The sequence below is a fragment of the Artibeus jamaicensis genome, unplaced genomic scaffold (assembly GCF_021234435.1).
Source record: "Artibeus jamaicensis isolate MK-2021 breed Jamaican fruit bat unplaced genomic scaffold, CSHL_Jam_final scaffold_666, whole genome shotgun sequence".
Taxonomy (NCBI): Eukaryota; Metazoa; Chordata; class Mammalia; order Chiroptera; family Phyllostomidae; genus Artibeus; species Artibeus jamaicensis.
In genome coordinates, this window is record NW_026522053.1 from 2,126,153 (window position 1) to 2,197,216 (window position 71,064).

Here is a 71,064-nt window from a genome sequence, read left to right on the forward strand (position 1 = left end):
CATCTGCATAGAATTAATTGCACAATCTTAAGCATACAGCTTGACAATTTTTTCTTCTATTTTTAAAAAAGATTTTATTTACTTATTTTTAGAGGGGAAGGGAAAGAGAGAGGAAGACAAATATCAATGTATGGTTGCCTTTCATGGGTCTGCTGCTGGGAACTGGCCGGCAACCCAGACATGTGCCCTGACTGGGAATCCGAACCACAATACTCTGATTTGCAGGCCCGCACTCAATCCACTGAGGTACACCAGCCAGGGAAGCTTGATGAATTTTTGAACATTTGCAGCACCCCAGAAAGCTCTCTCAGGTCCCCTCTCATGTAACATGCCCAACCTTGCCCTGCATAAGGTAACCACTCTTTTGATCTTTATCTTGGTAGAGATATTTTATAGGACAAGAGAATGATTAAATTAAAAGGAAAAAAAAAAGAGTGTGTTACAATACCCCAACAGCCTAGGGGCCTCACAACAACAATCCTTCCCACCTTTTTCTAATCCAATTATCATCTAATAAAAGGTCAAAGCCCCCACCCCTCAATGCTGGTGTAACTCTCCCTACCATGTCTCTCTCCTTTCTTGGAGAGCGAATAAAAACTTTATTCTCTATGTTTTGTTCTCTTTGTGAATTCTTTCACAGCGAGCATCACCAACCACTCTAACACAATCTGCCAACATGTACAGTCCTTCCCGGTACTAGAGCACCAGGACTAGATCAGTGAATGCTTCCATTGATCTTAATGACTATTCCTCATTTAGCCTTAAAACCCCACCCCCCACAATGCCTGGCCTGTATCCCCAATAGATGGCTACTTCTGTATTTTAAAAAATTTCTTTAAAAGCAAAAAACTCTCCTAGTACAGTGAAATTTTTCTATATCAACACTTATGGTGAAAGTAAATGGAGAAATAAAACAGCTTAAGAAAGAACTGAAGAGAAAAAGAAATATGGAATGCCAAAATATTAGGGTGTATGCCAACTGGATATTAACCAGAAACTTCAATATAACACCTTTTCATTCTTTTTTTTAATTTTATTTTTCTTGCATGTAACAATTTAGTATAAACAACTTAAATGTCCATTTTCATAGGATGTAATAGGTTAGATCTATATGTGTCACAACAGACCTCAAAAATGTAAGGTTGGAGTAGAAAAACAAGCTGTAGAATGATACTGGTGCAATGTGAGAATGTTGATGTAAATGAAAAACATATAAAAGACCATACAATACATTATACGTATATACACATGAAAGTATAAGAAATGGATTGGAAGGATGCGCATCAAATTTATGATAATAATTATAACTAGGGGAGGATGTTTGAGAAGGGAGCTTTTAATTTGTAATGGTCTAATAATTTTAACGGATTTTTAAAAGGATAACATTCATATCATTCCCTGTGTAACTTCAAATAAAAAGTATACACATAGGAAAGGAATTGATGGTGAAAATACAGATGATTATTTTTTCTTTATACTTTTTCCGTATTTTAAACATCTATATAATCAATATGGACATTTTAAAATAATAGGAGTGATTATTTTTAATATAATAGGGTGAAAAAACAGCCAATTACATAATAGTATGAAAATGTTTATGTAAAAAAACATAATAAGAACAGAACATTATTTTCTACAAATACATATATCCATATGAATTCACAGCAAAAGATAGAGGACATATATACTGAGCTGATAATAATGGTTATCTTTGTGGAGGGGCTTAGTTATGATCGGGGTCCAGGGTTTTAATATTTTTCAATAATTCACGTATTATTTGTGTCCAGACCCTTTCGAAGTCCTGGAGTTTGCGAGAGGGGGGTGATTACTGCCAGAATCCATCATTTCTCCCTGAGATTTTTACCCGAGTTGTTTGGGTTAATCTAAGGTCTCCAGGTTAAACCCCCTACTCAGAATACAAATTCTTAAACTGCTTTTCGCTCTAAAACCCATTTGGAGCAAGTCTGGGTTTAAAGATGTGAGCAAATATTTTCTTTTAATTACTTGACATATTCAAACTACGTCAAAATTAAATAAAATACATATTAAATTATACTGCAATTTCTTCTAAAGTTGCTAAGTAGTTCTTTGGAGACACCTCCACAAGCTACGGTAGCGTGGCCGAGCGGTCTAAGGCGCTGGATTAAGGCTCCAGTCTCTGCGGGGGCGTGGGTTCGAATCCCACCGCTGCCAAGACGGCGAAGGCTTTTGTCCCTACTGCCTTCGCACCATACAATTTTTCGTCATTTTCCGGATATATTAGCGCCCTCTACCGCCAGGCCTAGCTAACTGACAGGCCCGCACGGAAGAGACGGTAGAGTGGGCGGGTCCAAGCGCGTGAGCGCAAGGCATTCTGGGTAACAGGAAACGCGAGGCCCAACCCCGCTTCACCCACGTGTCCGCCGGAGTTTCTCCACTAGCAACATGGCTGCTCCCTGAACGGAGAAGTCGGTGCCACCACTTCTGCAGACTGTGGGAACCTGGGCCGTTGCCGCTGCCGGGGCGCGGCCGCCGCGCAGAGGTGAGTGCCGACGTGTCAAGCCCCCCGCGCTTGAGTCTCCGTGTACTGGCGAGATGGGTTGGGACTTGTATCGCCGAGTAGGCCAATAGGCCCGCGCTGAGCTCAGGGGCTTGGGGCCACCAGGGTTTCGGGCTAGAGTACCGGCATCCTGTCCCAGGAGACCCAGCCGGCCGCGCATTCTCACCTCGACCTAGGACTCTGGGAGGACGCGGCCTCTGGCGGTGACTCAGGGTCCAGCTCCCGTTCCCCATCTGGCCCGGATCTCCTACCGGAGTACCAGTCCGGAGGTAGCTGGTGTACCACCCTGGCAGCCCTAGACTGTGGCTGTGTGGGGGACCTGACCACCCACAAGGGATGTTGGGGCCGCGGCTCGCCCTGATGGTAGGGGGAGGGTACCAGACCGCAGTCCTCTAGAGGGTTCACATCAGCCCCTCCTGGCGCGGATTCTGTGTTCTTTCTCCGGCCACCGCTCGGCGTTCAGAGGGAGACCGCTGTGTGCGCTGGCCCGGCCCTGACCGTTCGGTGGGAGGCGTTGCTATTGAGCACTTAGGCTACAAGTTAAATATGAACGGTCCTTCTCTTGTGCTTGCTCCGAAGTCTCAGCAATGGCTCCAGTTCTTCATCTGTGAAATGGGTTCATATACCTATCCTACCTCCTGGGGGTGTGGTAGAAGCCGAATAGAGTAAGACCGGCGAGGGGAGCCCCAGCGTGCTGCCTATGACACTTTGCTACATCTCTGACCCTTTTAACAATGGAAGAAAACAGATTGCCAAGTAGTTTCCACGGGTTACATTTATTACAATATTTAGTGTTTACTGTGGTCCTCTGGAGGTCTGTATTTGTTACCAAACGTTTCAGGGATGAAAATTAGTGGAGGTTACCAAGACGTGGCAGTTCCAGCTTGTAGCATGGTGTTCGGCAGCAAACGTGGGATTTGAACCTATGCAGTTGTGCTCTAGAGTCCAGACTCTTGCCCACTGTACCATGCTGACTTTTCTTAAGCAGGAGTGCAGTGCAATAGGTAAGAAAGAGAATAAGGACATCAGCTAGACCCAGGTTTCTGTACTGGCTCTGCCATTCGTCAGTGCTGTGACCTTGGCAAGTTACTTATTCTCTGAGCCCGTTTCCTCGTTCCTTGTTTGAGGATGATAAATTTAAAAACTTTAAGAAAAAGTGTTGATTTTTAGAGAGAAGAAGAAAGAGAGAGAGAAACATCGATTTGTTGTTCCACTTAGTTATGCATTCATTGTTGATTCTTGTATGTGCCCTGACTGGGGAGTGAACCAGCAACCTTGGTGAATGTCCCAACTTTCACTCTAACCAAGTGAGGTACCTGGCCAGGGGTGGAATGATAAATCTTGAGTTATAGGGTTATTAAGACAATTAAATGAGAATTTATGTGAACTCCATAGAGAAGGGACTGGCTTTCATTTAGGGCTAATTAGTTCTTCTAGTCTCCTAGGACAACTCTGCCTTTAACAAAGTTGGAAACAGGAGACTCAGTTTTAGGGGCATAGAACCAACTAGAAGCCTTGCCTTGAGACTGTTGGCCCTGGGTCCCTCTCCCCCTTTACTACATTATATTTTGTCAGTTCAGACCTCTCCAGCTGCCTCTAGTAGCTGGAGAACTTTTGAAGTTGCTTCTGCTTTTCTGATTGGTTGACAGGTTAGGTTCCTGGGTACAGCATAGATGGACCCAGCTGTGGACTTCAGAGACCTCCTCTGCTCTGGACCTCCTCTTAGCTCTACCTGGTGTTCTTGTCCCCTTTCCATTCGTTAACCCATTCACTCTTGGGGGAAGTTTCCTGTGCCCAAGGCCATGGAGCCACTGCCACAGTATCTTATTGCCACAGGACACCCCGTTGAGGCCCAGGTGGACACTGTTGTTGTGGCACAGCTTGGCTTCTGGTGGCTAGAAGCACCTCCCGCCTGGGTCACAGCCCTTGTTTATTCTCCAGAGTCCGTGAGGCCCAAACCTTGAGTCCTGCCCTTCTGTGGGGGCTGAGTTAGGCTTTCTGGGTTCAGGTTTTGTGACTGCCTCCTTTCATGTACTCAATTGCTCAGTTATTCTTTGTATTATATTACCGTATTTTGTTGTGTAATGACCACTTTTTTTTGCCCAAATTTTTGAGGAAAAAAATAAGGGTGTGCATTATACATGGGTAGTGCCTGAAATACCTTGTATCTGTTCTTGTGTTTTGTAATTATTTGTTACATAAAACTTCTTTTACCATACTATGTTTGAAAATAAATGCTAAAATAACTTTATATTTAAAAAATCCAGTATCTAAATATAAATAAATAAAATTGGATTAAGAAATTAAAATGAAAGATTTTTTTTTCCTGAAAGTTTGGGCCAAAAACATGGGTGTGCATTATACGTGGCAAAAATACAGTATGTTTACTTCATGCTGGACACTGTTCCAGGTATTGGGAGGACACTGTGAATTTAAGAAAAGAGACACAGTAATCCCTTAACAACTTGATGAAATACATGTATTATAATTTTCTCCACTTTCTGGTTGAAGCACAGAGGCCCTGATGGAGTTTATATTCTACTGCAAAAGATAGACATAAGCACATAAGCAAATAGACTAGTTAGTTGCAGGTTGTGAGAAGAACCACAAGGAAATAGAACAGGGAGAGGTGGTAGTGACTGAGAAGGGGTTTGGGGTGGGGGTGCTGTAAGATGGGGTGGTCAGGGAACCTTTCTCCTCCTGGTGGCCGCCTGGGTAAGTGGATGGTGAGGGAAAGGCAGGGCATAATCATGCAGGGCCTTGATTCCGTGGCAGGGGCCACGGAAGGGAGTTTGGATTTTGTTTTGTGTGACGGTTGAAGGGTTTTTGGCAGGGGAAGGGGTGATGTGATTTACTTTTTCTTTTTTTTTACAAGGACTACTCTGGCTTTTTCTGGGAAGATTGGCGGTAAGAAGGAGAGGGGCTATAGGAAAACATGATGAAGCAGTACTTTTTAAATTGCAGGTCAAGATATATTAGTGAGATGTGAAATCAACTTCGGATATTAATTGGCATTTTTAATTTTAATGCGTAGAGAGCTTCACATAGAGTAGGGACAAATATGCTTGTTAAACCTTCTTTAATTTGTTATGTAATTGTATATATGTTCTGGGTTATTTATATGAAATAGATTTCTTACTATAGGTCTTAGGCTGAAAACTTTGAAAGCCACTGAGTTGGAAGGGCTGATGGAAGGGTGAAGGAAGGTGAAAACCCCTGTTTTTACCCTGTCAGATGTCCGACCTGGAGGGACCTGGAAGGAGGATCTCCTCTGTGACTGGGGGAAGGCCAGCAGAGCCCAACAATGGCTGAGAAGGCCTGTGACTGGGAATGATTGCATCTTGGTTAACTCCCAGGCCACACCTGCAAGTCCCCAGTCTTTTAGTTGTCCACAGAGCTAGCTGAAGAGAAGGTAGGTACTTGACATCTGTGGCATTTGTCACCCAGTGCAAACGGATGGGGTCCTTGGCCCTCCCATCCGTTGCCCCCTGTCTGGGCCTTAGAAAGCACCTACAGCTGTGGATTTGGGGCTCCTGGTTTTCACCCAGACTAATATCACCTAACTTGTTGCAGTGGCCTGCTTCCCTTTTGTGTCTGGCTTTTTATCCCCCACCCTAAGATTGTCCTTTACCCAGATTCTTGGGTGCTCCGTATTAAATAACATTCCTGTGCTTCATTTATTCAGACAATAAATACGTGTTGAGTGCCTGCTCTGTGCTAGGCACTGGGAGTACAGCAAAACACAGAATAGACCAAAATCTCTGCCTTCCTGGAGCCTTACAGCTTAGTGGCAGTGGGATGTGGGGACAGATAATAAATACAGAGCTATACATTGTTAGTTGTGATATATGCTGTTGAGAAAACCAGAGCAGGGAAGGGGCAGAGTGCAGTTTTGAGTTGGGTGAACAGGGAAGGTCTTAGTATGACGTAACATTTGAGCAAAAACAAGAAAGATGAAGTAGGAAGCCATGCTGTTATCAGGTGGTAGAGAGTTACCAAGCCTCAGAAGTACAGCAGGAAGGGACAGGAGAGAAGAAGGAGGCCTGTGGGTAGTGAGGCCTGAGAAGTAAAGGCAGGGAGGAAGGAGGTTTGTTTCTGGCCTCTCAGGGGATGGTAAATACTGGCTTTTATTCCGAGTGAGATGGGAGGCCTTTGAAGATGGAGGAGTGACATGATCTGACTTGGTTTTCAAAAATATCACTGGCTGAGGGTTTGAGCAAAGATTGTTTGGGACAAGGGTAGAAGCAGGGAGAGTATGAGGCTGTGGCTGTAACACAGACAGAAGGTGAGCTGGCTGCACTGGGGAGGCAGTGGGAGTGTCCAGGTCCCAGACACACTTTGAAGGTAGGTAGAACTGATAGGATTTGCCAGTGTGGGGTGAAAGGAAGAGACTCACCAAGAATGATGCCAGCATTTTGGCCTGAGCAATCTTAGAGTTCAGAACACGTATCTGGAATAAGTGAGATGATTTCACATGATGGCTGAGACAAGGGTCCTAGATGACATTGATTCCCATGGTGAAGGTATTATGCTAATTTACATATTACATAGTTTAAGTTTAAGTGTTAAGTAGATAAGACAAAGATTGTGCTGGTCTTACCCAAAAGTAGAGGTCTTGGGGACTGCTGAGATGTGAGGGTACCTTGGTGCCTTGCTAACTATCTCCTCCCTTTGGGCCTATGGAGGGTCAGTCCAGCTGAATGACTCACCCTCCATCTTGGAGACCTCAGGTACTTTAAGTGCTTCTTGTTGTTGGAATTACTCCTTTGCTCTCATTGCTCCTCCAAATCCTTCTACATTTTAAGGCCAAGTCCTAACACTCACTCCCCAGCAGGAACACCCCTCCCCTCCCTCCTCTGAATAGAGCTGCTGTTGCCTGAAGTCCCTTGGCCTGGCTCTGAAACCCAGTCAGTCGTAGTGGTTGCTGTGTGGCTTTGGGTAAGACACATAAAATGTCTGTGAGTTCCAGTCTATTCATGAAATGGGGACAGTTAAGTCACTTCACAGGATTATTCAATACACTAGAGAAAAGTATTTAAGAGGGTTGTTTTTCTACACATATAAAACTACCACAGAGAGGAGAGTTTTCTCACTTTGGGTTGGGCTTAAAGTCAACTTGAAAATCAAATATCTGAGAAGTTCACCTTTAAACTCTTGGGACTGTCTGCTGTTTCTGTTTGACATCTGAGTCTTTTAAAATTTATTTTTATTTTTCAGTTACAGTTGACCTGCAGTATTATTTTATACTAATTTCAGGTATCCAGTGTGGTGGTTAGACATTTACATAATCTACAAAGTGATCCCCCCTAAGAAGTCTAGTACCACTGGCACCAGACCTAGTTATTATAAGATTATTGACTGTATTCCCTATGCTGTACTTATATCTTTGTGACTGTTTTATAACTGCCAACTTGTACTTCTTAATCCCTTCACCTTTTTCATACACTCCCCCCTCTCCTTCCCCATCCCCTTTGGTAACTATGCTTTGGTCGTGTGTTTCTCTGAGTCTGTTTCTATTGTGTTTGTTTGCTTTGTTTTTTAGATTCTACGTGTAAGTGAAATCATAATGGTATTTGTCTTTCTCTGACTTATATCACTTAGTATATAGCCTCTAGGTCCATCCAGTTTTTTCATAAATGGCAAGATTTTATTCCTTTTTATGGCTAAGTAATATTTCATTGTATATACTCGTATGTACCACATCTTCTTTGTCCAATCATGCGTTGATGGACACGTAGGTTATGTTCATATCTTAGCTATTGTAAATAATGCTGCAATGAATAAAGGGGTGCACGTATCTTTTCAAATTAATGTTTTGGATTTCTTCAGATAATATCCAAAAGTGGGATTGTTAAGTCATATGGTAGTTCTGGTTTTGATTTTTTGAGGGATGAAGGGCCTCCAAACTGTTCTCCATAGGGGCTGCACCAATTTTCAATTCTACCAACAGTACATGAGGTTCACTTTTCTCCACATCCTTGCCATCACTTATTGTTTGGTTGATTTGATGGTGATAGCCATTCTGACAGATGTGAGGTGTTAGCTCATTGTGCTTTTAATTTGCATTTCCCCAATGACTAGTGATATTGAGCATCTTTTCATATGCCTGTTGGCCATTTGTATATCCTCTTTGGAGGAATATCTATTTAGGTCATATGCCTATTTTTAAACTTTGATTGTTTTTTTGGTGTTAAGTTTGTATGCATTCTTTATATATTTTTGGATATTAATTTCTTATTGGATGTATTGTTGCTGAATATCTTACACCATTTGGTAGGTTTTTTTCATTTCCTTAATGATTTCCTTTACTGTGCAAAAAATTTTTAGTTTGATATTTCTTGTTTATTTTTTCTTTTGTTTCCCTTGCCTGAGGAGACATAGCCAAAAAAAAAATATTACTAAGAGCGATGTTTTATGGGTTTGGATCTTACATTTAAGTTTCAATCCATTTTGAGTTTATTCTTGTATATGGTATAAGAAGGTAGTCCAGTTTCATTCTTTTGCGTGTGTCTTTTTAGTTTTTCCAACACCATTGATTAAAGAGACAGTCTTTATCCCATTGTATATCCTTACTTCTTTTGTCATAGAGTAATTGACTATAGAGGCATGTGTTTATTTCTGGACTCTTTCATTTGTTCCAATGATCAGTGTGTGTTTTTATGCCAGTTCAGGCTGTTTTTATTATTATAGCCATATGGTATAGTTTGATATCAGACATGGTAACTACAACTTCATTCTTTTTTAAGATTGCTGTGACTATTCAGGGTCTTTTGTAGTTCCATATAACTTTTTGGATTATTTGTTTTAGTTCTGTGAAAAACACCATTGGTATTTTGATAGCAATTACAATGAATTGATAAGATTTCTTTCAGTAGTATGGACATTTTAATTATGTTAATTCCTCCTACCCATGAGTGTGGTATATGCTTCCCTTTATTTGTATCTTTATTTTTTTTCCTTTAACATCTGTTTAAAAAAATAGATTTGTGCTTTTTTAAAACAAAAGATTTTATTTATTCTTTAGAGAGAGGGAGAGAAACATTGATGGTTGCCTCTTGCATGCCCTCAACTGGGGACCTGGCCTGCAACCCAGGCATGTGCCCTGATTGGGAATCGAACTGGTGACTTTTTGGTTTGTGAGCCTGTGCTCAACCCACTGGGCCACATGAGCCAGGGCTGTCTTATAATTTTCTGAGTATTTATTGATTTTAGAGAGAGAGAGAGACATCGATTTGTTGTACCACTTATTTATGCATTCATTGGTTGCTTCTAGTATGTGCTCTGACCGGGGATTTAACCTTCAATCTTAGCGTATTGGGATGACATGCTAACAAACTGAGCTACTTGGCCAGGTCCTAGAATTGTTTTTCTTCCTTCCATCCTCCCCTCCCCTCCCCTCCCCTCCCCTCCCCTCCCCTCCCCCTCCCCTCCCCTCCCCTCCCCTCCCCTCCCCTCCCCCCTCCCCCCAGGATATGTTTCTTGATTTTAGAGAAGGGAGGGAGAGAGAGAGAGAAACATCAGTCATTTGCTTTTTGTATACAGGGATCAAACCTGCAACCCAGGTATGTTTCCTGACTGGGAACTGAACTTGCAACCTTTGGGGGCACAGGACAGTGCTCAAACCAGCTGAGACACTGGGCCACAGCTAGGATTGTTTTCTTAATTTCTCTTTCTGATAATTCATTATTGGTATGTAAAAATGGAACCAATTTCTGAATATTAATTTTGTATTCTATTTACTGAATTGGTGGAATCTTTAGGGTCCTGTATAGAGTATCATATCTGAAGAATTACAGTTTTACTTCTTTCCAGTTCAGATGCCGTTTATTTATTTTTTCTTTTCTGATTAGGCCTTCCAATACTACGTTGAATAAAAGTGGTTAAAGCAGACAACTCGGTCTTGTTCCTGATTTGAAGAAAAATGCTTTTAGTTTTTCCTCGTTGAGTATTATGTTAGCTGTGGATTTGTCATATCTGACCTTTATTATGTCGAGGTATGTTCCTTCTATTTCCACTTTGATGAGTGTTTTTATTATAAATGGATGCTGGATTTTGTCACGTGCTATTTTTGCATCTGATGATATTATATGTTTTTATCCTTCAGTTTGTTTGCTGTTATCATGTTAATTTATTTGTGGATATTGTACCAACCTTGCCTTCCAGTAGTAAATCCCACTTGATTATGGTATATGGTCTTTTTCGTGCATTGATGGATTTGGTTTGCTAGTATATTGTTGAGGGTTTTTGCATGTACGTTCATCTGGGATTTTGGCCTATAATATTTTTCTTTGTAGTGTCTTTATCTGGTTTTTGAATCAGAGTAACACTGGCTTTGTATTAAGCTTGGGAGCATTCCCTCCTCTTGAATTTTGTGAAATAGTTAGAGAAGTGTAGGGGTTAATTTTTCTTTGAATATTTTGTAAAATTTTCTGACAACTTCTGGGCAAGGACTTTTGTTTGTTGGGAGTTTTATTACTGGTTTGATTTTTTAAAAAACTATTTTTTTAACTATATTTTATTGATTATTCTAACACAGTTGTCCTGATGTTTGCTCCTTAGCTCCACTCCACCCAGCACTCCCCACTCCCTCAGGAAGTTCACCCACCATGTCCATGGGTCATTTGTATAAGTTCTTTGGGTACTCTATTTCTTATACTTTACATCCCCGTGGCTATTCTGTAACTACCTATTTGTACTACTTCTTTTTTAAGATTTTATTTATTTATTTTTAAAGAGGGGAGCGGGGGAAAGAGGGAGAGAAACATGTATGGTTGCCTCTTGCATGCTCTACACTGGGGACCTGGACCACAACCTAGGCATGTGCCCTGACTGGGAATTGAACCAGCGACCCTTTAGTTTGCAGCCCATGCTCAGTCCAGTGAGCCACACCAGCCAGGGCTATGTGTACTTCTTAATTCCCTCACCTCTTCACCCATTCTCCTGCACCCACCTCCCATCTGGGAACCATCTGATAACTAACATCTGCTGCTTTTAAGATTCTCTATTTATCTTTAACCTTGGGCATTTTCATTATGATGTATCATGGAGTAGGACTCTTTGAGGCCATCTTTTTGGGGACTCTGTGCTTCTTGACTTGCATGTCTATTTCTGATTTCTTGCTCTTTAACTTCTCCTTCTGGCAACCCTGTGATGGAAATGTTGGAATGCTTGAAGTTGTCCCAGAGGCTGTTTGTAGTATCCTCATTTTTTAAAATTCTTTTTTGGTCTTGTTCCATGAACTTGTATTTTTCTTTCTTATGTTCTAAATCATTGATTTGATTCTCTGCTTCATTGACTCTACTGGTGTTTCCCTGTAAATTGTTCTTTATTTCAGTTGGCATATCCTTCATTTCTGACAGGATCTTTTTTAGGTTGCTGCAGTCCTCACAGTTCCTTGAGCATACTTATAACCAGAGTTTTGAACTGCATGTGATAAATTATGTACCTCCACTTAGTTTAGCTCTTTTTCTGGAGTTTTGATGTATTCTATCATTTGGGCTATATCTCCTTGTCTCCTCGTTTTGGCAGCCTCCCTGTGTTTGTTTCTGTGTATTAGGTAGAGCTGCTTTGACTCTGTCTTGGTAGCATGGCCTAATGTAGTAGGTGTCCTGCGGGGTCCAGTGGCACAGCTACCCCCATCACCTAAGTTGGGTACTCAAGATGCGCTCTTTGTGTGGGCTGAGTACACACCCTTCTCTTGTAGTTGAGCCTTGGTTGCTATTGGCAAGTCAGTGGGAGGGATTTACCCAGGTCAGTTGCAAGGATTGACTGGGATCTCTGGCCACCAACCTCAGCCCTCTCTGGAGGACCACCTGTGCCAGGGGCAAGGAAGTGGTGCTGTTCTGATGTGGTATGTAGCTGTCCACTGGGTGCACTGGCACTAAGGTTTCCTAGGTGGTGCAGGCCAAGGTCAGCCCCCACCTGTTTTTGCCTAGGGCACCTTGCCTGAGATATAAAGTAGGGGTGTCGAAATCATTTTCACCAGGGGCCACATCAGCCTCACAGTTGCCTTCAAAGGGCTGAATATAATTTCAGGACTGTATAAATGTAACTACTCCTTAACAGTTAAGCCAGAGCTCGGCGCAGGTGTCAGGCTGGATAAAACAAGGTGGAGGGCCAGAATTGGCCTGTGGGCCTTGTGTTTGCCACCTGTGCTATAAAAGCAATCTGAGATGGCTGCTACTTGTGCTGGGCTTAGAGATTCCCAGGCGAAGCCAACTTGTGAACATAGGCTGGCTGCTGCTTGTTTGATAGTAAGTTGTGAAGCATGAACCAAAACCAGGCATTAATATGGAAAACCAGCTTGGGTGGACCCATATGTTGGGTGGGGCAGAGCCTCTGCGATCTCCAAGGCTGATCAAACAATGTTAGCAACGTGGATGGAGTCGCAGATATGGCACCAGCTTACTGGCTCTGTGGGGAGAGGTTTTAGCAAAAGGACAATGGCTTTTTGCTCACCCTGATGTCAGATACTTCCGTTTCTCCCTGTATACCACTGGTGCCACTCAAGCTGCTAACCTGGTGCTGGAGCTCAGAGGAGGTGAGTCCATGTGTGGGTTCTTTAAGAGGAACTGCTTGGGTTTCAAGTTTCTTTTACCGACACAGTCCCCTCTGGTTTTTGCAGCCAGAAATTGTGGGACCTTATCTTCCTGGCACTAAAACACTGGGCTGGGGGGACTGGTGTGCCTGAGACTCCTTGCTCTCAAGATATCCCTCCCAAATTTTTATCTGTTATACATGGATGTGGGACCAGCCTGTTCCTCATCTATGTCCCTCCCACCAGTCTGGGTGGATGTGGTTTCTTTAATTCTGTAGTTGTCAGATTTCCATTCAACTCAATTTCTGGTGGTTCTGAGTGATATTTGTTCTGTATTTTAGTTGTAATCTTGATATTGTTGTGAGAAGAGAGCTGTATGTGACTATGCTGCCATCTTGACCAGATGTCCTGATTTGATTTTGTTAGTAGTTATCAGTCTGTTTACATTTTCTTGAGTCAATGTTGGGAGGTTGTACATTTTAGGAATTTATTATCCATTTCTTCCAGGTTGAACAAAATGTTGGTATATAATTATTGTAGTTATTTGTTGTGTCTCCTCTTTAATTTGTTTTTGTTTATTTCCCCCTTTAAAAAATTAATTTGGTTTTTGGTTAAAGCTTTATCCACTTTATCATTTCAAAGGACCAGGTCTCAATTTCTTTGATCTTTTGTGTTTTTTAGACTATTTCATTTATAATTCCTTCCTTCTACTCACTTTGGACTTTTTTTCTTCCTTTTTTTTAAAGTTCTACAGATATATGATTAGATTAGTTGTTTCTTTAACTAGACGTTGAATTTTTTGTTTCTGGAACTAGGCTATGAATTTTCCTCTTAGAACTGCTTTAGTTGTGTCCAGTAGATTTAAGGTGATTGTAATTTCATTAGTCTCAAGGTATTTTGATATCCCCCTTTATATTATTAACCCATTCATTGTTTAATAGTGTGTTAATTAGCATCCATGTGTTCCTGTGGGGGGTTTTTTCTTTCAGTTTTCTTGTAATTGATTTCTAGTTTCATACCATTGTGATTGGAGAAGGTACTTGATAGGATTTTTGTCATCTTATATTTATTGAAACTTGTTTTGTAGCCTGTCATGGTCTATTGTGGAAAATGTTTCAGGTGTACTTGAAAAGAATGTATATTTGGCTGCTTTGGGATGAAATGTCCTAAAAATGTCAATTAAGCCTATTTTGCCCATTATGTCACTTAGGGCCACTGTTGTCCTGTTCATTTTCTGTCTGTATGATCTATCCATTAATGTCAATGGTGTTTTTAAGTCCCTTATGACTTTTTTTTTTTTATGGTCAGTCTCTCCCTTTATATCCATCAATATTTGCTTTATATATTTTGGGGGCCCAATTGGGGACATATATGTTTATAAGAATTACGTCCTCTGGCTGTGTTAATCCCTTTATCATGAAATGCCCTTCTTTGTCTCTTGTTACAGAGAAGACAAAGATCCCTTGTTTTAAAGTCTGTTTTATCTGATATATGTATTGATTATTGCTACCCCAGTTTTTTTCCCTCATCTGCTTGAAGTGTCTTTTTCCTTCTCTTTCAGTCTCTGTTGTGTGTTTTGGTCTGAAGTGGGTCTCTTACAGGCAGCATGTGTATGGGTCTTATTATTTTTGATCCATTCATCCACCCTGTGTCTTTTCATTATAGCATTTATTCTATTTACATTTAAAACAATTATTGATAGTTATGTAGTTATTGGCATTTTATTGTTTTCTGATTGTATAGTTCTTCTCTCTTCCCTTCTTGTTTTGTCTTCAGTGTTGATGACTTTCTATAATTTGGATTCCTTTCTCTTTATTTCTTGTACAGTGGTACAGACCTTGATAGTTGTTAATTTGTTCCAGAAATCATGATGAGTGCCAAAACCAATGTGTCCTGAACAGTGAAGCACTTTATCTTGCAGGGCAGTGTTGTGACTCATAAAAGTTCTACCAAGTGGGATGAGTCCTGAGCAAGCACCTACTGCTGAAACATTTTTTCTTGTCCAAATGCAACAAATACAAGGTTTGACAAGTTCTGAAGCTGACTACTGAGATGTGACTGTATATCTCTTGTAGATTTTTGGTTCATGGTTATGAGGTGCTTCATATATATATCAAACTATGTTTATAGAAGTCTATTTAAATTGAGAGTCACCTAAGTTCAAACACATTCTAAAATTACTACAGTTTTTACTCTTCCCCTGTATGTTTGTTTTAGTCACCATTTTTTTTACTTCTTTTGTGTGTTTCTTTTAATTTATTGTTGTAATTACATATGATCTTAACTAATTTTGTTTTTTAACCTTGGTACTAGCTTTATAGTTGGTTGAATCAACTGCTTTTATTGTGCTGGCCAAAGAGTCCATTTCATTTTTTCCATAAAATGAAAGACACTTTTTTTTTTTTTTCATTTTCAGTAGTAACTGTTGATTTGGATATTTTGAGCATGTGTGCTCTCTCTTGTATGGTATAATGTTGATTGTTCTCAATTAATGTATCAGTTTGATTACTACCAACTTCCACTTGTCTGCCCTACTGTGGAGCATCATCCAGCAAGAAATCTCCAACATGAAACTTCACAAACCGCTTTCGACACGTTAGATCAGTCACAGCACCTTCTCTATATATTGCACAAATCTTTTTTTGTGTTTCAGTTGAAGTTTTACCTTTCTTGAAATAATAAAGTATAATATGCAGAAGATATTTTGTATTTTCTTTCATCTTCAGTATTAAAATGGCTGCACAAAAATTCACCGATTTTGATGTTCTTTTTTTAATGCATAGTGATAGGACACCTGCCACAATACAATGTAACCAAATTGTTTCAGATGAAATTAAAAGCAATTAAGACTACTAGAACCATCTTATGGGAAAAAACAAATGAACTGTTTGGCCAACCCAATACTATGTGTTTGCCTTTGTTAGTAGGCAGTTTTCCCACCTATATTTTCTTACTCATATTTCCTATGTTTTCTTTTCTACTTAAAGAAGCCCCTTTAACATTTCTTGTGATACTAGTGTAATGGTGAACTCCTTCAGTTTTTTCTTGTCTGGGATGTTCTTTATCTCTTTGATTCCAAGTGATAATGTTTGTTGAGTAGAGTAGTCTTGGTTGTATGTAGTTCTTTTCTTTTTTTATAACTTTGAATATTTCATACCAATTCTTTCTGGTCTGCAGAGTTTCTGTTAAGAAATTAGCTGACAGTCTTGTGGGAGTCCCCTTGTACATAAGTAACTGCTTTCCTATTGCTGTTTTTGTTTTTTTTGGTTTTTTTAGATTCTCACGTTGTCTTTAACCTTTGGCATTTTAATTATTATGTTTCTTGGTGTGGGCCTCTTTGGGTTCATCTTGTTTGGGTCTCTGCACTTTCTGGGCTTCTATGTCTTGTTTCCTTGGACAAGTGAGGGAAGCTTTCCATTATTATTTCTTCAAATAGTTTTTCAGCCCTTGCTTTCTTCTTGGGAGCCATATGATGCAAATTCTATTACTCTTAATGTTGTCCAAGGGGTCCCTTAAACTATCGTCATTTTTTAAAAAAATTTTGGACTCTTTTTTTTCTTCTTGCTGTTTTAATTGGGTGTTTTTCTACTACCTTGTCTTCCAAATTGCTGATTTGATTCTCTGCCTCATCTAATATGCTGTTGATTCCTTCTTTATTTCAAATGTTGTATTCTTCATTTTTTACTTTTTTTTATGTTTTCTATTTCTGTAAGTTCTCACTGAGTCCATCTTAATACTTTTCCCCTAAGTTCATTGAGCATTCTTATAACCAGTATTTTGAACTGTGCATCAGATCAATTGCTTGCCTCCATTTTGTTTAGTACCTTTTCTATAGTTTTGTTTGTTCTTTTATTTTGGACATGTTTCTTTGTTGCTTTATTTTGGCTGTTTCTGTGTATTAGGTAGAGCTGCCACATCTCCCAGTTAGAGTGTCCTAATGTAGTAGTTATCTCATGGAGCCTAGTGGTGAAGTTGTCTTGGTCACCTGGAGCTCCAGGGGTGTCCTGTATATGGGTTGTGTGTCCTCCTATTGTAGTTGAGCCTTTATTGCTGTTAGTACATCAGTGGGTAGGATTGACCCTCAGGCAGACAGGCTCTGACAGCTGAGCATGACTTAAGCGGACAAGCTGTTGTTCAGATGTTGACCCCACGGAATGAGATTTGCTTTAGTGAGGCTCTGTGCCTGTCTAGTTCATTCTTCGGATATTTTGTTTATGGAGCTAATTGGGTGGTACTCTGCTCTTGTCTGAAGCTGGCTACTGGGTTTGTTGATTCTGGGGCTTCTTAGGGGCTCTGGTATAGTGTGAGGTGGGCACTGTTTGTGAGTGGCTTGGGGTCCGTTGGTAGAAGCTACAAAGTGATCTGCCTTTGGTTGCCGGTTGTGCTGGGCTTGGTGGTGCTTGGGAGAGGCTATGCCAGGAACCCAGGCCGGCTGCCACTAATGCCTGACTTGGGACCTTTGGGTAAGGAGCCATGATTTGAGCTGAGGCCTACTGCCACTTATGCTAGGCTTGTGGCCTTTTGGTTGAAGCTACATTCCAAGTCAATACCGAATGTAGCTTTCGCCAGGTTTGGGGCCACATGATGGGAGTTACAATGCAAGCTGAGACCAATTACTGCTTGTGCTGGGCTTGAGGACACTTAGTAAGAGGTGTGGGGCACACCAAGGCCAGCTGCCACTTGTTTGAGCTTTGTGGACCTTACATTTTAAGTCCTCAGCATGAGCTTAAGGCTGGCTGCTTCTGTGAAGGAGCCACTGAAAGAGGCTGTGGCTGGATATCTTTGTTCAGTGGAACAGGGTCTCAGGGAATCACCTGTGGGGTGAAAGATGTTTATTAGGTTAATGGAGAGCCTAGATTTAACACTGTGCTGTGTCCTGGCTGGGTTGGGGAGGGCTCAACAAAGAAACAGTGGCACCTGCCAGCACTTTTGTCCCCGGAGAGAACCACACCTAACTGCTCCTCCAGCCCTTGTCCTGAAGCTAGTCAGTTCAGGTTCACTCTTTATGTTCCTGGCACTTTTTGAGCTGCTACCCCAGTGCTTAAGCCCAGAGCAAGCGTGTTTGTGAGTAAAGGGCTGTACAGTACAACTGGGTTTCCGGCAGCCCTTCATCTCACCTGCATGGAGACTCTGCTGACTTTCACAGCCAGCTGTTGTGGGGCCTTTCTTCCCGGCACTGGTGCTACAGGCTGAGGAATTTGGTGTGTGGCCCAGACCCCTTGCTCCTCGGGGGAGAGCTCTGCAGCCAAGCTGTCATTTCCAATTCTTCACCTCCACATGTGGGTGTGGGACCAACTTGTTTTGGTCTCTGCCCCTCCTCGATGGGGCTTCATTATATCCTTAGTTGTGAGAGTTCTTTTCAGATAGTCTTCAGGTGGTTCTCGGGGGTGGTGGTTCTGTAATTTAGTTGTAATTATGATGTGGCTGTGGGAGGAGTAGTTTCCTACTCTACCATCTTGACTGGAAATATCTGACTCTTTTTTTAAAACTTCCCGTGGCTTCCAGTCAGTTCTGGAGTGTTGTGATCACGGCTGTGGGTCTGCCAGCCCCCATTCTCCTGCTTAGTGCCGAATTCTTTGTCAGCGGTCAAAAAACCCTTAAAACTGGTCATTCTTTCCCACAGGTACAACTCATATCCACCTGTTTGCACCCATTGTTTAGTGTTTCTCTCTTTTGGGGGGAACTGTGGATTATATAAGTGGCCATCCTCTATTGACTTCAGGGTACATGGAGAAAGAAGATCCACTTTTGTTTGTCTTAGGCTCCGCCCTTCCAGAGCAGCATCTGTCACTGAATGGGCACTGCAGAGTGACGGCTCAACGACCGACTGACAGGCCAAGTCTTTTGCTGTTCCTTACAGGCTGAGTCTGAGGATCTCACAGCTGGCTCCCCCTTAGTATGGCCAATGAAGAGGATGACCCAGTCATACAGGAGGTAACTGCTGCTTCCCACCCTCTGCCCAGGCTCCCAGAGTGCCCACTCCCAGGGCTTCAGGCAGTGGGGCTGGGTTCCTTCCATCCTTCCTCAGGCCACCCTGGGAGCTTCTTTTTCTAGGTACCTCTTGCTCCCTTCAGATCTCTGATACAGCATCTCCTTGTCAGAACAGCTCCCCTGACCACTCTTGTGCTTATGTGGCATTCTCCTCTTGCACACTGCCCCTCTTCCCACAACAGTCTAGCCCCTTATGTTGGACTTGCCTTGCACTTGGCTACAATACTTACTAGACATAATTCTTCTTCTGTTAGAATGTAAACCTGTGAAAGCAGAACTTTGATTCTGTTCACTGTGTCCACAAAGCCAGGTTCAGTTCCTTGGGCATGATACATAGTTGGTGGCATTATGTTGTTGAATTAATGAATGAGTCTGACATCTCCCCTTTACCTTACTCATTCAGCAGTTATTCACTGAATCCATCTGGGGCTGTGACGACAGTGAGGAGAGGCAGTGTTCCTACCCCCCCTCAGGCAGATTAGGATCTCTGGGGAAAGACTGAGGAGGGAGGAGTCTTAAGAAGCAGACAATGGGGAAGGCGGTTTCAGATCAGGACACTTTCTAGAGTCTCTGGGCCTTTGCACATGCTGTTTTCTCCACCAGAAGGCCCTTCACACAAGCCTTCCCTGTGCCTGATGACCCTTCACTAGTCCTTGAGGCCTGGATATGGGAGAGTACATGGTTCCTAGGAAGAGCTGGGAGGCAGGAAGGTCAACTACCACATGCTGGGGCAGGGTGGTTAGTGTTGAAAAGAAAGTAGGGCTGGTCAGTCTCTGAGGGGCTTGTATACCACCATAGACAGGGTGATAGGTTGATCCAGACTCCGTGGTGGAAGGCACATGGAAGACACCTTCCCGTCTCCTCTGCATCAGAAAAGTATTTACTCTAGCTCTGGGATGCTGCCTAGTCTGGGCAGCCCCCAGGGAAGAGGCATTTTACTGGATTACTGTGAACCTTGGTTAGGGGGCCACCTGGACCCTTGTACTAGCCCCCTAAGAGCTGTAGGGAGGAGGGCCCTGGATATATCCAGATTGGAGACTTGGTTCCGTTTTGTTTTAGCAATAGCTAAGCTCTTCCCTTGATCCCAGATTGCTTGGGGGCCACTGCCCCTCATGTGAGCAGCGTAGGTCAGGAGTCTGCTCTGAGAGTTCTTTGCCAGGAGAGTTCTTTGTCCTGGTTAAGTCTTCTTCCCTTGTTCCCAGATCGATGTCTACTTGGCCAAAAGTCTGGCAGAGAAGCTGTATCTGTTTCAGGTAATTGTGGGACCTGGAGATAAAAAGGGGAAAGCAGGTGTTGGTGGGGTGGTGGAGATGCAATAAGTGGGGCCTGGGAACAGTGGGAGACCTCAGAGTATGTGATAGGACAGTTCTCTTTATTCCTGTAGGTGGGTTAGATAGTCTGTCATTTCTAAGACAGGAAACTGAGGCAGCCACGGAAGAATAAGCCCATATCATGGACATATGCACACCACTTTTTGCTTATGCATGCCTCTTGATGGGTATTGGATTCTTTCCACTTTTTGATGCTTAGGAATAACACATGCTGCTGTGAACATTCCTGTACAAGTGTTTGGGTGGATATGTGTTTTCATTGCTCTTGGATGTATCCCTAGGAATGGGTTTGCTGCGTCACATGGAAATTCAGCATTTTGTGGAACTGCCACACTGTTTTGTACCATTTTGCATTCTTAACAATTAGGTTATTGTTTTAAGTATTTTTTGTCCATGGCAGCAGCAGTGCTCCAAACATGTGCTTGGGATGAGGGCTACTGCCTATCCCCTAAGCTCTGCTTTTATAGGCTTTGGGGCTGGAGGCCCTCATTTGGGACTTCTGCACCTGTTTCCCTGACCATTCTGTGTTGGTGGGACTGGTACTGGTGGAGTAACCCCATGTGTGTTCAGGGTGTGCCATGCTTTGTGTGGTGAGGCTATGCGTGCTGGATGGAGGCAAGGAGCCAAGTTCGTAAGAAGCTAGTGGCAGGGTTAGGACCAGGACTCAGGCTGTCTGATGGCAGAACCTGTGCCCTTCAGCAGTACTCTTCCTGGCCCAGGCCCTTTGTAGGGCCTCTGGCCAGATGGGCTGTGTTCCAGGCTAGGCTGCAGGCCATTCTTGCACCTACACTCCAGGTTCCTGCCCCAGGCTCAGCCCAGGAAGCATGGAAAAGCCACTGTGCTGCTACTGAAGTGAGCTTTTAGGAAACAGCCATTTCCTCAGCTAGAATGTAGCTGACCTAATATGGCTCCCAGAGGAATACTAACTTCATATACTGCCACGCCTCTCCGCAGGCTCACTCCCATGGCTGTCATGGTGCTTTTTGAAAATCATTCTAAACCTTGCCTCATCTGTCCACCCAGTAGCATGCAGATCCTTTCTCAATCTTTAGCTTTTTGTGATGGGAAAGTCACACAAAAACAAAAGGGGAGAGACTGGTATAATGAACTCCCATGTGGCCTCATCTGGCTTCAGCAATGAGTAGCACTTAGCCAGTCTTGTTTTCCCTCTTTGCCCCCCTGTGGTCTGTGTCCCTTGTCCTCTTCTACCTGGTGGCCGGCAGACTGGTAGTTTGACCTCTGACCTCACTTTTGATTCCCATGGCAGTTTTTCTGTAGGTGCCGGAGTCCATGGGGTGATGTGTGTGGGCTTTGGGTTCCTGAGACTTGGGAGTGTCCTGTGAGTCAGAGACATCGAAAAGCTCTTCAGCAGGGGGCTGGGTGTAGACCAGGGCCCTCTGAGCTTGGTGGGGGTAGGGCGACAGTGGGGCTTCTTGGCCAGAGTTCCCTGAGTGGCTCTGGTTGGGGCTGGGCAAGGTGCACTGATGGCTCCCTTGGCCTCCCTAGTACCCCGTGCGTCCAGCCTCGATGACCTATGATGACATTCCACACCTCTCAGCCAAGATCAAGCCGAAGCAGCAGAAGGTGGGGCTGCCCTCTGTGATGGAAGTGAGCGGTTTGGGTGGGAGCTGGTGGAGGTGAGGAGATGAGCCATTTGGTGACTGGAAGCTCAGAGAAGGAATTAATGGAGTTAGAAGAACCAGCAACTTGTAGGTCCTTGAAAGATGAGAAAGGAAGGACTTTCCAGAAATAAGGAGGGTGGGCAGCTCCAGAGGCCAGGAAAAGTGAGATTCCAGTTAGCAAATGGCATTGGGGGCTCATGTTCACAGGTGTGGTGGGGGCCAGTGTGAAGCAGGCCAATTGTGAAACATCTAGTGCCTTGAAGGGGCAGGGTGGTGGGGACTAGGACAGCTAGAGACCTGGCACTGGGGTGGCTGCAGCACCAGGCCCATTGCCACAGAGACAAGTCCTCCCAGTATTGCCAGTGCTACTGACTTTGCCAGAGAAAGTGGAAGTAAGATTTTTATGAGAAACCTTGATTTTTAATCCCAGTTATAGATCTCTGGCAGTGGAGCTTGGGGGAAGGGACAGACAAAACTATTATACAAGAAAACTACTCTGGCCTTTTCTGTTGGAATTGGCGTTTGTGTTCTGTGGTGTAGACTGAAGTGTAGATGCCCCTGGGGAGGGACATGTGTCTGTCCTACTTTTGGGTAGGGCCAGGATTCGCAGTCCTCATAGCTGGTGGTGGGGGTCCTTCCTACCTCTAGGTAGAGCTTGAGATGGCCATCGACACCCTGAACCCCAACTACTGCCGCAGCAAAGGGGAGCAGATCGCACTGAACGTGGATGGTGCCTGCGCAGATGAGACCAGCACATACTCCTCGTGAGTCCCCAGCCCCAGGCCTCCAGCTTCACTGTGTTCCAAAGTGAGCCTTCCAAAGGCCTTAAAGACAATGAGGCCATACGCAGTGTGGCTGGGCTCCCCGTCGGCACCCACACTGGAGCGGCTGGGCCTAGTGCAGACCCTTCCCTGCAGGACACATCTTCCAGGAAAAGACTTCTCCTACCAGGTTCTTCCCAGGCTCCTTGAGAGGAGTGGGGGCTCCTACCTCCTGCTTGTCTCTTGGGGCCCACACAAGCTTTGGGTTCTGTTGCCCCAGTTTCCCTCCTGCAGCACATGTAGCCTATCCTGTGGGCTAGGTCCCTGGCTGTTTGGTTTCAGAAGGTATCAGGTCCCTGTGCCTGCCAGGCCTGGGTTAGGCACTTCCTCCCCTGGACACCTGTTCTCCCTGTGCTCTCAGGAAGCTGATGGATAAGCAGACATTCTGCTCCTCCCAGACCACCAGTAACACATCCCGCTATGCTGCTGCACTCTACAGGCAAGGTACCTCTGCTGGGCATCCTGGGCTGCTGTGGCACATGGAGGCCAATGGTGGAGGGAAGTGGGGTGGAGGCTGGGATGGGGAGAGGCTTGCCCTAGTCTGGTGTCCACCTCCTCCCCCAAATGCTAGACGTCTGCAGGGCCAAGCACCTTGTGCAAGTAATAGGTTGTGAGCGGACCAGAGTTGACTATCCTGAGGGACTCTGACTAGTCATTGCTCGTTCTGATAGGGATGGGTCTCCAAAGTCATTGTCTTCCTAGGAAACAGACATACACAGCATAACTTTTGAGACAGGTGGTAGATTCATGTTTTCCAAACAAGGTACTTAAACGACCCAGCAATTTCCTTCCTACACAGCATCTACCCAGGGGAAATGAAAGCTATGTCCACATCAAAATTTGTACACAGACGTTCACAGCAGCATTATTCATGATAGTGAAAGGAAAGGAACATCCACCTGTCCATGAGCTGATGCCTGGATGACAATGTAGTGTAGCCGCTTAGTGGAATCTTAGTCATCTCAAAGGGTAAGGGATGGATACATGTTCCACAGATGTGCCTGGAGAGCAGTGGGCCATGTGAAAGTGGTGAGTCATAAAGACCACACTTTGTGATTCCATCCCTGTGAAGCCATCCAGAACAGACCAATCCACAGAGACAGAAGGCAGAGGAGTGGTTGCCAGGGGCTGTGGAGGGACTCAGGACGCATATGGAGCTTTTTGGGGCATGATGAACCGTTCTTAAATTGATTGTGGTACTGGTTATACAGTTTGAAATGTTAGAGTACATTGAATTGTATGGCTTAAGTGGGTGTATTGTATTGTGTATGAGTTATATCTCAAAGCTGTTTCAAAGTACAAGGTCCTGGGAATATATTTAGAGTTTATGAAGTAATAAATTAAACAAATTTGAGCACTTAGGAAACAGTAGAATCAAAAGTAGCATCAAGTAATTATACTTAAACACCACATTTTGGCAGCCAGACCATCCATGTATTTACTCCTTATGTGGAGTATTCTGCTCCATCTGGGGTCTAGAGAGCTTTGACAGAGCCCTAGCCTCCGATTTGTTCTCTTTGAAGCCCACATTCATCTGTAAAATTGATTTTGTGCACTGCTTCCCAGGGCATGGTCTGATTCACAGGAAAATGCCATGACCTTCATCAAAGGCTATATAGAGATGCACCTTCACCTCAGGAGCTGCTTTCCTGGCCACATTTGCAGTAGCTGACTTCTTAATGGGATGGGTGGGATTCTGGCAAGAAGAGGTGGGGGGATGAGAGAGCGGGGACCTCCAGGTATATATGGGGTTGGGGAGGCAATGAGAGTGGTCCAGCCAATGCCTGGCTGGGAAAAAACATGTGTGTTTGTGGATTACTTGCCTGTTGTTAGAGCAAGCAGCTGGAGGGAGGGCAGTGGGACGAGGGTCAGGAGAGCCTTGACTGCATGTGGAAGAGGGTTTGCAAGCAGGTTTTAAAGAAGTTGCTTTGAGTCTGGATTTGTGTTCTGACCCAGTTGTATGCTTGCTGTGTCCAGCAGGGCCAGTTGGGTCATTTCACTGGTGCCAAGGCTCTAGGATCAGAGGTGAAGGTGGTTTGGTATTGGGCCAAGGTCTTCGGGGAGTCTGGGGCACTAGGTGACTGGTTGCCATGAGCCGGGCTGGGTGGGTTGGCTCAATTCCTAGAGTCGGGTCCAAGTGCTTCTTCCTTTGTCAGGTGAGCTCCACCTGACGCCTTTGCACGGCATCCTGCAGCTGCGGCCCAGCTTCTCCTACCTGGATAAGGCAGATGCCAAGCACCGAGAGAGGGAGGCAGCCAATGAGGGTGAGCGCTGACCCCTGCCCACCACCAACTCTGTTGTCTGTCTGTGACTTGGCGGGTTGGGTTGGCCATGGGGAAGGTATTAAATGGATGGATTATAGATTTAGGAGGATCCCTGGCCTCTACCCACTGGGTACCAGTAGTACTCACCCCCCGAAATGTCTCTGTGCATTTCCAAATGTCCCCTGGGGTGGAGGTGAGGGCAAAATTGCACCAACTTGAGAACCACTGACATGTATTTACCTGCATCTAGAAGGAAAATTCACAGACACTGCTGCTTGGGGCATCGGTGGGGACAGGGCTGGAAATGGGGGCTCCACTAGAGGCTGCGAGCAGGCCTGGTTTTTCTTGCTGCAGGGGACTCTTCGCAGGACGAGGCAGAAGAGGATGTGAAGCAGATCACGGTAAGCTCCAGCCTAAGAGGGAGTGTTAGCAGGGAGGCAGCAGGGCCGGTTTTGTATCTTAGTGGTCTAGCGAGCAAGAGCAGGAGGGTCTGTGTAGAATGTGTGCTCTGTGTGAAACAGATGCAGAAACCGTGTGTGTTCTTTAGAGCTTTCCTGCTGAGCTGCCCAAAGAGACAGCCTTACCTCTTCCCAGCCGAGCTGTCCCAGCTGTAAATAGGGTGACGGCCTCAGGTGTGTGTGAGATACGGGATCCTGGCTTTGCCTGGAATTGCTGGGAAGAGGAAGCCATGGCCCAGGGCTCAGGGGCCCAGTGCACATACAGACATTGCCTGCACCCTGACATTCTTGCTTTAACAGGGCCACAGACCCGTTAACTATGTGATTCTGTCTCTTAAGTGGTACATGTTTGAAGAATTCCTATCTTAATAGTTATTCCTGTGTTTTAAAGATTGTTAGAAGAATATTGACCTTTCATGTATGGCTTATAAAGTCTCTCCTATTTAAGTATCTTTATATTAAAATAATCGATTAAGTATTTAAAGAAAAATATTGCACAAATCATGTGGGCAGTACATAGTGTGGCTAAGGTTATGAATGTTTGCATGTCCTTGAAAAGTTAGTGAATTCTGGCATAACCAATGTGGGGGACCCATCTGTTCTCTCAGTAGTTTATTGGATGACCTTAGATAACTCCCTTCTTGGGGACTCTGCCCACCCCACCCCCCTTTTTAATGTATTTCTTTGTAGAGAGAAGGGAAAGGAGGGAGAAAGGCAAAGAAATATCACTTGGTTGCCTCTCACATGTGCCCCAAATAGGGACTGAACTCACAACCCAAGCAGTTTCCCTGACCAGCAATCAAACCAGTGACCTTTCGCTTTGCTGAACGATGCCCAGCCATCTGAGCCACACAGGTCGGGGTGCTCTGGCCCTTTTAACAAGCCAATCTTAGGCCTGTGTGCCTTCAAGGCCCACTGTAGAGTCCCTGAATTCTATAATCTGATCACAGAGAGGTGACTGGGGGCTTGGCTCCATCTGAACTCTAAGCAACAGATACCAGATCTAAATGGCACAGGTGAAAAAATGGAATGTATTGATCCTTGTTACTGAAAAATTGAGGGGCAGCTTTAGGTATGCCTGAATTTAGGTGCTCAGAGTCTGTCAATGACACCTGATTTCTCCATCTCTAGGTTTTGTTTTTTTCTTTGGCATCTAGGCAAGGTGTCTGTCCCCACTTGTAGAGAGAATTGTCCCAGCTCCAGGCTTACCTCCTCCCACTTTTTAAGACCCCAGGGGGAAAGAAACTTCTTTCCATTACTTCTGACTAAAGTTTCAGACTGGACTCATTGGTTTGGCCAACCCTGAACCAGTCCCTGCAGCTAAGAGGATTTGGTGCACAAGTTGTTTACCTGCCCACTCCTATAGCTGGGAGTGTGTTTGTGGGGAGGGTTCTTAGGTAGGAACTAAAGGGGAGGTGGTTTGTTTTTTTTTTTTCCATAGGAAAATGTGGGTACAGCCACCAGTGAGTGGAAACAGATAGGGCTTTAGGCAGGCAGTACCCTGAGAAAGCTGTTTCCTAGCCTGTGTTGGCAAGTCACAGAGTGGGACATGGTTAAAACTGAATTTAAAAGACCTGTGTCAGGAAATGAGGGGAAGGTGGGAGTGGAAAATGCCCCAGATGTGGGGCCCTCTGGCCTGGTGGGGCTGAGGCCTGAGTCTGTGCTGCCTCCCATCCCCCAGGTGCGGTTCTCTCGGCCTGAATCGGAGCAGGCTCGACAGCGCCGGGTGCAGTCCTATGAGTTCCTGCAGAAGAAGCACGCTGAGGAGCCCTGGGTCCACCTGCACTACTACAGCCTGAGGGTGAGCTGGGTCCTCAGGCTGCTGTTGACCCTCCCAGCACAGGGTCCTGGAGGAAGAGCCCAATGCTCAGGAAGTATGGCAGCGTGGCCTCCCTCTCTCACTTTTGCCGTACTTCATTTGTGGCCACATGATTGATAACACCACAGGGAAAGGAGGTTAAATCTGGTGGGCAGTGTGTCCTCCATGCTAGCTGATCCACTCTGCACCCTAGAGGAAGAACGTGTGAGGTGGGGCTGGGTCTGCTGCTCCTGGTCTTGGGTGCAGTCCCAGGCTCTCCCCAGCATAAACATTTTGCTGGACTCAGGAGTGAGGTTGGGGTCTGGTTACATATTTTTTGTGCACTGTGGGCCCTCAACTCAAGCACACTCCATTTGGTGCACTGTGGAGTACCTGCTTTCACATGGCTGGAGTCCCTGTGTTACCAGCTAAGGGTGATTTTTACCGTGCTTGGATTTCACCTCGTGCATTGACTTGAGACCCCATTTTCCGAATACATATGGAGTGAGGGAAGCAATTGAGTATTAGCTCCCAACACATCACAGGCTAGGGTCCCTAGCATTTTTCTTAGGGTGGAGTCCTGATTTTCTGGAACCTTCCTGAGAGAGAGATGTGTTGACAGAGGCTTGATTCAGGGTCAGATTCAGACTTCCAGAAGCTCTGCTATTTCCTAGTGTGTGACCTTGGGCAAGTTACCTAATCTCTCTGAATCTCTTTCTTATGGGAATAATAGTAGGACCTAACTTGGTAGCATTATTTTGAGGCTAGATGAGTTGGTCTACATACAGCCATTGGTACAGAGCTTTGGTGCACAGTAGGTACTCACTGAATGTCAGCTTTCATTTTCATCACCGCTCCTAGTGTCCCTGTGTTACAGACAGGGCATTGAGCACAGTGCTGGGGCCGTGTGGTCATAAAGCCTAGAAGGTAGTTGGTTGAGGCCATACCACAGGCCTGGAGTGGCAAACCTACTAAGTTGCATGTGATCCTGTGGGCAGCCTTGGGCGGCTATAGCATAGTGATGCAGGGGTGAGAACTAGAAGGTGGAGGGCATGGGGCTGCCAGGCCTGGGGCTTCAGCTGAGGCTTCCCCCCATTTCCCCTAATAGGACAGCCATTCTGAGCATGAGCGCCAGTACTTGCTGTGCCAGGGCTCCAATGGGGTTGAAAACACGGAGCTTGTCAAATCACCCAGGTGAGCCTGGCTGGGACCGACACTGGTGTGGGTCCTCCCTTGGCACTGTGGCCCCTTCTGTAACCTGGGGGAGGGCCGAGGGAGCAGCGCCCCCATGTCAAAGAGATTGGTCCTCCTTTCCTTTAGCTGTGGGCAGGTTGGGGATGGGCTTCTCACTGCCTGCTGGCAAGGAGGCTTTAGCCTGGGAACAGCATGGGTTTACGGGCCTGGTGAATTGGAGATGCTCTGTGGCTGCTGACCCTGCCCTCTCCCCTCTTCCACAGTGACTACCTCATGATGTTGATGCCGCCCGGCCAGGAAGAGGAGAAGTGAGTAAAGGCAGCTGGACGATCTGCCATGGCTCTCTGCCTGCCACCTCTGACAAAATGCTTTTATTTCTAACAGAGACAAACCTGTGGCCCCCAGCAATGTCCTGTCCATGGCCCAGCTGCGCACCCTGCCCCTGGCCGATCAGATCAAGATCCTGATGAAGAATGGTGGGTGGTCACGCATGCTCGTCATACTCTCCACCTCCTAAGTCTGGGACAGAATGAGGACCAAGTTTGAGGCCAGAGGCCCGCTGTACCTGAGCTGCCCAGCTTCTCATCTGTGTCCTGGTCTGTGAAGGACGCCCTCCAGCAGACTGGTATCCCTCAGGGGTCAGCCTTTCCATGCCGCCCTCATTACTCCCCTTCTGTGTGAGCTTGGGCAGGTCACTTATTTTCCTGACCCTTAGTTTTCTTATCTATAAGATGGGACTAAGGTAACTCCTGAGGGCTGGGATGAGGGTTCAGAGAGGGTCAGGCTAATGCCAAGTCCTGCATGCGGATAAGGTGCTTAAACACGTTCACTTGCGCTATATTGTGGCGCCCACACAGTAGGGACTGGGCTTTTTCTTGGAGAACTTTCAAGGGTCAGAACATGTAGGGACCTGAAGCTAGTGACTGGAAGACCTGAGCCTTGACACCACCACCCCTGCCCCTCGAGCTGAGTCCTAGGCCCTGGGTTCTTTTTCTGGGGCTCACTCAGGGATCTCTGGGGCCTGAGCAGAGGGGAGCTCCTGCTAGGCCTGGGCCTACAGAGGACTAAGGGCCTTTCCCGGGCCTTCCCCTGCTCACTGGGCAGGGGGCTCAGTTAGTCGGGGTAAACAGAGAACAATGGTTAAGTGCATGGACTGTACCCATCTCCGGTCCAGTCCTGGCTCTGCCACTTACTAGCCAGATGATCATGGGGGGGTTTTGAAACCTCTGGACATGAGTAGAAGAGGGTGTGCCTCCTGGCACCCAGTTCCTCATAGGCATTTCCTCCAGGGTCCAATGGGCTATTATTTTACCCACGTGCTGGGGTTGCTGTTTTAACTTAACATTGCAGGCCTGCTAAGGGATAGAGGATGGCCCAGGGCTTTTCTTACCTTGCCTGACTTCCCTTTTCTGCATCTACAGTGAAGGTTATGCCTTTCGCCAACTTGATGAGCCTTCTGGGCCCCTCCATCGACTCTGTGGCTGTTTTGCGTGGCATCCAGAAGGTGGCAATGTTAGTCCAAGGAAATTGGGTGGTAAAGAGGTAAGACCAGCTCTAGCCCCTCAATGGGAGCACTTGACCCCCTTGAATGTAATATGATTGCTGATACTTGGGGTATCTACTTTAGTGGTTTCTGTTTGTCCTGTCTGTGCTGCATTTTATATTCATTTTTACTTTCTAGTGGATTTTTTCATTATTTCATTTTTCCTGCTAATTTGGAAGCTATCCTTTTTAAAATTGTTTTAGTGATTCCCTACAGATTTCAGCGTGCATGCATACTTGTTGCAGCTTATATTAATTGCTGCTTTTTACCCTTATCCAGGATAATTCAAAGAACTCAAAATGTTTTATGTATATCTTCCAACACACTTGCTGTTTTATTTGTATATTATAATTCTCTACTTTAAGCCCCACAAGACATTGTATTATCTGGTCAGTATTCTTTCCATCTGCTTACATATTTGCCTTTTGATTTTGTTCATTATTCTTTTCTGTGTCTCTGAGTTTCTGTCTGGGATATTTCCTTTTGCTAAAGAGTGTCGTGGCATTTCTTTTAATGAAGTCTGCAGGGGGTAAATTGCCTTGGCATTCGTTTATCTGGAAATGTCTCTTTCAGCTTGATTCTTGAAGGGTAGTTTCTACTGGGTGTAAATTCTAGGTACAGCATTTGAAGGTATTCTGCTTTTGTGTCCCTCTGGCTGCTTTTAAGATTTTCCCTTGTATTGGCTTTCCACAGTTCACTGATGTGTCTGAGTGTGGTTTGTTTGTTTGTTTGTTTGTTTGTTTTGATGAGCATTGTTGCGGGTCACTGATCTTGAATTTTCAGTAGTTTCTCTTTTCCTGGGATTCCTCCACTAGTCTATCTGCCTCCTACACCAGACTGCCAGTTTCAAGGGGGTAGGGACTGTCTGTGTTGACTCCCCTACTTCCCTTGTACTCAGTATAAAGCCTGGCTCAAGTACTCACTTTTTTTAGAAAAGGTTTTACTTACTTATATTTAGAGAGAGGAGAAAGGAGGGAAATAGAGAGGGAGAGAAACATTGATGTGCAAGAGAAACATTGATCAGTTGCCTCTCACATGCCACCCCCAGCTGGGGGCCTGGCCCACAACCCAGGCAAGTGCCCCGACCAGTAGGCGAACCCACACCCTTCTGGTTCTCAGACTGGCGCTCCGTCTGCTGAGCCACACTGAGCTAAAGTACTCACTTGTAATAAAGTACAGTCTACGGGGAAAATCTGTCAAAAAACGAACTGTTACAAATTTTTAAGAAAATAATTCACTGCAAAAAGTCTATCATTTTCTGGTTGGTTAGCTAAGTAAATTGTAAAGTATATTTGTGTCTGGGCCACATGGTGGTGCCTCTTCACTGGAAGCACAGGCCTCACATACCTGGTTGGTATCTTTAATTATAGAAGACCTTCGAGATGGCACATCATTCATTAGATGGGGCCCTGTGTATATATGCGTCACACATGACAGTGTCCTCCATTATACACCATTATACAGAGGACACTGTCCCAAAGCCTGGCAGTGAGACTCCCACAGCTGGGTTGAAGCTTTGCCCAACGCCACATGTGCTCCTGGGCTGCTGGTGGTCTGTCCCTGTGACTTGAAGGTAGGGTTTCCTGGACCTTTCATATTATTTAGGTCCTGCTGTGGTCTCTGCCCTGACACTGCCCTCACTGCCACACCAAGGCCTGTAATGCCCCTTCCTTGCCCTGTCCTTTGGGTCCCTGTAAGGAGATAATGCATAGTTCGTCTATTTGTTCATTGTGTCTCATTGCTTGTCCTTGGAGACACTCTCATTCAGACATTGTCCCTGTCCTCAGATTTGAGAGGCAAGAGCAGCACATTGAATGTAGAGGTCAAGGGCTGGGTCACTATCATTTAACACCTGCTCAGCAGCTACCTCCACTCTCTGTGGTAGCAATGAATAGCACAGGCCAAGGCCAGGTCCCTGTCCCCAGAGTTTTTATGGGAAGGGGGTGGGCACAGAGCTTGACCTTGAAGGATGGGTTGTAGTTGCTGGCCAAGTAGGATTGGGGTGGGGGGACTGTGAGGCAGCAGGGACAGAGGCCCCAGCGGTGTGGGGTTCTGGGGGTGGTGTTTGTGTTCCTAGGCAAGGGGATCATGGTTGTGCTGTGGAAGTGCGTGTAGTAAGCCTCAGAGCCTGTTCATTCACCTCCGGGCCATGAAGTTCTCTGAGCCTAGTGCTGGCCACATTCTTTCAAGGATTCAAACCAACTTGTGCTCAGGGCCTGTCCAGGTCCCAGCCCCCTAGCCCACACTCCCCTCCACCACCAGTCTGTCTCGGGCTTGTACCTGCTCTCCATGTGGGACCCACTGGTTTCCCAGAGGCCTGGGCTGGCCATGTCTGTCTTTGAGCCCCTGGGCCCTTCATGACTGTGCAGTGGGCCTTGAGGCTGGGCCAGTTGCTCCCCAGTGGGGAGCATCGAGTAGGGGTTGTGAGAGGTAGGTATGTGTGGGGAGGGAGCTTCTGTCCTGCATATGTTCACGAGAGCCAGGCTCCTGGGGGACAGCATGGGCTCTGAGGGGAGCTGTCAGGCCCAGGCCTGCACTACCCCATATTGGAAAGAGACCTGGGCTTCCACTTGGAGCCTGGGCAGGGGACAGGAGTCAGATGGGGCTGAAGACAGGGGCTGACCTGCCACCCCTACTCTCATTGGCAGTGACATCCTGTACCCCAAGGACTCTTCCAGTCCTCACAGTGGTGTGCCCGCCGAGGTGCTCTGCAGGGGCCGAGACTTTGTTGTAAGTGCCCGGGCTCTCTGTCCTCCAGGGTTGTGGGAGAGGTGGCCATGGGAGGAGGGTGGGGACAGCACAGGGATTCTAGGACTTTAACTGTGTGCATAGGGCAAGTATGTGTGGGCAGGGTGGGAGGATCTGGATTCTGCCTTTCTTCTTCCTCCTCTTGGAATCCTGGGGTCTTGGCTTCATATGAACCTTTGAGTTTCTCTCGCTGGGAGTTGCAAATTGGTGCCTCACTGAGTGGATTCTGTCCAAGAAGCATGTTTCATTTGGCTTGAGTGGTATTTTTGATTTGGCTGTTGATTTTTACAAATCAAAGTTATGATGCAGACCATATTTTCTAGCTCATTATGAATAATTGGAGAGTCTGGTATGACTGACCCACAGCCCTGAACCGCACTGAGTTTGGACAGGGCTGACAATTCCCAGTTTACAGAGAATTGTTGCCATGGGCTTTTGCAACTCCAGAGCTAGGTCATCCTTCCATTCCACCACCCACCTGCTAAGCCTTGCCCATATCCAGAACTTCAGTCCCTGCCTCACAGTATTCTTGCGTTTGCTCAGTTTGTCTACTTAGAGCACCCACCGCGGCCGTGATGTGCGGGCCTGGCGGCACGGGGCATCCTCTAAGCTGAAGAGTGTGTCTGTGGTTTCTCTTTTTCCGACTCACCCAGCTCCTTGGCAGTCACTCCAGGGGCCTGTGTGCTTCATCTTTGTCTCTGGGGGTCAGAGAGCAGTTTGTATTGACTCCCAGGTTTGCTCACCCTGCATGTGTACCATTTGCCCCTCACCGCCTGTCAGCCCTTCTCTGTTCCTGCAGATGCCGTCTAGTCTGGGTGCCTGGAAGAGGGGCTGGTCAAACCAGAGTTATTGTCGGTGATAAACGGGCAAGACATTCCTGACCAGGGAGTCTTTGCGGTCTAGGTAGAGCTGGGTGGGGTCCAGCTATTCTCCTGAAGGAGACAACCCTGGAGTCCTTAACAAGTGAGAAAAACAGGGGCTCAGAGTTAATGTAACTGCCCACAGCCAGACCCACACCCAAGTCTGCCTGACCCCAGGCACCCAGGATAGTGGCCTAGGTTCAGGGGACAGTTTCAGGAGCACCATCTCTGCTTCCTGGAAACATGCTTCTTTCTCCCTTAGATGTGGAAGTTTACACAGAGCCGGTGGGTGGTAAGGAAAGAGGTCGCAACAGTGACAAAAGTAAGTGATGTCAATCTGGAGGGAAGGGCAGGGGGCAGCTGTTAGAGGCTAGCCAACCTCACTGTTGCCCCACCCCCAGCTCTGTGCAGAGGATGTGAAGGATTTTCTGGAACACATGGCTGTGGTGAGGATTAACAAAGGCTGGGAATTCGTCCTGCCACCTGATGGGGAGTTCATCAAGAAGCACCCAGATGTGGTCCAGCGGCAGCACATGCTGTGGGCGGGCATCCAGGCCAAGTAAGGACTCGCTGGGCATGAGGCAGATTGGGGCCACATGCCCCCTTCCCACTCCGGTGGACACTGCTAGCTGACCCCAGAATCCCAGTGGAGGCCTGACATAGCCACTCCCTGCTGGTCACAGTGTTGTGGGGGGCGGAATCTCGGCATGCCCGTCATGTGCAGGGAGTGGGGCCCTCAGGAGCAAGAGCCTGGGTGGGTGGGCCTGTGTGCTGTAGGCAGGGCTGCCAGAGCTCCCAACACATGGTATCTTGTGGGATGGCCTACGTGATGGGGACATGGTTCAGGATTGTTTACTCTTCTTTTCAGATTAGAAAAAGTCTATAACCTTGTGAATGAAACCATGCCAAAGAAGCTGGATGGACAATCAGGTGTGCAGGATATTGGCTGGGCAGGCCCTTACCTGACACTGGGCTCAGTGGGGCTTGGGCTGGGGACAGGGTATGAGGGACAGAGGGTTTCTTCCCTTCCCACTGACCTCAGCCACAGGGACTGAGCACTTCTGTACTCAGGATGGTGTTAGGTCCTAGGCTCCTAGGACCTGCTTGCTCTCTTGGGTTGCCAGGAGGTAGGGGGCAGGGAGGACAAGAGAAATTGGCAGGAGCCCATCACCAACTCATCCTGGCTTGGATGTCTGCGTGTGGGAAGCTGATTTTCCCAGTTCTTTCTTCCTTTGCTGCTGGGGTAGCTAAACCCTCTTAGGTAAGGTTGGGGTAAGGCAAGGTTGGGTCACTTGCTACAGCCCCAGGTGGCCTGCATTGTTCCTTTCCCCTTGCTCTAGACTGCAGGATGTCTCTTTTCGGGATGGAAAAGATTGGCCTTGGGGTAGAGGGGCTGTGGGTCTTTGTCTCTGGACCCCCACTGGCCACTTTCTGTTTTCCTAAGCAGCCCTCCTCTCCTTGCAGGGCCTGCAGGGCTGGTCTCTGGGGACCAGCGGGTCCAAGTAGCCAAGAGCAGGGCTCAGCAGAACTCCATGCTACTGGCACAGGAGCTGCAGCAGAGGAAAGAGCAGGTCTGGGCATCCGAGGCCCTGCCTGGTGTGCGGATCAAGGAGGAGCCCCTGAGTGAGGAAGAAGAGGAAGAAGAGGAAGGCGAGCCCATGGACACCACCCCCAGTGGTGACTACCACAGCAGGCTGACCAATGGGCTGCCTGCTAGGCAGGTTACAGGTGGGGACAGTTTCAATGGGCTCCCATCCCCTGGCTGCACTAGCACCCTGGTGGCCCAGGAGCTGCGGGCCTTCGTGGAAGCCACCTTCCAGAGACAGTTCGTGCTCACACTGAGCGAGCTGAAGCGCCTCTTCAACCTGCACTTGGCTAGCCTGCCCCCAGGCCACACACTCTTCAGTGGCATCTCCGACCGAATGCTTCAGGACACGGTGCTGGCTGCTGGCTGCAAGCAGATACTGGTGCCTGTAAGTGGGGCCTGTGCTGTGGGAGTAACAACACATGGCTACCCTCTACCTGGGGTGAGGGTAGGTGGTAGAAAGAAGCCAAAGAGAGAAGTCAGTCGCTCTGTAGTGGCCTGAGTACTGCTGACACAAGGGTGGGGACTTGAGAAGACCACTGACCTGGGTTGGAATCTAGGCCCTCATGTGGTGGCCTTGAGTGACCTTAGGCCAGCCAGCCTTGGGCTCTGTACTTTCTTCTAAAATGGGCAAACATTTATCTGTCAGAGGACTTGGGTAAAGGCCAGGCACCCCTGTCTGCACCTCAGTTCATTTGTCAGCTTTGCCATTTTTAGGATGATTTCTAGTACCATTGATTTTTGCAGCCCACAGCTGAGGAGACCGAGTTTCAGAGAAGTGAGGTGAACCTTTTTAAAAGTCAAATGCTTAGAAAGTGACAGGGCTGGATTCTGAATGTCAGCATAGCGGCTTCAGCTCTTAAGTCCTTTCTGGTTCAGCTAAGATGAGCTGATCTTTTCACCAGAGTCCCCAGCTTGTACCTGGGTCCTGGAGGGCCTCCCTGTCCATAGAGGCTGCATTAGCATTTCTGGGGCCAGGCCTCTTGTCCTGCTGTTGACGGGGCCCCAAAGTGCAGGAAATGTAGAAGCAGAGCATGTGTTGGAGACCATTTCCTTAGCTCAAGGTGGAGTGCACCAGGCTGTGGTCTTAGGGAAGCTGTGCTGGTCTTTCTGCCAGGCTCTGCTCAGGCCTAGCAGCAAACAGGGTGAGGTGGGCTGCTGCCCCCTCTTAACAAGGGAGCATTGATGTTAGCAGTCCAGGGTCAGAAGATCTGCAGCCTTGGGTGAGCTGAGGCAAAGGACCATCCATGGGTATGCAAGGAACAGAAACTAGGATAAGAGGAACTGTGCTGGATGCCAGGCTGGTTGGGCTATTGCAGGAGGATTGGCTCTCATGGTGGGGAGCCTCCTTGGTGAGGTCTCTTATAGAAGGTACTGAGGTTTGGGGCCCTGCCCTATTTGGAGGCCCTGCTCCTTGACCACCTGACAAATCGATCCAGTTACCTGCAGGGTCACCTTTCTCTGAGCTTGGCCTGGCAGGAGAGGGGCACTTACCTGACATTGGCCAGGCTTTCCTAGGCAGCAGGAGAGAATAAATTGATGGGATACCCTGCTTCAGCCACCAGCACTTGCTCTTGCTTCACTTCTTCCTCCTGATTGGGTCAGTGTCTGGGGGACACTGTGGCCCTCTCTGCAGCTTGCCTCTTGCCTTCCCTCACTGTGATCCTGATGTGGGGACCAGATCAAGGTGATATTCAAGGTGGAAGAGACCTCAGGTCTGTTCAGGCTCATGTTTTTACACAAGGGAGGTGAGGCCCAGGGAAAGCAAATAGACTTTCACAGACTTGTTTAGCTTCTTGTTCTGCTACTTAATAGCTGTGTGACTACGGGGCAAAAAGTAGACATCTCTGATCTGGACTTTTCTCATGGACATTGGGGGCATAATACTTCACTACCACCTTGGTTTTTAATGATCAAATGAGACTATATGTGGGGTAGTAACCATTACTGTTCCCTGTGTTGTGGCACCAAGACTGGAACCCACCGTGCCAGGTGCCATCTTCCTTGCTCCCCACCCCCACCCAGAGCCTGGTCCCTACCAAACCCACCACTGACACAGCCCTTGTGGGAAGGGACTGAGAGGAGCCTGGATGCCCCAGGGAGTTTTGGGGGAGGCTTCTTAGGACACACCTGAGGGTTGGTATTTAGGGAAGGAGAACGCTGATGTTAAAAAGCATAGAGGTGAGCTAGTGGGAAAAACAGAAGCGCCCGCGTCCCCACCTTAATGAGCACACTGTGGACTTCAAGCCAGATGTGTAACGTTTCTGTCATTGCAGTCCTCCAAGGCCCTTAAGGGGGTGGCTGGCATCCTCCCAGAGGGGAGATGCGGCAAGGAGGGTGGGTCCACATGGTAAAGACAAAGAGACCAGCTCACGCCTGGGTCTTGCTTAGTTTCCCCCACAGACAGCTGCTTCCCCAGATGAGCAGAAGGTGTTTGCCCTATGGGAGTCTGGAGACATGAGCGATCAGGTAAGGTAACTTTTGCTGCTGGGAGGTGTTCCTGTAGGGGTGAGGCCTTTGGGGAACCTGGGGTGTAGTCTTGGTTCAGATTTTCCAGCCTCTCCCAATTCTAAATATTCTGTTTGCTGTCAAATAGGCTAGAGGTACCAGTAGTTTGAGCCCAAGTCAGTGGCTCCCAAATGCCAATCTCTGGGCCAGCTGTGTGAAAATTGCCTTTTAAAACACATATTGAGTCCCAGGACTGACCCCAGACATTGAATTCAGTTCATCAGGAATGGGGTAGCATCCTAGGTGCTTCAGTTTCTTACAGAGCTTCCTGGATGGATCTGATGTCCAGCTGGCTGGCAGACTGCGATGGAGCCCATTGCTCAGGGGGCCTCTGGCAGTAGGAATCACAAGGATTCCTTCTCAGGTCTTGGGTGCTGGATTTTTAAGTTGTAGAAATTTGTCATTTTCCTGTAGAAACTGGAAGCACCTTGGAGGTTCAGCGAACAGAAGGTGAATTAAACCAGTAGACTGTAATTATATAATCATGGACCCTGAGGTTCAGAAGTTTTCTCTAAATCGTGAAGATTAAGGTTTCATTGCTAAAACTCCAAAGACATGGGGGGAAGGGAGTCAGCAAGAGCCCCCCCACTGAGTTCTTGGTCTCTCGTGGGGGGGCTTTGATGGGCCCTGGATGAACAGCAGTCTGGAACGGTCTTCCTGAGCAACCTCATGTGCTCCGGTCAGCGTAGGCAGCATTTCGGTTTCCTAGTCCTGAAATCTCCTGCCCTGTCTGACCTGATTTCCACTCCTCAGAGGCTATCACTTTTTAACTACCAAAAGAGGATACTTCCATTAAAAAAAAAATACAAATGTACTTATACTTCTGTTGGATATATCAACCTGACATTGTCTATGGGCTTCCCTTGGCGGTAGGTGAGGACAGTTAGTTCTCAGATGTGTTGGGAGAATGTAGTTATATCAGGTCTCAATGCTTATAGCATCATGGTAGAGGCCAATAGTACTGTGCTGTATTTAACATTGCTCTTTTTTTTTTAAACTTTTTTATTGATTATGCCATTACATTTGTTCTATTCCCCCCCTCCATTCCCCTCCACCCTGCATACCCCTCCCCCACCATTTCCCCCTTTAGTTCATGAACACGTGTCTCAGATTCTTTAGATTCTGTATTTCCCCTACTATTCTTACCCTCCCCCTATCTATTTTCTATCTACTGTCTATGCTACTTATTTTCTGTACCTTCTCCCCCCCTTCTCCTCCTCCCACTCCCCTGTTGCTAACCCTCCATGTGATCTTCATTTGTATGGTTCCGCTCCTGATCTAGCTGTCCTCTTAGTTTGCTTTTGTTTTAGGTGTGGTTGTTACTAACTGTGAGTTTGCTGTCCTTTCACTCTTCATCTTTTTTATCTTCTTTTTCTTAGGTAAGTCCCTTTAACATTTCATATAATAAGGGCTTGGTGATCATGAACTCCTTGAATTTGGTCTTATTTGAGAAGCACTTTATCTGTCCTTCCATTCTAAATGAAAACTTTGCTGGATAGAGCAATCTTGGTTGTAGGTCTTTGGTTTTCATGACTTGGAATACCTCTTTCCAGCCCCTTCTTGCCTGTAAGGTCTCTTTTGAGAAATCAGCTGACAGTCTGATGAGAACTCCTTTGTAGGTGACTGTCCCCTTAGCTCTTGCTGCTTCTAGGATTCTCTCCTTCATTTTAATCTTGGATAACGTGATGATGATGTGCCTTGGTGTGTTTCTTCTTGGGTCCAACTTCTTTGGGACTCTCTGAGCTTCCTGGATTTCCTGGAAGTCTATTTCCTCTGCCAGAATGGGGAAGTTCTCTTTTATTATTTGTTCAAATAAGGTTTCCACTCGTGACTCTTCCCCTTCTGGTACCCCTATAATTCGGATGTTGGAACGTTTAAAGATGTCCTGGAGGTTCCTAAGCTTCTCCTCATTTTTTTGAATTCTTGTTTCTTCATTCTTTTCTGTTTGATCATTTTTTTCTTCCTTCTGGTCCACTCCATTGATTTGAGTCCCAATCTCCTTTCCATTACTATTGGTTTCCTTTGTATTACCATTCATTTCAATTAGTTTAGCTTCCATATGTTTCTCTAATTTGTGGCTAAAATCAACCAGTTCTGTGAGGATCCTGAAATCAACCAGTTCTGTGAGGATCCTGATCACCAGTGTTTTGAACTGTGCATCTGAAAGATTGGCTATTTCTTCATGGCTTAGATCGATCGGTTCTGGGGCTCTGAGTTGTTCTTCAGCCATTTTTGGTCTATTTGTGCCGTTAAGTAAGCGGAGCGAAGCCTTAATTGTTTACCAGGATGGGACCACCCAGGCCGCCGGTTTGTGACGCTGTGTGTGGGGGCGTGGTCAGAGAGGGAGCAATGGTGGTCCTCTCCACTAGCCCAGTCCGTCCAGTCACACCACTCGCCCTGGGCCTGTTTATCCGATCTGAATTTTGCAGGCCTGCTGCCCCGCGCAGGCTCCCCTCCTCACTGGTTTATCCTCACGCAGATGCACGACCGACTGCAGACAGCCCGCCGCGCCTCTTCCCTGTGCGCTCCCGTAGCTAGCCCGCAATCCGCCTTCGGCTGCTCACGCACTACCCCTTCGGGGATTTTTTATTGCCAACCTGCTCCGCTGCTGGCTTCGCTCCTCTTACCGGTTTAGCTGAGCATTTCGTTGTCTTTGGACTCCGTATTGTCAATTTTCTGTGTGGCTTGGTTGTGTTTTTTGTTGTTAAAAATAGTTGTTCTTAGATTTGGTTGTGCACAGAAGCAAGGTGGTTCCACCTACACCTCCATCTTGGCGGAAGTCCAACATTGCTCTTTTATGCTACTTCTTGTTTCCACTTGCATGGTTTCCTGGACACAGATACCAACGATAATGCTGTTGTTGAGTCTGATTCCTGGGGAGCTTCTCCAGCAGGACTAGCTTATGAAATCTCCTGTCTTCCTCCTTGATTCATTTCAGCTTCTGAGGCACAGAGGAGTTGTTTGTTCATGCCTTAAAATGGCGACCTTTTGTCCTTAAGTATTGTTTGTCTGGAGCTACAATTTTACAGGGTAAATCATATTCCCTCTGAACTTTAAGATATTTTCCATTGGATTCAAGATTTTAGAGTTGCTCAATGACATTTTGCTCTTTGGTCTTTTAAATTGGACCCAGTCCTTCCCTTTGTCTCAAACTTAAAGATTTTTTTCTTTATTCTGTGTTGTACATTAGTGTAATTCCAGGTGAACCTTGGGCTGGGTCAGTAATGTATTAGGTCACTCTTAGGAAGTTATGTGATAGATTTGATAATTTATCTGGTTTTTGCCTATTGTTTCAGAAGTCTTAAGTCCCACATTGGACATCATGGATCAAATTTTCTCTCTCATTGAGTAGCTTTTCTGCCTTTGTGGGGGGGCAGATTTCAGCTACCTTCTATCCTATTTAATTTTTATTTGGGGGTGTAATGCCATGTTATGTCTGTGTGCCAACACTCTCAGCCACGCAGTCCTTACCCCTTCCTCTGTCTTCATGTAGTTTAGGTGGTGGCTTTACCCACCTGCTACATCAGTACTCTCTCCCATTATGCAAGAGTATGTCTAAACTGCTTGTGCTTTGCCAATTCTTCACCAGCTCTTTCAGGCATATACCATTATTTTTATTCTTCATTTTCGGGGGGGGGTCTCAAGAGCACACATTGTCAGGCATGTTCATCTTTAACTAGAATCCTTGAGCAGGGACTTTTATCGCAGACTGCAGTGTGAAGTTAGGGTCATAGCGTTAGATTTCTGGTTTGGGGATTGCTTCCCAAAATAACATGTTTTTGCTACTAAAGCATCGGCAGGTTTTGCTTGAAATTTTCTCCAAAAATTACCGAGTACGCCGGAACATGATCCAGTCACGGTTGACTCAAGAGTGTGGAGAAGAGCTAAGTAAACAGGAGGTGGATAAAGTGCTAAAGGTATGTCCATTTTGTATATGACAACATCCAGAGTCTTAGATGGAGGTGGGCAGTGTGTGGATAGGGCTCTAGTCTGGTGCCTTTCTTGCTCCTCTGTGAATATTAACTCAGGTCCTCAGAACTGGTAATGATTGGCATGGGTAGGGGGTGGGGGGCGTCTGTGCAGAAGGACTAAAAGTAAGTAAGATGTAGTCTCTACCTTCAGAAAGTGTGGTCTAGTGGGTCATCTTTGCCCTTTACAGTTCTGACTTCACTCTGTCTTTGAATCTTATACCACTTCCTTTATTTCTGCCATAGCCACATTAACTCCTATACTACTTAACTTTCAGTAGAATTAATTTCATTTTCTACTGAATTAATTTCAGTAAAATATATTAATTCAAAGGAATTAATATATTTCTTTTTAAACATATTTTTTATTTATTGATTTGAGAGAAATAGACAAACATCAATCTGTTGTTCCACTTATTTAGGCATTCATTGGTTGATTCTTTTTTTTTTTTTTTTAAGATTTTATTTCTTTATCTTTAGAGGGGAAGGGACGGAGAGAGGGAGAGAAACATCAATGTACGGTTGCCTTTCGTGCATCCCCTGCTGGGAACTGGCCTGCAGGGAACCAGCCTGCAACCCAGGCATGTGCCCTGACTGGGAATCGAACTGCGATTGTCTGGTTCACAGGCCCGTGCTCAATCCACTGAGCTACACCAGCCAGGGCCCATTGGTTGATTCTTGTATGTGCTCTGACCAGGGATTGAACCCTCAACCATGGCATATGTGGATAACACTGTAGCCAGTGGAGCTACCTGGTCAGGGCTAATACATTCCTTTTTAAACTGTATTTATTTGTTCTGTGTATTGAAGTCCTTAAGTGTACTGCTGCTTATAATGCTTTTGTGATATGACCATGCTCCACATAACATTTGCAGAAGCATTGGAACATGGAAAGCTGGTGAGTTACCTTATATTCCAATCTAGTGTCTTAAACATCAAGGTCATATATAGTGATACTATTTATGAAGCATCTTTGTTCTGGTCAGCTTATTCACCCCAGTGAGGAGAGGAAGAGCAGCCTGAGGCCCAAACACTAAAGAAACTAGGCAGTTCTTGGTTTCCTATTTGTGTTCTATCCATTGCTAGATCACATGAGATTCTGCACAGAATGTAGCCACCTTTCCTGCTGAAGTCTGCCCTTAACACGTTTCTCTCTCTCTCCATAGGACTGCTGTGTAAGCTATGGTGGCATGTGGTACCTTAAAGGGACAGTACAGTCTTGACACTTGTCATGAACTACTACCCCAGCGAATCTAAGCCCCAGAAAGGACAGCAGAGCCATTAGAGGTGGAAGTAGAGTCTCAGTTGCTTCAGAAGACACAAAGCAAGAGGGACTGACCATCTCGTGGCCTGTGGCATTGCACTGTCCAGCAGACAGTGGGGACCTCCCTCAGCCTGTGGTAGGATCACCTGAAAGTTGCATTGCATCGCTCCCAGAAGAAACCATTGAGACCTTCTTTGCAGTACAAGTTGAAATTCCTGATGTATTTTGCTTATTATTTGATTTCATTCTTATACTAGAGTATATTCTGTCATGGGCAGGATGATGAAAATCATAGTTTAATATTTTACTTTTCGAATGTAATGCCAACAGAGGTCTAAGTTATGTTTACAAGATGAAGAAAACCTCAAGGTTTCTAATATTTAAACTGCCTAGAAGCCAATATTTAGTCTTTGATTATCTCTGCTAAGACTTCTGCCAGTTTCATTAAACCAAATTGAATTGTTTTACTGTTGGGTTTCTGCGACCACTTTACCTTGTAAAACAACCTACTCTATGTAGCAGTCTCACCTGTTTACATGAACCATAGCAAAAAAATCAGGATCAAATTCATATGTTTTCAGAAGGATGCAAACAAAATCAGGTAAGTATGGAACAGTGTATAAGTAAGGTTATCACACTTTGATGTAAAAAACTTATATTTTGTGCATTTTTTAAATAAATGTTAACACTAACCTGGCCTCATGGAACTGCTGCCTTTACCTGGATACAGGAAGGAGCGTTGTCTCTGTGATGAACTGTGTGTGTCTGTGTGTGTGTGTGTGTGTGTGTGAGATGGGGACGGGGAAGGGAGAGCTTGGGGAGCAGTACAGCTCAGCACAACTGTGCCATCACACATACAAAGGTTTTTTAGTAGGCACATTCAGATAGTGAAAAGAAATAATTTAAACGTAATATTTTATTCAGCCCCAAATGGCTAAAACATTAACATGTAATAAAATTTTTCGGGTTTTTTTTGTATTAAGGTTTTAAAGTCTGATACCTTACAATACTCTCAATTTAGCCACAATTGAAGTGCCCAGTTGTCATAAGTGATGACCTTATTGGACAGTGCAGTCCCAGAAGATATGAAAAAGTAAGAAGAGTGTATTGGGTTGGCAAGATATGAAATTTGGTTACCTAAACCCTTTTCCATGATCTACCTAACCCATGACCTGCAGGCCACATGCAACCCAGGATGGCTAGGAATGCAGCCCAAAATAAAATCATAAATGTACCTAAAACCTTTTTTTTTGCTCATCAAGTTTTTGTTAGTATTTGTGTATTTAATGTGTGGCCCAAGATAACTCTTCTTTCAAAGTGTCCAAAGGTTGGATACTTCAGTCTCAGACAGCCTGTGCATCTCCCTGCCCCAACCATCAAAAAAAAAAAAAATCTAATATTTGGTAATATAGTTTAACAAGTTGATTGTAAATTATAGTCTTGGTTCTAGTTAACATACACGAGGCTGAAAGGAGTAAAAAATTACTCAACTTACTCTGGAGTATGTCCAGCTATTGTTAACTAGCGCATTACAAAGGGGAGTTATATCCAGCTATTGTTACTAGCACCTGTTTTCGTGTTACTAGCACGAAAACACAACTTTAGAGCAAAACACAGGATGCTGTGCTCAGGCCTAACTTTAAATAGTTACACTGATAGACAAAGGGGGCGCATTAAACATTGGATTCAAACAAAAATAAACAAAAAACAGGAGGAAATAAGTGGAAAGCAAATATTGAGGTAAAAATGAATATAAAATATGTCAACAATTAACCAATGAAAGTGACACAAACCCAAATAGATGGTGAAATGGAAAATGTTACAGAGGAACTAGACAATTTACAAGCAAAATATGAAGTACTAAAACTTGCTAGATCCATGACCGGTGTACATTGAGCGCAGGCCTGCAAACTAAAGGGTCGCCGGTTCAATTCCCAGTCAGAGCACATGCCTGCGTTGTAGGCCAGGTCCCCAGTAGGAGGCAAGTGAGAGGCAACCACACACTGATGTTTCTCTTCCTCTTTCCCTCCCTTCCCCTCTCTAAATAAAATGAATCTTAAAAAAAAAACTGGCTGGGAAAAAAACTGCAGTAGACCAATTCTTAAAGAAGAAAAAGCCCAGGTAACTTAGATGAATTATATCAGATCTTTAAAATATAAACAAGGCTTAAACTTTAGTGTATAACAAGCCTCCAAATTCTTAGGAAGCACTGATTAAAAACCTGACAAGGGCAGCATGATAACTAATAAAAATTATAATAGTGAATTCCAGGGGCATGTGAAATAACTACCATGCACCATCTATGTAAAGGTGATCATACTGAACAACTACTGAAACAAATGCTGGGTGACAGCAGGGGTCCAGTAACAGCTCCCACTATGAACAGACCACATGAAGAAAACCACTATCTCAGGGATCAAAAATCTACAGTTCATTCCAGATACAAGTTCTTAATAAATATTTTAAGATTTTACCCATTTATTTCTAGAGGGAAAGGGAAGGAGAAAAAGAGAAACATTGATGTGTGGTTGGTTGCCTCTTGTGCACCCCTAACTGGGGACCTGACCTGCAACCCAGGCATGTACCCTAAGAATTGAACAAGCAACCTTTTGGTTCACTGAGCCACACCAGCTGGGCCACACCAGCCGGGGCAATAGAGTCTTCATAAAAGGGCTTAAATAATGGAAAACTAACATTGTAAATCAAACATCGGACATACTTCTTAGGGTTGAGACATGTTTACTCACCATAATATTCTGGGGGTACTGGTTAGAGCAGTTAGACAAGAATAAGGAAAACAGTATAAAAAAGGAGTCAAAATTAATATTTTTCAGTTAATAGAATCAACTAAAAGTTGATAGAGTTCAAGATAGCTGAAATCATAACTTCTATATGCAAATAGTTAGAAAATAGAAAAGATCTTAACTTGCAACATCCAAGAGATGAGCCTTTTAAAATGTATAGGGCCTAAATGATAAAATTTGAAAATCTAATAAGAGAAAATCATTTGAACAAATAGGAACACAAATCCATGTTTTTGGATCAAAGTCTCTGTATCATAGTCTCTTCTCAATTTAGCCTGTTTCTTTAACTTGATGGCAACGAAAGTAACAATATTTCTCCTAGAACCAGTTAAAACTAATTTTAAAGTTCATATTGGAAAAAAAAAGTGCAAAATCAGGAAAATTGTGAAGAAGCAAATGAGAATAACATCCCCTTGCCAGTTAAGAAAGTACAGTGTCAAGCTGTATAGCAACTAGTTGTCATAGGTGCATGAAAATGAGATCCTAGGACAGAAATAAGTTCATGTAGAAATTTAGTACTATTTCAAGCGTTGGGGAATAGATTTAAAATGACATTTAAGATGATTCTGAGAAGATGGTTGAACTGGAAGCACTATGAATCTGTTTCTCCACCTAGACAATTGCATTGACAGAATCCATCTGATACCCCTGTTTGAACTCAAGTCCATGAAGGCTTACAACTTTTTGGGGGCAAACTTGGACTGTCAATGCAGTTACTTCTCTTCAATTTCAGCTCATAGCACAGAAGCAACTACCCATTCCCACCCCTAGTCACATTCCCAGAGCAGCTTGAACCACATTGTAGGCAGGGATCTTGTATCAGAAAGGACTCTGCTTCAATACAGCAATTTGTGCTCTGATTACTGATTCTGAAGACAGGTACATGCAAGGTGGACAGCCATTGTTGTACTTACCCACCATTGCTGCAAGTTCCTCCCCCTATGATACCAATGGATTTAAAAGTCTGTCATGCCACCCTCCATGATTTTTCACATTTTCCCCTTTGGGGACCCAGACATTAAAGACTAGGACATTAAAAACAACTGCAGGGGCCCTCCAGTCAAGATGGGGGTATAGGCAGACATGGCTCACCTCCTCACACACCATGTCAAAATTACAACTAAAATACAGAACTGTCAGAAATTAAGTTGAATGGAAATCTGATAACTATGGAATTAAAGAAACTACAACCATCCAGACAGCCACAAAGCTGCCAGGCTGGTGCCATATCTGATACTCTGTCAAATTGGCTAACACTTTGCCTTACCTTGAATATCCCAACTCCATCTAACTTACGGGCCCACCCAAGCTGGTTTTCAATATGAATGGTTGGTTCTGGTTCATGCTTCACAACTTTCTAAATCCACTCAAGTGATAGCCGGACTCAGTGACCCCTGGCCCCCATACCATTTCTAAGTGGATGCAGGCCTGGCACTAGCAGCATCCAGCCTAGATTGGCAGCATGGCTTCACCTGGGAATTTCCAAGCCCAGCACAAGTAGTAGCCATCTCAGAGTGCTTTATAGTTTAGGCAGGGTGGCCCTGGGCAAAACACAGGTAGGGGATGACCTTGGCCTGCACTACCCAGTAAACCCCAGAGCCTGTGAACCCAGTGGACAGCTACGGGTCACTTTTGAACACCACCACCCTGCCCCAGCACAGCTGATCCTTTGCAAAGGGCTGAGGTTGGTGGTCAGTGGTCACAGCCAGACCTTGCAGCTGACTGGCCTGGGTGAATACCCACATTGATCTACCAACAGCAATCAAGACTCAACTAAAAGATGAGGGTATACTCGGCTCACGAAGGCACACCTGGAGTACCTATCTTGGGTGATAGCAGAGGCTGGGCCCCTGGACCCTATTGGACACCTACCACATTAGGCCACACTACCAAGACATGGAGTCAAAGCAGGTCTACCTAGTGCATAGAAACAAACACAGGTGTGCTGCCAAAGTGAGGCAACAAAGAAACATGCCCCCCCCCAAAAAAAATCGAAACTCCAGAAAAAGAGCTAAATGAAATAGAGATAAGCAATCTGTCAGATGCAGAGTTCAAAACACTGGTTATAAGGATGCTTAAGGAACTTAGTAAGGACCTCAATGGCATAAAAAAGATCCAGTCAGAAACAAAGGACACACTAATTTAAATGAAGTACAATTTACAGGGAGACAGCAGAGTGGATGAAGCAGAGAATCATATCAATGATTTGGAACATAAGGAAGCAAAAAACCAATGAGAACAAGAAAAAAAGCATCCCCCCTAAAAATGAGTATAGTATAAGCAGCCTCTGGGACAACTTCAAGCATTCCAACATTCACATCATAAGGGCACCAGAAGAAGAAAAGAAAGCAAAAAAAAAAAAAAAAAAAAAAAGGACATCTATTTGAAAAAATAGTGACAGAAAACTTTCCTAATTTGGTGAAGGAAATAGACATGCAAGTCCAGGAAGCACAGACAGTCCCAAACAAGACGGATGCAAAGAAGCCCACTCCAAGACGCATCATAATTAAGATGCTGAAGGTTAAAGATAAAGAGAGAATCTTAAAAGCAGCAAGAGAAAAGCAGGTAATTACCTATAGAGAATTCCCATAAGACTCAGCTGATTTCTCCAAAGAAACTTTGCATACTAGAAGGGACTGGCAAGAAATATTCAGTCATGAAAAGCAAGGACCTATAGCCAAGATTGCTCTGCCATTAAAGCTATCATGTAGGACTGAAGGGCAGATAAAGAGCTTCCCAGACAAGAAAAAACTAAAGGGGGTTATCATTACTACACCATTATTATATGAAATGTTGAAGGGACTTATTTAAGAAAAAGAAGATCAAGACTATGAACAATAAAATGGCAATAAATGTATCTCTATCAACAACTGAACCTAAAAAAACAAACTAAGCAAACAAGAACAGAGACAGAATCATTGATATGGAAAGCCAGATGGGAGGGGAGTGAGGGGGGAATGGATGAAGAGGTGAGGGCATTAAGTACAAATAAAGGGGTGGGGGAAGTAGGGGGGAAATGCAGACATATGTAATTGAACAACAATAAAATAATTTTTAAAAAAGAATAAGTAAAAATAGGTGGTTACAGAATAGCCATGGGGATGTAAACTATAGTATAGGAAATGGAATAGCCAGAGAAATTACACATATGACCCATGGATATGAACAATGGTGGGAGGGGTTGCCTGAGGGAGTGGTGGGTGCTGTGTGGAGGGCAGAAAGTGGGGAAAAATTTAGACAACTGTAATAACATAATCACAAAATATAATTAAAAACCAAAAATATATTTAAAAATGCATATATGGGGAAATTAAAAAGTGCCCATGCATGCCAAATTAAAAGCCCAGAAAAGACAGACCTTAAGTTTACACCTCAGTTACCCTCATCATAGGCACAGCCTACAATTACCAAAGAAACAAAAACAAGTTTCCTTACACCAACAAACCCCAGGGAAAGGGAACAATTTGATTTCCAGAGTTACTACATTATTTGAGTCAAATGCCCAGTGTTCAACAACAACAAAAAAATCACAAGGCATACAAAACAGGAACATATGGCTCAATTAGAAGAAGAAAATCAACAGGAAATGTTCCTAAAACACACAATGGCACATATACTTGACAGACTTCAAGACAGCCATTTTAAAGATACTCAGAGAACTAAAGGAAGATGACAATGTTGAGAAAACACTGTGTGAAACAAAAAAATCTATATCTGTCTATCTATATAGATAGATGTTTATCTATCTATGTATCTATGTTTATATCTATCTATCTATCTATAGACCTAAAAGAAACCAAGAAGCTCTGAAGCTGAAAAGAAAATAAAAAATTCACTTGAGGGATTCAAAGGCAAATTCAAGCAGGCAAAAGAATCAGGGTACTTGAAGACAGTGGAAATTGAGTCAGAAACAGAGAGAAAAAATATTGAAGTGAACAGAGCCTGAGAAACCTATGGGCCACCATCAAATGAAAAACTATATCAGGGGAGTCCCAGAGGAAGGGACAAAGGGGTAGAGAGACTATTTGAAGAAATAATAGCTAAAAACATCTGAAATGTCATGAAAAATATGAATATAAAGCAACCAAGGAGCTCAATAAACTCCAACATAAATACACTCAGGGACACACTGGAACACATTATGATCAAACTTTCAAAAGCCAAGCATAATCCTGAAAGCAAGGAAAGTGAAACATCACATACATGGGATCTACAATAAAGCTAGCAGATTTCTCACTAGAACCTTTAAAGGCCAGAAGGCAGCAGGCCAATATATTCAAAGAAAAAATTCAACTAAGAATCCTACGTCCAGTAAAACTGTCCTTCGAAAGTGAGGGAGAAATTTAGGCATTCCCAGATAATAGAAGCTGAGGGGATTTGTGGCCATTAGACCTGCCCTGAAAGAAAGGCTCAAGGGAGTCTTTCAGGGTGAAACCATAACTTGAAGCCATATAAAGATTTATTCAGAAAAATATTTCAAATAAGGTAAATACATGGAAAATTATAAAAGGTAGTTTTATTAACAGTGGTGTGTAACAGTACTTTTTGGTTTCTACAATTATTAGTGCAAAAAGTAGTGTTACTGCAACTTTGATTAGTAACTCCAAATCTTGTTTTCTACATAATTTAAAAGATAGATGTATTTAAATTTTATCAGTTTATGTTTTGGGGTACACAATATATAAGAGGTGATTTGGTGAGGTCAGCAATGAGAGGGACGGGGATGGAGCTGTGAAGGATCAGAGTTTTTATGTTACCTAAGTTAAGTTATTATCAATTCAAATTAGTGTTGTAACTAATGTTACAGGATGTTAAATGTAAAGAAATAGCTTTAGAAAAATGTACAAAAGGGAATAAGAAATTTAATCATTTTACTAAAAAATAAACTAAATACAAGGGAGACGTAAAAGCAAGAAATAAAAGACAAAATAGCTGTAAGGCACAGAGAACAATGACAGAAGTCCCTCCTCATCAGAAATTACTTGAGATGTTAATGGATTAAACTTTCCAATCAAAAGACAAATGGGTAGAGTGGATAAAAACACATGATCCAACTAGATGCTGTGTACTCGAGACTTGGTATCACAAACAGGTTGAAAGGATGGAAAACATACCCCATGGAAACAGTAAGCAAAAGGAAGGGGGTGGTATTTATACTAACATTAGACAAAATAGACTTTAAATCAACGAAGGTTATAAGAGATGACCATAAAAGGGTCAATACAGCAAGAAGATAAAACAATTGTAAACATTTATGCATCTCACAAGAGACATCAAAATATATGAAGCAAAAACTGACAGAAAATGAGAAACAGACACTCTATAATAATAGTTGAAGACTTCCATACCCCACTCACAATAATGGATAGAGCCGCCAGAAAGTAATGATGGAAACAGAGGCTTAACATGATAAATCATCTAGACTTAACAGTCATGCACTGCACTGCATAATAATGTTTCAGTCAATGTCAGACTATGGTCTGACACATACAACAGTGGTCCCATAAGATTATGAAGGATTATAAGGAAAAATGTGTTCCAATGCTGAAAGAAAAGGCTGGACCCTTTTTTAATGTTGAATTCACTGCTAAGCTGAGTAGCTTAATTAGATGAGGTTCGAAGGCTGCCCTCATGGCTGGGGCCCCAAAGTTGGTGAAGGAGAAAGGAGAGAGGGCTGGGAAGGAGGGGAGCCTATGCACTCACACCCATCCCTGCACAAACACACACACTCGTGTCCACAAATTCACTTCTCTCTCTTTCCTCTGAGCCTTTTTTCTCCCTCTCCCTTTCTTTCCGTGTTTTATTACTTTTCAAGTTTTATCTCTGGGTGTCTTTTGACCTCTATGCTTCTTTTCTATCCTTTTCTTTCATCCTTCCTCCCTCCCTCCTCCTGATCTATTCTTCCTCCAGCAGCGCCACCCTCCACAGTCCTTTCCTCATCCATTCAAGGCATGTGTGCACACAAACACTTTAGCTTTTATATCTTATTTTTATTATACTTTTTCTATGTATAGATACTTACCATTGTGTTACAATTGCCTACAATATTCATACAGTAACATGTTGTACAGGCTTGTAGACCAGGAGCAATAGGCTGAGTGTGTAGTAGGTTATACCACCTAGCTTTGTGTAATGCACTCTATAACGTGCACACAGTTATGAAATTACCTAACAATGCAGTTCTCAGAATTTATCACAATTGTTAAGTGACACATGACGATGACACATTACCTAGCAACAGAATACACATTTTCTTTAAATGCATGTGTGAAATTTTCCAGGAGAGATCATGTGTTAGGATACAAATTAAGTCTCAACAGATTAGAAAAAAAAAGTTATCTTAATGGCTATCTAGATTACTATAAAGTACATCTATGTAGCATATTTCTACAACTTTAGTTTTAAATCTTTTTTTTTAAATCTTTTTTAAAACATATTTTATTGATTATGCTATTATACTTTTCTGAATTTTTCCCCTTCTCCCCCTCCACCTGGTGCTCCCATTCCCTCCAATGATTCCCCCCTTAGTTCATGTCCATGGTTCATGTATATAAGTTCTTTGGCTTCTCCATTTCCTATATTATTCTTAACATCCCCCTGTCTATTTTGTACTGACCAGCTACATGTCTTTTTAAAAAGATTTTATTTATTTTTAGACAGAGGGGAAAGGAGGAAGAAAGAGAGGGAGAGAAACATCAGTCGATTGCCTCTCACATGTCATCATCAACTGGGAACCTAGCCTGCAACCCAGGCACGTACCCTGGCTGGGAATCAAACCAGACTTTTCAGTTCTCAGGCCAGCGCTCAATCCACTGAACCGTACAAGCCAGGGCAGCCAATTATATTTCTTAATTTTTGCACCATTTCCCCCATTTGCCCCCTTCTCCCTCTCAGCTGCTAACCTTCCAAATGATCTCCATATTTATGATTGTGTTCCTGTTCTGATTGTTTCTTAGTTTTTTTTGTTTTTGTTTTTTTAGATTCTGTTGTTGATAGTCATGAATTTATTGCCATTTTACTGTTCATAGTTTTGATCCTCTTTTTCTTAATAAGCCCTTTAAACATTTCATGTAGTAATGGCCTGGCGATGATAAACTCTGTTAGCTTTACCTTGTCTGGGAAGCACTTTATCTGCCCTGTCATTCTAAATGATAGCTTTGCTGGATAGAGTAATCTTAGCTGTAGTTTCTCACATTTCATCAATTTGAATACTTTCTGCCAGTTCCTCCTTGCCTGCAAAGTTTCTCTGGAGAAATCAGCTGACAGTCCTATGGGAACTCCTTTGTAGGTAACTCTGCATTTCTCTCACTGCTTTTAAGATTCTCTCTTTATCTTTAATCTTTAACATTTTAATTATGATGTGTCTTACTGTGGTCCTCTTCAGGTTCAACTGGCTTGGGACTCACTATGCTTCCTCAACTTGTATGTCTATTTCCTTCACCAAATTAGGGACACTTTCTTTCATTATTTTTTCAAATAAGTTTTCAATTTTGTACTCTGTCTCTTCTCCTTCTGTCACACCTATGATTCAGATGTTGGTACATTTGGAGGTATCCCAGAGGTTGCTTATATTATCCTTAAAAAAATTTTTTTCTTGCTATTCTGGTTGAATGTTCATTTCTTCCTTCTGTTCCAAGTCATTGATTTGGATCCTGGCTTCATCCCATCAACTGTTGGTTCCTTGTAGGTTTTTCTTTATCACACTTAGTGTAACCTTCATTTCTTCCTGGGAGTTTTTCATTTTGTTGCCATACTCAATGAGTTGTTTGAGCATCCTGATCACCAGTGTTTTGAGCTCTGTCTCTAACAGGTTGGTTATCTCCATTTTGTTTACTTTTTCTAGGGTTTTGTTCCCTTCTTTCATTTGGGCCATATTTCTTTGTCTCCTTAATTTGACAGCTTCCCTATGTTTGTTTCTGTGCATTAGGGAGAACTGCTTTGACTCTCTACCTTTGTATCATGGCCTATTGTAGAAAAGGCACCTGTAAATTGTGTAGGGTTGAGGCTTAGATGATCTCCAGGGCAGGGAAAACCACTTCACCACTCTGTTGCTCTGTGTTGGGGGAGGGCTCAGAGAAGAGACAATGCCACTACCTGGCTTCTGGAGGTTTGCCTGGCACTCACCCTGTTACCAGTCACTTCACTTACTCCCTGTATGTGACTGGTGTCCTTCCAATTCTTGCCCTGTGCTGAATCCCAGAGAGGTCAGGTCTGAGTACATTTTAAGTTCCTATGAACCCTTTAGGTGGAGTTCCCTGAAAATCTGGCTGTTTCTTCTGCTGCCCTAACCTCCACTGGTTTTTATAGCCAGAGATTATGGGAATTTATCTTCTTGGAGCTTGAACCCTCAACTGTGCAGTCTGGCCTGGGGCTGGGATTGCTTACTCCCAAAGTATTCCTCCCAATTTTTATCTACCACCCATGAATGTGGAACTACCCATCCCACCACCACTGCCTCTCTGTGCCACTTGCCCATTTCCACATCTCTGCCCCTCCCACATGTCTGGATGAATGTGGCTTCATTAAATCTTTGGTTGTTGGACTTCCATGCAGCACAATTTTCTCATAGTTCTGGGTGTTGTTTTGACGTTTGTTTGTAATTCTTTCTGTGGTTGCAAAAGGTAAAGTCTGTTCACTGCACCTCCATCTTGACCAGGAATCTCATTTTAATTTTTTCCCCTCCATCAACTATTTTATTCAAAGCCATTGTCTTGATCCCTGCCATCCCAAGGAGACCCAAGGGGAACTCAGTATGTTATAAATTAACCATGGCAGGGCATCACCCCAGGAGCCCGGGCAACTGAATGCAGGCTCTCCACAGTCTGTCCCAGATTCTTAGCCTGCTGGGACCTGTCACAGTCCCTGGCCATGCAGCCTGCTCATCCTGGAATCACAGCCTACAGTCCCTTGTCTTTCTGTCAGTATGCCAGAGCTCAGCAGTATTCTGAACAATCCTCCTCCACATAGTTAGAGGGGAACCAGCCAATCCAGTCATAGATCTCCCCTTACCTTGTTGTCTCTTCTTGTTAAGGATCTTGATAATGTCACCCTCCTTGAGGTTCAGCTGTAATTGGTCCTGGGCACAGAAATCATAGCAGACTTGGCTGTGCTGAAATACTTGGTACTCCCTGGTGCTGGTTTGCTGATGGCTCTCCTTGCGGGCTCCTTGAAGGGAAACTTCAGGGTGGTATCCAGTGACTTGAGCAATCCTTTAGGGAATTCTGCTGGTAAAACTCCACCAGCACCATCAGCCCTCAAAAATCCTTTTTTTTCTATAATCCAGTATAGTCCTTCTGCTGTCATGATTTTAATGTGCTTGACTTCAACATTATACTTAATGCTGATGGCATATTCTGCTGTGTCCTTTTCCCTCTGCCACACCAAGAATGTCCTGTCCAAGCAGTTGGTGAGGAAGCTTTCTGCTCCAGCCTGCTTCATGGGGCCCATGTACCAGAGATGAACAGATGGGTCCTGAGGAGGGCCATGCACATAGGGCTTGACCCTGTTACAGGGAAACCAGCCAACTTCATTTGTAGCTGTATTCCTCCCCTCCCACCAGTTCTGTTCCACCTCACCCTTCGTGAGCTCCATGATGTCTCCGGGATTGAGCCATAGAAAAGGGCCAATGGCTCCTGGAGGGGGAGGAAGTCTATAGTACTCCTGGCAAACCCTCATCTTGGACAGCCCCAGCTCATTCCTCTTTTTGTCCTGATCCCAGTGATATAGCTTGCCCTTCTGCATAATTTCAGAAAAATCTTGCCCATGGTGGCCACAGGGAGGGACTCTCCCCAGACACTCTTTGTGTGCAGGTGCCCAACACCAGTGACAACTGTAGCCCTGATAGAAAGTTCCTCTCAGCAGTATCTGGCAAGCCTTGCAGGATGTAGTCTCCTCAAAGGAGAACATCTGGAAGTGATACCCATTGGCTGTGGCATTTTCAGGGTAGATGTTGGAGATGGCCATCTTGAACTGTTCCATCCACTTCTTCTTCAGTTCTCACGTCTTGAAGAACAGCTCATAGTCCTGAGCACCTTGGTCTTCAATCAGGAGAAACACGTGAGTCCACTTCTTGTTGTCATGGTTTCCCGAAGAGTCATATTGAACCTGGAGTCTGTGTAAGTTCACAAAGTCCTTGAGTTCATAGGAGTCCCCTCAGCACTTACAGATTAGCAGAGCTCTGTCGAGCAGGAAGGCATACCTGTCCATCTTGGAGTGGTGTTCCACAGTGGTGATCTTGAGTTCCCCATTGATCTTGGGCCGGCCATAGTGGGGCAGAGACTGGTCCAGGTTCTCAATAGACAGCTGGAAGTTAGTTATCTGCTGCGGTGTCTCATTGTCCCTCTTGACCTCATTCATGCACTGCACCAGGTCCTTCATTGCATCCAAGGCTAGCCATAGGTTCTCCTTCTCCATTGCATCCTGCGTGTGTTTCACCAGCTCCTGGAGAAGAAGGTGGCAGTTGAGCACCCACTGCATTGGCACCATCAGTGGGTCCCGCAAAGTGAAACTCCCATTATTTGCTCACTGAGAACATTCCTCTAGTTTCACCTGCACATCCTCCCAGGTGCAGGCCACATGGTCCAGGTGCTTGCTGAATGACTCCACCCGGCTGTGGTAGCAGCCATAGATAGGAACCTCTCCTTGTATTTAATGAAGACCTGGTACAGGGTTGGTGCACCAGTTATGGCCAGGGCTTCTTTCATCTCCTTTAGGAAGTGAGTGTGCATGCGATACAGGTCCTCAATGTTTATGCAGATGCTCACCATGTCATCAGGTTTGAGGAACCATTGCAGGGGCTTCATGAAGTGGTTCTGGATGAACCACAGCGTGTCTGTGTACTTCTCTGTCTGCTGGATCTCGCTCAGGCAGCATCATCACTAGTCATACTCTGTCACCTTGGTGGCATGGGCGTGGGCTCTGTGCACATGATGTCCTCCTAGATCTCATCACCCTCTGCCTCTTTGTTCTCCACACAGCCATATAGGTCCTCATCCTCCTCCACTGTGTCATCAATCTTGTTGGACAGGCCACTATAGATATCTTTATCCCCCACATTCTCCTCCTCAGTGGGGAAGGGCATGACTCCCTTGTTCTGTGCAATTAGGGTCCAGGACAGGGCAGACAGAGTGTAGATGACCTTCCCCAAATCCTGCACACTGAAGAGGTCAAAGACCTCAAAGAGCTCACTCCTCTCGAGGTCAAACTTCTCAGAGAAGATAGACAAGAAGGTGCAGATGTTCTTAAGGCACAGAAACTGGGATATCTGGGAGCACAGGTTGACCTTGCTGTAAGTTGATAGTGTGGGGCAGCAGACTGATAAGCTGCTGGCAGAGAAGGATCCCATCCCCTCATTTTAAATCTTTAGATGATTACTTTTTTACTTTATTTTTATTGTTGGAAATATTACGAATATCCCTATTTTCCCTATATCACCCCCTCCACCCAGCTCACTTCACTGACTATAACAGGGTAAAGTTAGAAATCAATAACAAAACTGGAAAATTAATAAAATCATCGAAATGAAATAAAACATTTTTAAACAGGCAATGATAGATCAAAGAATAATTCACAAGGGTAATTAGAAAATATTTGAGATGCATGAAAATGAAAACACAACAACCAAAACAAATGACACAACAAAAGCAGGAAATTTATAGTTTTAAATGCTTATATTTGAAAAGAAAGATATAAGCCCTGACTAGTGTGGCTCAGTTTGTTGGGTGTCATCTTGCAAAGCAAAGCATCGCTGGTTTCACCCAAGGTCAAGACACATACCTGGGCTGCTGCCCTGGTCCTCTGTCAGGGTGCATGCAGGAGGCCTTCAATCAATGTTTCTTTCTCTCTCTTTATCCTCCCTTTCCTCATTCTAAAAAAGATAAAATATTTTTAAAATAAAAAGAAAGATAAAATCTACCACCTAATTTACAATTTAAGAAACTAGATGAAGAACGAAACCCAAAGCTAGCAGAAGTAAGGAAATAATAAAGATTAGAGGTCTTCCGCCAAGATGGAGGTGCCTTCTAACAGAACCAAGTTTAGAGACAACTAAATATTAGCAACAGAAAACACAGTCAGAACACGGAAAATTGAACTTTTTGGAAGTCCGTTAACAACAAATTCATCAGCCTGACCGGTAAGGGGCGAAACCAGCGGCTGGTGGAGCGGGGTTGCACAGGAGGTCTCAGTCAGACCGACTCAGGCGCGGAATCCCGGCGCGCGGAATCCCGGCGCGCGGAATCCAGGCGCAGGGTTGGACCTAGTGAGCGACCGAGCGAGCCACCAGGCGAGCGACTGCGGGGGAGACAGCGGGGGAGCGGTGCGTGTTGACTGTGGTCGCGCATTTGTGCGCGGGTGGACAGGCCAGGGAGTGGGCGGTTGGACCAGGCCCGGTGGGTCCCCGCGGCAAGCGATAGTGGAGGGCGCTGCCATTTCCCCGCTCTGACCCCACCTCCACATACAGTGTCATAACCCAGCGACTCTGCATGGCCCGGCCCAGGGGAACCACCTAAGGCGCTGCTCCTCACCCAGCGGCGCAACAGCAGAAGGGACCGCCATTTCCCTGCTCTGACCACGCCCCCACATACAGCGTCACAACCCAGCGACCTGGGAGTCCAAGGCTCCGCTTCTCACACTTAAAGGGCCAGAACAGACCAAAAATGGCGCAAGAAGATCTCAAAGCCTCAGAGCCTATAGATCTAAGCGAGGAAGAAATAGCAAAACTCTCAGACGCACAGTTTAAAACACTGGTCATCAGGATCCTCACAGAACTGGTTGATTATAGCCACAAATTAGACAAATATATGAAGGCGAAACTAATGGAAATGAATGGAATTGCACAGGACACCAATAGCAATGAAAAGGAAACTGGGACTCACATCAATGGAGTGGACCAGAAGAAAGCAAATAATGGCCAAACAGAAAAGAGTCAAGAAGCAAGAATTCAAAGAAATGAGGAGAGGCTTAGGAACCTCCAGGATATCTTCAAACGCTCCAACATCCGAATTATAGGGGTATCAGAAGGGGGAAAGGCACAGCCACCAGTGGAAAACTTACTTGAACAAATAATAAAGGAGAATTTCCCCAATCTGGCAAAGGCAATAGACTTCCAGGAAATCCAGGAAGCTCAGAGAGTCCCAAAGAAGTTGGACCCAAGAAGGAACACACCAAGGCACATCATAATTATATTAGCCAAAATTAAAATGAAGGAGAGAATCCCAGAAGCAGCAAAAGCTAAGGGGACAGTCACCTACAAAGGAGTCCCCATCATACTGTCAGCGGATTTCTCAAAAGAGACCTTATAGGCAAGAAGGGGCTGGAAAGAGGTATTCCAAGTTATGAAATCCAAAGACCTACAACCAAGATTGCTCTACCAGCAAAACTTTCATTTAGAATGGAAGGACAGATAAAGTGCTTCTCAGATAAGATCAAATTCAAGGAGTTCATCATCACCAAGCCCTTATTATACGAAATGTTAAAGGGACTTATCTAAGGAAAAGAAGACCAAAAATATGAACAGTGAAAGGACAGCAAATTCACAGTTATTAACAACCACACCTAAAACAAAAGCAAACTAAAAGGACAGCTAGATCAGGAGTGGAAACATAGAAATGAAGATCTCAAGGAGGGTTAGCAACAGGGGAGTGGGAGGAGGAGAAGGGGGGAGAAAGTACAGAGAATAAGTAGCATAGACAGTAGATAGAAAATAGAAGGGGGGCAAGAATAGCATGGGAAATACAGAATCTAAAGGACTTGAGACACATGATCATAAACTAAAGGGGGGTAATGGTGGAGATGGGGGGGTAGGGTGGAGGGGAATGAAAGGGGGAATAGAACAACTGTAACAGCATAATCAATAAAAAAATTTTAAAAAAAGAAATAATAAAGATTAGAGATTAGATCAATGAAATAGAAAATAGAAAAATCAATGACGCCAAAAGTTTTTCTTTGAAAATATCAACAAAATTAATAAATCTTTGGTTAGATGGAATAGAAAAAAAGAGAGAAGATTCAAATTATTATAATCAGAAATGAAAGTGGGGACATTGCTACCAATTCTACAGGAATAAGGAAAGAGTGTACTATAAACAATTACATGCTAAATTGGATAACCTAGAAACACAAAGTCTGCCAATTCTAAATCACAAAGAAATAGAAAATCTGAATAGACCTATAACTACTAACAACACTGAATCAGTAAAAAAAAACAAACAAACAAAACAAACAAAAAACTCCCTATCTCACTGGACCTAATGGCTTCACCCATGAATTTAAACATATATTTCAATAACAACTAATACCAATCATTCTGTAAATAGAAAAAAATCAAGGGAACACTTTCTCTCTCAGTCCATAAGGCCAGTATTAAACTGACATTAAAGCTAGAAAAAGAAACTGCAAGAAAATGACAGGTTTACATCCCTTATGTACTTATAAATAAAATTTGGAAGCACATAAAAAAAAAGATATACTATGACCAAGTGGGATTTATTCCTGGAATGCAAAGATGGTTCAGCATATGAAAACCAAGCAATGTAATATACCACATGAACATAATATAGCATATGTTCCTGTGGTATATTACATTGATTGGTTTTCACATGCTGAACCATCTTTGCATTCCAGGAATAAATTCCCTTTTCCCTTAAGAGGGAAAAGCACATAATTATTTCAATTGATTCAGAGAAAGTATTGAACAAACTTCAATAACTTTTATGATAAAAACACTCATCAAACTAGGAACAGAGGTAATGAAAGCCATAAGTAAAAAATGCAGTGAACATCATGCTGAATGTTGAAAGACTGAAAACAATTCACCTAAGATTAGAAACAATGCAAAGACACTCACTTTAATCATGTCTATTTAAGATAGTACTGGGAGTTCTAGCCAGAGCAATAGGGGAAAAAATACAAATTGAAAAATAAGAAATAAAATAACCAGTTGGCAGATGATATACATGGAAAACTAAAGATACCACTTAAAAAAAACTGTTAGAAGAAATGAATTTAGCAAAGTAACAGGAGAAAAACTCAACACAAAAAAAGTTGTATTTCTATACCCTAAAAATGAACAATCTGAGAAGGAAATTACAAAAACATTCCATTAACAACAGTAGTGTCAAAAAATACTTACACTTAGACTTTATCCAAGAAGGTAAAAGACTCATGCAACAAAAACTAAGAAAATTATTGAAATTAAGAAAGAAATAAAAGAAAATACATCTCCTCTTCATGAATTGGAAGACTCATTACTAAAATGTCAGTATCAGCAAAGGTGATCTACAGAGTCAATGCAACCCTATAAAAATCCCAATGACATTTTTTTGCAGAAATAGAAAAACCAATCCTAAAATTCATGTGGAATATTAAGGGATCCAAATAGACAGAACAGTCTTGTTTAGAATTATATTGGCCCTGGCTGGTGTGGCTCAGCCTGGGTGCTGGATTGAGTGCCAGCCCGCAAACCAAAGAGTTACAGGCTTGATTACCAGTCAGGGCACATGCCTGGGTTGTGGGCTAGGTAGCCAGTTGGGGACATGCAAAAGGCAATCACACATTCCTTTCTTTCTTTCTTTCTTTCTTTCTTTCTTTCTTTCTTTCTTTCTTTCTTTCTTTCTTTCTTTCTTTCTTTCTTTCTTTCTTTCTTTCTTTCTTTCTTTCTTTCTTTCTTTCTTTCTTTCTTTCTTTCTTTCTTTCTTTCTTTCTTTCTTTCTTTCTTTCTTTCTTTCTTTCTTTCTTTCTTTCTTTCTTTCTTTCTTTCTTTCTTCCTTCCTTTCTTCCTTCTTTCTTCCTTCCTTCCTTCCTTCCTTCCTTCCTTCCTTCCTTTCTTTCTTTCTTTCTTTCTTTCTTTCTTTCTTTCTTTCTTTCTTTCTTTCTTTCTTTCTTTCTTTCTTTCTTTCTTTCTTTCTTTCTTTCTTTCTTTCTTTCTTTCTTTCTTTCTTTCTTTCTTTCTTTCTTTCTTTCTTTCTTTCTTTCTTTCTTTCTTTCTTTCTTTCTTTCTTTCTTCTTTCTTTTCTTCCCCCTTCCCCTCTCTCCAAAAATAAGCAAATAAAATCTTTTAAAAATTATATTTTAATTGGCAAGCCAAGATGGAGGTGTAGGTCTATACACTTTACCTCCTCACACAACCAAAAGAAAGACAACAACAAATTAAAAAACAAAAAACAACCAGAACTGTCAGAAAAATAAAACTGTGTGGAAGTCTGACAACCAAGGAGTTAAAGAAGAAACATTGATCCAGACCAGTAGGAGGGAGAGAGACAGCAGCTGGGGTGTAGAAGACTTGTGGCAAAGTGGCAGCTGGAGGACAGGGCAAGGAGGTGTCTGGTGGAGTGAGTAGTCCCACATTTGCACACAGATAAACTGAAAGGAACAACTGAGGAATGAGACAGACCATGCAACCTAGGGTTCCAGTGTGGGGAAATAAAGCCTCAAAACTTCTGACTGAAAAAACCTATGTGGCTTGAGGCAGAAGGAAAAACTCCCAGCCTCAAAGGAAAGTTTGTCTGCGAGACCCACAGGGTTCTAGAATGTACCCAAACCCACCCACCTGGGAATAAGCACCAGAAGGGCCCAATTTGCTTGTGGGTAGCAGAGGAAGTGACTGAAAGCCAAAGGAGACCTGAACAAGTGTCACTGTTACCTCTCAGACTCCACACTAACATACAGCACCACAATGCAGCAGCAATGTAGATTGCCTCACCCTGGCAAATACGTAAGGCTCTGCCCTTTACTATGTAAAGGCCCAAATGAAAAGAAATGATCAAAGCCCCAGGAAAAAAAAAGTCAATTAAACAATGAAGAGATAGCCAACATATCAGATGCACAGTTAAAAACGATGGTAATCAGGATGCTCACAGCTATGGTTGAGTATGGTTTCAAAACAGAGGAGAAAGTGAAGGCTATGAAAAGTGAAATAAAAAAAATATACAGGGAACCAATAGGGAAGGGAATAAAACCAGGACTCAAAGCAACGATTTAAAGCAGAATGTTTATTTCTGGTTGAAATAAACATTCAACCAGAATAGAATGAAGAACAATAACTCCAAAAAAATGAGGAGAGACTTAGAAACCTCTGGGACAACTTGAAATGTTCCAGCATTTGAATCCTCAGGGGTGTCAGAAGAAGAGGAAAAGCAAGAAATTAAAAACTTAGTTGAAAAAATAATGAGGAGAACTTCCCTAATCTGACAAAGGAAATAGATTTCCAGGAAATCCAGGAAACTCAGAGAGTCCCAAAGAATTTGACCCCAAGGAAGCACACACCAAGACATATCATAATTACATTAGACAAGACTGAAGAGAAGGAGAGACTTTTAAAAGAAGCAAGAGAAAAGAAGACAGTTACCTACTGTCTTCTACAAAGGAGTTCTCAGAAGTCTACCAGCTGATTTCTCAAAAGAAACCTTACAGGCAAGAAGGGGGCTGGAAAGAAGTATTTAAAGTCATGAAAAGCAAGAACCTACATCCAATATTACTCTATCCAGCAAAGCTTTCATTTAGAATAGAAGGGCAGATAAAGTCAAAGGTAAAGATAAGGTCAAGTTAAAGGAGTTCATTATCACCAAGCTCTTATTATATGAAATGTTAAAGGGACTTATCTAAGAAAAAGAATACGATAAAAAAATATGAACAGTAAAACAACCAGAAACTCACGACCATCAACAACTGAACCAAAAAACCAAAAAGAAACTAAACAAATAACTAGAACAGGAACAATCTCAGACATGGAGATCACATGGAGTTTTATCAGCAGGGAGGTGGAGTGGGGAGAATGGGGGAAAATTACAGGGAATAAGAAGCATAAATGGTAGGTAGAAAATAGACAGAGGGAGATTTTGTGAAGAATTTTAGTATTTTTGAATTTTTTCCTTGAGGTTAGTTTCTAGTTTCAGGCCCTTTTGGTCAGAGAAAGTGTTTGATACTATTTCAATTTTCTTGAATTTGTTGAGGCTTGCTTTGTCCTATCATGTGGCTTATCTTTGAAAATGTTCAACATGCATTTGAAAATATGTGTGCTTCTTTGGAATGAAAGGCTTTATATATATCAGTTAAGTTCATTTGATCAAGGACATTGTTCAATGCTACAATATCTTTATTGATATTTTGTTTGGAAGATCTAACTATTTTTGACAGTGGAGTGTTGAAATCCTCTACTATAATTGTGTTGCTGTCAATATCTTTCTTGAAATACTCCAAGATTTTCTTTATGTATTTTGGTGCTTGTTGGGAACTGCCCTGCCTGGTTTCAGGAGCTGTAACCCACTCAAGGCTAAGGCTGAGTGAGTGACCTTTGGACAATAAGCTGCTAAGGAGACAAAGCTTATCTCCCTGGCAGATGCACCGCTTCTGCTCCCTTTTCCATAACTGGCCTCCAATGCTTGATCAGTTAGCCAATGACAGGTAAGATTCCCCAAGGGGGAATGACCTAAGATAGGCATGATCATGTGGAGGCCCCAGGGAAGGACTTGGGGGGCTATGGAGAAAGGAGGTGATGGACACTTGCCCCTTGGCTTTGATGAAGCCTGACTCTCCTGAGTCCGAGAGAAGTCTCTGAGAATTCCTTGGCTATCTGCCTCCTCTGCCTGACTTAAGCCTGAAACAATGACAGAGGGCAGGGCAGTACAGCCCTGTGCTGGAAAGGGTGGACGCCCCAGGTGATCAGGCCTGAGAAAGGATATGTAAAATCCTGTGAAGTCTGCTTTGCTAAGAATGCTCTTAGTTAAATGATAAAGGTCCAAGCAGGAAATGAGTTTGTTTTCCAAAGTTGTAGCCTTTTAGCGGATAGACCCTGACTCAGAAGAAGCCCTAATAGTTCTTTTTTTTTTAAATTTTATGTATTTATCTTTAGAGGGAAGGGAAAGAGAGAGGGAGAGAAATATCAATGTATGGATGCCTCTCGTGCATTTCCTGCTGGGAACTGGCCTGCAACCCAGGTATGTACCCTGGTTGGCAATTGAACCACAGTTGTTTGATTCACAGGCCTGAGTTCAATCCACTGAGCTACACCAACCAGGGCTCCTAATAGTTCTTTGTATGCTATCTACTGTTTGATCCTTACTTCCTGACAATGATTAATGACCTGTACCTGTATTTCTGCACAAATTAAACCAAATAAAAGCCTGTCTAGGCAAGGGTCAGTGCACTCTCTCCTTGAGAGAGTGGCCATGCCACCCTTTTTCCTCCACAGGACTAGGCAGTCCGTGTAAATTTGTTTCATGTCTCATCCACAATGGGCCAGTGGTCCACGACAGGTGCTCCTGCATTAGGTGCATATATATTTACAATGTTTATGTCTTCTTGATGGATTCTTCCCTTGAGTATTATGAAGTGACCTTCTGGGTCTCCTTTTAAAAATTTATAATCTGTATTTTATTTTTTAATATTTTATTGATTATGCTTTTACAGTTGTTACACTTCCCCCTTCACTCCCCTCCACCCTGCACACCCCCTCCCACCCACATTCCCCCCTCTTTAGTTCATGTCCGTGTGTCATACTTATAAGTTCTTTAGCTTCTACATTTCCCATACTATGCTTACCCTCCCCCTGTCTATTTTCTACCTACCATCTATACTACTTTTTTTCTATACCTTCCCCCACCCCTTTTCTCCCCCTTTCACTTCCCTGTTGCTAACCTTCCATGTGCTCTCCATTTCTGTGGTCCTGTTCCTGTTCTAGTTGTTTGCTTAGTTTGTTTTTGTTTTTCTTTTAGGTGTGGTTCTTAATAATTGTGATTTTGCTGTCATTTTACTGTACATGTTTTTTATCTTCTTTTTTCTTAAATAAATTTCTTTAACATTTCATATAAGGGCTTGGTGATGATCAACTCTTTGAACTTGGCCATATGTGGGAAGCACTTTATCTGCCCTCTCATTCTAAATGAAAGCTTCTCTGGATAAAGCAATCTTGGTTGTAGGTCTTTGGATTTCATGACTTGGAATACTTCTTTCCAGCCCCTTCTTGCCTGCAAGGTCTCTTTTGAGAAATCAGCTGACACTCTGATGGGAACTCCTTGGAAGGTGACTGTCTCTTTATCTCTTATTGCTTCTAGGATTCTCTCTCTCATTTTTATCTTGGCTAATATAATTATGATATGCCTTAGTGTGTCCCTCCTTGGGTCCAACTTCTTTGGGACTCTCTGAGCTTCCTGGATTTCCTGGAAGTCTATTTCCTTTGCCAGATTGGGGAAATTCTCCTTTATTATTTGTTCAAATAAGTTTTCCACTGGTGGCTGTGCCTTTCCCCCTTCTGGTACCCCTACAATTTGGATGTTGGAGCGTTTAAAGATGTCCTGGAGGTTCCTAAGCCTCTCCTCATTTTTCTGAATTCTTATTTCTTCATTCTTTTGTTTGATTGTTTCTTTCTCCCTCTGTTCCACTCCATTGATTTGAGTCCCAGTTTCTTTCCCATCACTGCTAGTTCCCTGTACATTTTCCTTTATTTCACTTAGTGCGGCCTTCATTTTTTCATCTAATTTGCGACCAAATTCAACCAATTCTTTGAGCATCCTGATCACCAGTGCTTTGAACTGTGCATCTGATAGGTTGGCTATCTCTTCATCCCTTAGTTGTATTTGCTATGGAGCTTTGATCTGTTCTTTCATTTGGGCCATTTTTTTTTTATCTTGACTTGCCTGTTATGTAGTGAGGGGTGGAGCCTTAGGTGTTCACCAGGGTGGAGCAACCCAGTCACTGTGTTGTGATGCTGTATGTGGGGGCGGGGTCCGAGAGGAACAATGGTGCTTGCTCCACTCTCTGCTGGATTTCAGTCACTTCCACCACTTCCCCCAAGCAAAGTGAGCCCTTCTGGTGCTGATTCCCATGCGGGTGGACTTGTGTACATTCTAGGACCCCGTGGGTCTCTCCAGTGAACTCTCCAGAGGCTAGGAGTCTCTCCCTGCAGCTCAACCCCCACAGGTGTTTTCAGTCAATGTTTTGAGGCTTTATTTCCCCTCACTGGGACCCTGGGTTGCACAGTCTGTCTCACTCTCCAGTTTTGCCTGGTTTATCTGGGTAAGAATGTGGGACTGCTGGGTCTGCCAACCACCTTGCATGCTGGTGCCCTGCTCTGTAATTTGCCAACTCTCAGTCCGCCTGCTGCTGCCTCATGCACCCGAGGTCCACCAGCCACTGCTTTTTTTGCTGAGACCCCTCTCCACCCAGCCACCCAACTTTGCCCCTCCTACTGGTCTGGATGAATGGGTCTACTTTAACTCCTTGGTTGTCAGACTATCATACAGTTCAATTTTATGTCAGTACTGGTTTTTTTCTTGTTTCTAAATTTTTGTTGTCCTTATTTTGGTTGTGTGAGGAGGCACAGTGTGTCTACCTACACCTCCAAATTGGCCAGGCTGGGTCTCTTTATGGCCCTTTTTTTCTGAAGTGTATTTTGTCTGATACGAGTATTGCTACTCCAGTTTTTTTTTCTGTACATTTGCTTGGAATATTCTTTTCCAGCCCTTCACTTTCAATCTGTGTAGGTCCTTTTTTCTGATGTGGCTCTCTTGTAGGTCATGGTTTGTGTGGGTCATGATTTCTTATCCATACAGCTATTCTACCTTTTGATTGGAGTATTTAATCCATTTCCATTTAAGATTATTATTGGTAGGTTCTTATTCATTGCCATTTTTTTTGTACCTGTGTTCCTGTCTCTCTCACTGTTTTTCTTCCCATTTTTTAAACAATTTCTTTTTTTAAATATTTTATTTATTTATTTTTTGAGAGAGGGGAAGGGAAGGAGAAAGAGTGGGAGATAAATATCAATGTATGGTTGCTTCTCATTTGTCCCCTGCTGGGAACTGGCCTGCAACCCAGGCATGTGCCCCGTCTGGGAATCGAACTGTGATACTCTGGTTCGCAGGCCCGCACTCAATCCACTAAGCTACACCAGCCAGGGGTTTTTCTTCCAATTATTAAAGCAGACTCTTTAGCATCTCTTGCAGAGCTGGTTTGGTGGAGGTATATTCTTTTAGACTTCTTTTGTCTGGGAAACTCCTTATTTGGCCTTCCATTTTAATCGAGAGCCTTGCTAGATAAAGTATTCTTGGTTGCAAGCCTTTGGTTTTCATTGCTTGGAACATTTCTTGTCATTTTCTTCTGGTTTGGAGTGTTTCCATTGAGAATTCAGCTGCTAGTCTTTTTGGTGCTCCCTTGTGTGTTACTGTTTGTTTCTCCCTTGCTGCCTTTAAGATTCTTTCTTTGTCTTGGAATTTTGCCATTTTAATTATGATGTGTCTGGAAGTGGAACTCTTTGGGTTCCACTCTTGATTGGGACTTTGTGTGATTCCTGGATTTGTGTGACTTTTTCTCTCATCAAATTAGGAACGTTTTCCATTATTACTTTTTCAAAGATTTTTTCTATCCCTTGCTCTTCTTTTCTTTGTGTTATTCCTATTATATGGATATTTTTACATTTCATGTTGTCTTGGAGCTCCCTTACCAACTGTTTGTTCTTTCTGAGTCTTTTTTCCTTTTCTTGTTCTTTATGGGTGTTTTTTCTACCTTGTCCTCCATCTCTTTGATTCAGTCCTTGCTTCATCCAGCCTTCTTGTAATTCCTTCTAGTGTGTTTTTTATTTCTGAGATTTTATTGTTCCTTTCTTCCTGGTATTTGTTTATAGTTTCTGTTTCCTTTTTCATGCTGTTATAGTTCTCAGTTCCTTGTAGTTGTCTGTGAGTTCCTTGGGCATCTTTATAACCATTATTTTGAATTCTATACCTGATAGTTTGGTTACCCCATTTAGTTTTGCTCTTTTAGTGGGGAGTCTTTCATTCCTTTTCACTGCATGTTCTTTTTTCGTCTTCCCATTTTAGGTGACTCTTTTCGTTTGTTTCTGGGCTTTCCGATGTTTCACTTTACTAGCTGTCTTTGTAGGGTGAACTTCTATGGTAGGAATTCTATGGAGTTCAGTGCTGTGGTCTCTTTGATCTCCTTGTCTGGACGCTCTTGGTTTACCCTTTGCCCTTTCTTCTGTTTCTGTGAGCTTTCTTCTTGTACTTGGGTTTTTACCTTTTGATGGTTCCTTTGTTGATGGTGTCTCTCCTCCAGCAGGTACATTGATGTTCACAGTTCCCACCTATTCTTGTATATGATCAGTGGAAGGGGGTAGGCAAAATGGATTAAGACTGCAGGAGAGTATTTTATGAGATTTAAAGTACCAGCAAGTAGAGAAGTGATAGGAGATTCTTCGGATAAGTATAATGTTAAGTGTGATATTTTACCCAACTAGCCAATTTTTATAAAAGGTGATAGAGAGATAAGATTTGCTATAAGGGAGGAGGATTGTGAGCTGAATCCAGAAAAGAGAGTGCTTGTGCAAGGTTAGGTGATGAGATATAGTGAGACTAAAGGATAGAAAGGATAGAATAGAGTTAACCATAACAATAAAAATATTCAGAATTGAAATGAAGTGGGCTAAGATCAGGGAGGGTTGCTGTGCAGTATGTACAAGTGTATGGAACAATAATTATTTCCAATAGTACTGGAACAACAATAACATGACAAGAAATATATAATTTGGATAACCAAAATAGAAAGTGTCTGACCAAGAGTTGTGTGTTATGGTACATGAGTGAAGTGAAAGAAGAAAAATTAAAGTACAATAAGGAGAGTATAAGGAAAACCAGTCAAATGATGCAATTAAACAGTGAAATAAAATGAGGAAAATTAAAAATAAGAGAAATAAAAGAAATACTAATAAAATAAAAGTGGTAAAAATAATGAAACATAATAATACACATAAACAATAAAATGCCAACTCTATGGCTTAGCAAAATGACATTTGTCTCAGTTCCTCAATTTGGGGGGGTTGGCCTTGTGCTTCCCCTTCGGATCTGTCTCTGGTCCCTTTGTAACTCCATGTCTTATTGTCTTACTTGGAGGGGAAAAAAAAGAAAAAAAAGGAGAGAGGAACAAAAATAAAATAAAAAAATAATAAGCCTCTTGCTGACTTTAAAGCTGTTCAGCTAGTTCTGCTGATCTTCCTAGATGCCACAGGAAGAGTGGTGCTGGGCTTTGATTTTCTCCCTTCCTCAAGAGTGGTTTTGAGAGGATGGGGACCAAGTTTGTGCTGCAATATTCACAGCGGCCCAGCTGCTGGCCCAGGTCCTCAGTGTGTTGCCAGGCTCACATCAGCCACTCAGTCTCTGGGAGCACAGCTGGAGTGAATGTTGAGCACACTGTTCCACTCAGCCTCCGGGCATTTGTAGCTCAAATCACCCTTCTAGCACCCCAGCTGCTGCTCAACAGTTCCTTACAAAGCAGCTGCCCACTGTTCTTCACAAGCAGACAGCTTTTCACAGAGGTCAACTTTCCAACAGTCTGGAGACTATCCAAGTCAGGGTCCAACATGGCCCAAGTCCTCCCTTCCCCAGATGTGGCCCGGCACCCCAATTTCTCTGGCGCCGGTGTCCACAGCCCCAGTGGATGTGTACCGCCTCTGTGTATCTCCCACTTCGTCTCTATTCCTCCCAGTCAGTTCCAGCATCCAGGTTCCTCCTGGTGCTGGGCGGCCTCCCTGCTTTGGTAGGGGAGGGAGCTGGTGATCTAACTCTCCTCCCTATATCCTGCAGGATGCACTGGGCCACGGGGGCCACAGGCCTGGGACACTGCGCAGATCCCAGGGACCTTACTGTCCCAGTGCAATCTCCTCACAGTTTGTTTTTCAATGTCCTCTGCAATTTTTGGCCTCCATACTCCATATTAGTTGGGATTCCATTGGCTGTTTACTCTGGTCCTCAGAAGATTGGCTAAATGTTCCAGCTGGGCACAAGGAGAACTGGGCTCTGTTCCCACCTACCTCATCATCCCCTCACAATCTTTATGGAAACCAAATCTGGTGTATTCGCTGAAGAATCTCCAACTTCTTCCACAGGTTTGGCCTGCATCCAGCCTAAAGGGGAAGTGACTTCAAAGGAACAAACTGAAAGTAAAAGAGTTCAAATGCCAGGTGTCTACAACCCCTATGGTGTTCTGAGAAAACTCTGCTCTGACTACCTTGCCTTTCTAGTCTTCATTCCTTCTGTAACAGTGGAGAAAAGGTCTTTGTACTTCTTAATCCCCTCACCTCTTCAGCCATCCCCCAACACCCCTCTCTTCTTTGGAAACCATCAAAATGCTCTGTGTATCCATGATTCTGATCGGTTCTTGTTTGCTTTTTTTGTTTTTTAAATTCAGTTGTTGATAGATATGGTTTATTGTCATTTTATTGTTTATAGTTTTGATCTTTTTCTCAA

General features: G+C 44.0%; 1 protein-coding gene, 1 non-coding gene and 1 pseudogene across 5 annotated transcripts; 2 read left to right on the top strand and 1 right to left on the bottom strand.

Annotated features, from left to right (window-relative positions):
- Window positions 1-2,111: 2,111 nt before the first annotated feature.
- Window positions 2,112-2,193, top strand: TRNAL-AAG (transfer RNA leucine (anticodon AAG)). Its single transcript has one exon. It is a non-coding gene; the product is annotated as a tRNA-Leu (tRNA).
- Window positions 2,194-2,406: 213 nt separating this feature from the next.
- POLR3E (RNA polymerase III subunit E) lies at window positions 2,407-43,728 on the top strand. Of its 4 annotated transcripts, XM_037141197.2 has the most exons (23): window positions 2,407-2,521; window positions 5,774-5,951; window positions 10,390-10,533; window positions 18,937-19,010; window positions 20,270-20,320; window positions 21,905-21,982; window positions 22,669-22,784; window positions 23,203-23,285; window positions 24,998-25,105; window positions 25,460-25,506; window positions 27,245-27,364; window positions 28,470-28,555; window positions 28,819-28,863; window positions 28,940-29,031; window positions 29,977-30,097; window positions 32,747-32,828; window positions 33,969-34,028; window positions 34,108-34,265; window positions 34,575-34,636; window positions 35,171-35,679; window positions 37,683-37,760; window positions 41,591-41,716; window positions 42,934-43,728. In XM_037141197.2, the coding sequence occupies exons 4-23, from the start codon at window positions 18,975-18,977 to the stop codon at window positions 42,988-42,990; spliced, it is 2,115 nt and encodes a 704-aa protein (XP_036997092.2). In that variant the 5' UTR covers window positions 2,407-2,521; window positions 5,774-5,951; window positions 10,390-10,533; window positions 18,937-18,974; the 3' UTR covers window positions 42,991-43,728. The 4 variants fall into 4 exon arrangements, with proteins under 4 accessions (XP_036997092.2, XP_036997093.2, XP_036997094.2 ...); XM_037141198.2 differs by lacking the exon at window positions 10,390-10,533; XM_037141199.2 differs by lacking the exon at window positions 5,774-5,951.
- An 11,040-nt stretch (window positions 43,729-54,768) lies between these two features.
- LOC119046230 (proto-oncogene vav-like) lies at window positions 54,769-58,390 on the bottom strand (annotated as a pseudogene).
- Window positions 58,391-71,064: the final 12,674 nt, after the last annotated feature.

What these genes read in the sequence shown, in the direction of transcription:
- POLR3E (XM_037141197.2), top strand. Translation starts at nt 18,975, where the DNA reads ATGGCCAATGAAGAGGATGACCCAGTCATACAGGAG. An exon ending in TCAAGCCGAAGCAGCAGAAG is followed by an intron (nt 21,983 to 22,668) that starts GTGGGGCTGCCC and finishes TCCTACCTCTAG; the next exon opens with GTAGAGCTTGAGATGGCCAT. An exon ending in GCAAGCAGATACTGGTGCCT is followed by an intron (nt 35,680 to 37,682) that starts GTAAGTGGGGCC and finishes GGTCTTGCTTAG; the next exon opens with TTTCCCCCACAGACAGCTGC.